Below are 72,089 nucleotides of genomic sequence, written 5' to 3'. Positions count from 1 at the left end.
ATCCTCCTGTCCGACCTACCACCATCATACCCCGCTTGCATCTACCTAACGCCTTCCAAGCTCCCTTCCACCTATCTCCACCCCCACCCTCCCATTTATTTCTCAAACTCCTTCCCCCTCCCTTACCTCCCACTTTCCTGATGAAAAGCATTTATGCCTGAAACGTCAACGCCCCTGCACCTCGGATGCTGCCGACGTGCTGTGCTTTTCCAGCCCTACACTTTTCAACTCTCGTCTCCAGCATCTGCAGCCCTCACTTTCTCTCACCCTCTAACAGTAAGAAATGAAAGTTTTTTTCACTCTTTCTGGCATGTTAATCAAGAGCATGTTAATTTGTGGAATGGGGACAGAAATTAAGCATTCCCTTGTGTAACATCAGAATGGGATGCCAAATCAAAATAAGGGAAGTAACAGTAACAGTGAGTAACATAGTGTCAGTTCCAGGAATACAGTTTATTCTTGGGAACGATTTAGCAGGAGGCAAGGAGCGATAGGCACCCCTTGTGGTGGAGCAGCCAAAGGAAGACTAGGGAATTGGTGAGTTAAAAGAAAATTAACTAGGAATTTATTCAGACTGTGTAGTAACAAGGTCCCACTGTCATAAACTACAGCAGGAAGGAAAAAAGAACGAAAAAGACAAATGGGTTGATGCTCAATGAACTGACCCCCCTGTTTGATGTAACGGTGCAGGAAAAACCTGAACAGGCACAGAAAAGGAATCAGAATATATTGTTGAACGTTATTAACTTAAAGATAGAATCATAAAATTAAAATGGAGACCCCGATAGGTTACTGCAGAAGGGAAATGGGCCGATGTGCACCAGATTGTGTTCGCAGTAACGTACAGTGTTACGCGTAGCTCATAAACTAACAGCAGGCCGTCACTTAGGTGTACAGAAGACTCAGGCTAAGGTAAAGAAGCATTTCTAGTGGCCTGGAATGCGCAAGGACGCTGTTAATTTTTGTTGTACGTGACATACATACCAAATGGTAGGTAAGTAACAGGCAGTAATAAAACCAGCACCTTTCTTGCCAATTCCTGCATTGGAAGAACCTTGCCCGTGGGTTATGATTACTTGTGTAGCTCCCCTTTCTAAAGTAAAAGTGGAAACCAATATTTGCTGACCATAGTGGATGCGTCTACCAGATTTCCAGAGGCAATTACATTATTGGAGTGTCAAGGCAAAAAGGGAGGTGGAAGAGTTGGTACCTTTCTTTACTCACTGTGGACTGCCCAGAGAGATTCAGTCAGACCAAGGGTCTCATTTTACCACTCAACTGTTTAAGGAAGTCATGGATGGCTTAGGAATACAACACTTCAAATCATGGGCGTCCCATCCTGAATCCCAGGGAGCCTTGGAAAGTTAGCATCAGACGCTGAAGACTATGTTAACAGCGTACTGTCAGGGTTGGCCAAATGATTGGGATAAAGGTGCCCCATTAAATTGTTTGCAATTAGAGATGCCCCAAATAAATCTATTCACTTTACTTCCTTTGAGTTAATATTCGTGCAAGAAGTGAGAGCTCCTTTGAAATTAATTAAATAAAAATTGACAGGACCGAAGTCGGAAATCTCACACTTGGATTATGTGTATGAGGTGAAGGAGGGAGTAGATGGAGTAGGTGAGTTTGCTAAACAGTATCTGAAGAGCACAGCATAGAGTGAAGCAGGTGGCAGATAAAAACACTGAAACTTTGAAGATTTCCTGTGGGGATGACGTATTAGTATTGCCACCAGTGGTAAGAAATCTCTTCAAAGCCAGGTTTAGTGGCCCCTTTCAAACTAAAAAAAAAATGTGGAGTCAGTTAAACTATCTAGTAAAGATACCAGAGATGACAAAAAAACTTTACCGAGTATTTCATATGAATTAATAATGCACCACCACATTTAAGACTCAGGAACAGAGCTGTGGCCAGATGAACAAATTGTGCAGGTTATCTGTATGATGTAGTGATCTTTAGCAAGTGATTGAAAGCTCCCATGTTACAGTTGACAGAGCATGTTGAACGATTACAAAAAGCAAACTTGGGAATAAACTTAAAGAAAACAGAATTCTTGAAAGCAGAGGGGACGTTCCTGGGACATTACATTGGCCATGGAAGGTTGCCTCCATGGAACACAAAGACGAAGGGCTTTGAGGAATTTCCACGACCATCCTCGAAGAAAGAGGTGCTTCGATGTTTGGAACTGAGTGGATTCTATCAGAAGTTTGTTCCAAACTTCAGCAGCGTATGGGCACCACTGATGGATTTATTAAAGAAGAACACAGAATTGTGGTGGACAGAACAATGCCAGGAGGCATTTGAGAATTTTAAAGCAGGATTAATCACCGCACCAGTTTTAGCTGCACCAAATATTCTGAAACCCTTTGAAAATTCTGTTTGATTTTCGGGATATAGGGCTCGGAGATGTATTGATACAGAAAGATGATGATGGAACTGAATGGCTAATTGGCTACTTGTCGAAAAACTCAATATCCACCAGAAAAAAATACAAAATCTCCATTATTGAACAAGAATGATTAAGTTTCACACTGGCCTGACAATACTTTAATGTGTATATGACAAACAAATTGTCGGAGATGGTTGTGGACAATGACAAATCTCTCGCATTTTTTGGAATAGGTAAAGTGCAGAATATGAGACTATTTAATTGGAGTCTTACCTTACCGACTTTAAACTCACAAAATGTACATGCTGTGGCTCCTACAATGTGATAGCAGATGTGTTTTCACGGATTTAAAGGAAAAAGTATAGGTAAGATTTGACTTATTCCAGTGTGCAGAATTAATATGAATGATATAACTGAGATCAATACTTTTGTATTTCATAAAATTGGGATTAAGAATTAGAGGAAAAGAAATGTAGCCATCTTTTCATTCTGCTGTTTCATTTTATTTCCTGAAGTGGGGAGATGTTACGAAGCCAAAAACATGTAGGGTACTTTAAAACAGAACGGGTTTTGCCGAATAGAAATTAAAGCCGCAGATGCCAGCTAAATGTCACACTGTTCCACACGTCACCATTAGCTGAGAAATAGATACCTGAGTTTTGGTTGCTGTTTTGACAGCCATTCAAATGAAACCAAAGAGTTTAAATAACGCTCAGGAAACCAGAAGCCAACAGAATTGAATATTATTGTTTGGATAGCTGGACAGCAACCAAATTATGAGAATTACTATATCATGAGGAGTATACAAACCCAGCATTTTGAACACTGGTGGGAGAGCTACTGCCATCCAACAGCAGAGCCACTGCTGTAGAGCAGGAGTGCTAACTGGCCATCTCAAACACTCTCTATCAAAGATACATGTTCATACAAACGTACTTGCAATAAAAAAAAATGACCAGGGAGATCAGCAGCTGAAAGAGTGAACACAGTGGGGAAGATAGAGACTGTGTGGTCTTGAGATTGTAATGTTTAATATGTGGGCTGTTGGAACAGCATATTTTTACAGAGTTGGAGTCAGATAGTAAGTAGCTTGTATCTGTGAATAGTTGATGTTTAGTGTTCACTATTAAAGTTAAGAAACAAACTTGTTAATTTTTGTTTAAATAGTCGAATATAGGAGATCTGTGTCACTCATATTTTAACAGATTACGAGGTGAGGCGAGCTTTTCTGGGTGTTTGGTTTTAATTAACAGAGGGGTTCATCTCCACCTTGTAAATGTCCATCCACGTTAGCCCCATTTCCCTGCAGTTGGCCCATATCCTTCCAATCCTTTCCTATCGAATATTTATCCAAATGCATTGAAATGTTGTTAATGTTCACCCCCCAACCACATCTTCTGGCAGCTCATCCATGTGCCAGCCTCTGTGTAAAGAAGTGGCCCCTCAGGTTCCCTTTTATTCCTTCCCCTCGAACCTTACACTGATCCCCTCTAATCCTCAATTCTGTACACCTGGGAAAAAGACTGAGATCATTAACCCTATCCATATCCCTCGTGATTTTATACAGCACTATAAGGACTCCCTCAGTCTCCTACACTTTAACGAAAAGGTCCTAGCTTGTCCAACCTCTCCCTGTAACTCAGACTATTGGGTCCTAGCAACGTCTTTGTAAATTTCTTCTGCACTCTTTCTAATTTAATAACATCTTCCCTATAACAAGGTTACAAAAACTGAACACAATACTCCAAGTGCGGCCGTACCAAAGTCCTGTGTAACTGTAGCTTAAGTTCCCAAATTCTATACTCAATATCCTGCCTGATGAAGGCCAATGTGCTAAAAGCCTTCTTCACTGCCCTGTCTACCTGTGACTCTACTCTTAGAGAACCGTGCCCGTGAAAACCAAGGTCTCTCTGCCCAATGCACCCCTTAAGACCCTCCCATTCACCGTGAAACTCCTACCTTGATTTGAGTTTCCAAAATGCAAGACGTCACACATCTATATTAAATTTCATTTGCCATATCTCGGCCCACTTCCCCACCTGATTAAAGTCCTGCTGCAATTTCTGATAAAGTTCCTCACTGATCACGCTACCACTTATTTTAGTGTCATCTGCAAACGTACTAATCATGCCTTGCACATTCTCAACCAAATCATAGATAACAAACAGCAATGGACACAGCCTCCAGTCTGACTATCATCCTTCCACTAAACCCTCTACTTCCGATCATCAACCCAACTGTGTATCCGACTGGCCAGTTCCCCCAGCATTCCACGTGATGGAACTTTCCAGAGCAGCCTGTCATGTGGAAACTTATCAAAGGCCTTACTGAAATCCATAGAGACTAAATTTACAGCTTTGTCCTCGCAAACCTTCCTGGTCACTTTATCAAAGAACGCTAACAAATTTGGGAAGCATGATCGCCCACTCACAAGTCTACTGTGAATGCTCTGAATCAAACCCTGTGTAAGTAACGGGTGCAGTCAATGGTATGCTGTCCTTCATTGTAAGATGATTCGAGTACATAAGCAAAGCCATCTTCCTGCTGTTGTAGAGCCTTGCGGAGAGAGCTTTTGGGACACTCTCTACAGATTTGATCTCCTTTGTAAGGAATGATCTCCTTCCCACAGATACAGATGGCGGTATCATGAGGGTAGAGTGAAGAACCTGAGAGTTTAATCTGCAGAGCTGTGAAATACGAAGCAATGGTGATGCTGAAACGAGGTGTAGCAGGTGTATTTCCAAAAGACACATTGATAGGGTGAGAAATTCCATACTTTACCCAGGACAGATTGGTGTGATTTATTGTCACGTGTACCTCAGTACAAGGAAACACTTTCTTTCTGAGCAGTGGAGGCAGATCATAGTAAGCATGGCCAGACATAGTGTGGAAATAGATTTCGACAGAGTAAGGCATACAGGTTACACTGCACAAGACAAGCACTCGACAAGATCAACATGAGCAAGATCAACATTATTTGAACATAGAGAGTCGATTCATCAGTCTAACGTGACTTTCCTAATAGTTTATATGCCTAAATTAACTATCCCCATGTTATTGTGCAGTCGGCATGTGAGCCCGTACTGAACGTCAGGTTGCATATAATCCCCAACAGCAGCCACAGTACCTTCGATCTGAAACAGGACACCAACTTCCGCCCTACATAGAGAACACCAGGCTGGCTTCTTGGAAATGGAAGGTGCCTTCTTGAGACTTCACACAAGACATATGGCTTCCCTCCTCACCACTAGAAAACCACGTTAAAGTCCCACGTGTGTATCATGAGCAACGCAGCCAGAAGGAACAACGTGGAGCAGTCTGTCTGTGCAGCCTCTGCTCCACTTGTTCATCATGTTGGAGCATCAATCTGGAGACAGTGAGGACTGCTGATGCTGGAGATTGTAGTAGAGAGTAGATTGCTGGAATAGCACAGCAGGTCAGGCAGCTCCGAGGAGCAAGGGAATCCACGTTTTGGGCATAAGCCATTCATCAGGAATCAGCATCAATTACCTCATTCTGTCCCTTTGCAAGTGCGTTGAGGGGAAATGGCCTCGTACTGTTCCTGTGTAAGTGACTTAAGGGCTGAATGGCCTCCTTCTGTTCCTGTGTAATAGACTGAAGGAGCTGAATGGCCTCATCGTGTTGCTGTGGAAGTGGCTTTAGGGGCCGAATGGCCTTCCCCTGTTCCCGTGTAAGAGACTCCAGGGGCTGAATGGCCTCCTCCTATTCCTGTGTAAGTGACGCAACGGACTGAATGGCTTCTTCCTCTTCTGATTGGACAGGACCAAGGACCTGATTGGGTTACCCCTAGTTCCTGTTTGACAGCTCGATGTGCTGACAAGTGTGATGATGCTGCAGGCTTTGAGAGGTTCTTTTGTCCTGGTTTCTTTTCAGAGAGAGATTGAATGATCGTTACCAAACTGGTTAGTTAAGGCCACTGAGTAAACAGCTAGGGAGATTTTGGGTTAATTTTAATGCAGACTGAATGGGTGTGGCCAGCTCTCACAAATTACGATCTCTGGGTTTTGGTTTCTAAGTAGCATCAGAAACTATTGGGATCTCCACAGAGTTGGAAGCTTCAGTGACTATCTCCTGGCTGCTACTCTCTCTGAATTTTCTCTTGGTGCTGTTTTTAATTCCTGGATTAGAGAAATGTTTGTGACAATCTGTGTCTGAATTTTCCTTTTTGCCAGGGGCTGTGTTTATGGGATTTTCCTATATTGGTTCAGTTAATTAGTAATAGTTCCTAGATTTGTTATTCTGTTAACTTGTCCAATAGAACTACATTTTTCTAAATTCCTCTTTCTTTGCTTTCATTTTATCTTTCGTATTTCAATAAATGGTGTTTAGCTTCACACCGAGTAGTTTGACCTGTCACATTGCATCTGGAACAATCACTTTATATTCCGTTTAAAATATAAAAAAAAGAGTCTAGGTTACAGCCTTCCAATATTTTCGAGGGGCTCTGGTGTGGTCCATCACACTAGACTCCTTCTCTTCCTGAGTAATATGCTGGAGGCACTGAATGGGCTGTCCCTGTTCTTCTCCAATAGTGTCAATGGGCTGAATGGCTTCCCCATATTCCTGTGAAACCAGCGTGAGGTGCTGAATGAACTCTTATTTTACTGTGGCAATGTGCAGTGTCAGGCAGTGCTGGTAGATGAATGTTACGGACCATTTAACAGCACATGTCTCAATGGAGTCTGCGTCTTGCTGCACATTGACACAGACCAGTTCAGGAGCTGAAGGGGGTACAAAATGTTCTGAACATTGTGGAATCTTCAGTGACCATCCCCACATTCTGATCTTATGTTGGTGAGGGTGGGGACGGGAGACATTGATGAAGCAGCTGAAGCTGTTTGTGAAGAGGAAACTACCCTGAGGATCTCGCACAGAGGTGACCCAGGACTGAGATGATGAACATCTTCCTTTGTGCCATGTTTGACTCCAAACACTGGAGAGTTTACTCTGATTCCCATTAAGTCCAGTTTTGTTTAGCTCCTTGATGTCAGCAGACGTCAACCACTGCCTTGATATCAGGGCCAGTCATTTGTACCTGAACCCTTGTCTCAACCTCTTTTGTTCATATCAATAAACCATGATATAGGAGCAGCAAGTGTTTTCTTCAAACAGGTGGGATTGAATGTCAGGATTTCTCGTCTCAAGAATGTTGGGGAGAAAAAATGACTGAAAGTATTTGAAGAGGAGGTAGATAGATATTGACCTGTCAGAGAGTTGAGGGCAATGATAAATTGGGTATGAAAGAGGATTTGAGACAGAGAGCAGATCAGTCATGATCTTAGTGAAAGGCAAGGCAGGCTTGGGGAGTGAACGACCTGTTCCTGTTTCTGATGTTCGCACATTCTGTTATTGGAAAGTTAGTGGGTGTTATTTTCATGAATGTCTGTATTGGAATGTTGCACGCAGGGAGACCAGAGGAATTTGTGAGCCATCGCTGAGTGAGGCATGGCGGCTGTATTCTCAGTGAATCTGAGTCTAAACATGATCAACAAATGAAGCATAAGTTGCAGAGAGGGGAAGCTCTGTAAAGAGAGATGAGGGGCGTCTTTCATACCCGTGCCTGGATTTTCCAATTGCATTTCCCAAATCACTTCAAAGCGTGTGTGACAGTCTTGAGAGGCTGAATAGTCTCCTCTGTTTCTATGCAACAGGTTATAGGAGTAAGTGGCCTCCAAATGTTCCTGTCCAGCAAGTATGCGGGGCTGGATGGAATGCAGAAACATGGGACTGAGGAGCAGGAGAGGGACATTAGATATTTTGAGCCTTCTCCACCAGGGTCTAAGATTGTGGACTCAGCCCCACTTTCCTGTTTGTACACTATTACCCGTGACTCAGTTCCCTGTCAAATATTTAACTAAACAGCTTTCAATCCATGTGAACATAGAGGCACAATAAACTTCCAGTGAAGAGAATTCACCCTTGAAAGGTCCTTTCAGAATCTTTCGCCATCCCTCTTATAGAATCTGACAGTCATGCAGAACGGAAACAGACCCGTTAGTCCAATCTGTTCACACCGATCAGATATCAAATCTGACCTAGTCCTATTTGCCAGCATTTGGCCAATATCCCTCCTCTTTCAGATACATTTTAAATGTGCAATTGTAGCCGCCTTAACCACTTCCTCTGGCAGCACGTTCTGCACACACGCCACTCTCTGTGTGAAACATTTACCTTCAGGTCCATTCTAAATTATTCGCCCTCTCATTTTCAAACTATGCCCTCTTGTTCGGGACTCCCCTATCTTGGGGAGCAGAACATGGCTGTTCAGAATATCCATGCCTCTGATGATTCCACAAACCTCTATAATGTCACCCTTCAGCCTCTGACACTCCAGAGGGAAACACCTCAACCTAATCAACCTATCCCTGAAGCTTAAACCTCCAGTTCTACAACCGAGTTGTACGCAGTATTCTTAAACTGGCCTCACCAACATCCTGTACAGAGGCAACATGCCACCACAACTCCTATACTCAATACTCAGACTGATTAAGGCAAATGTGCCAAATGTGTTCTGCACTACTCTGTCTCCCTGCGACTCCACTTCCAAGGAACTATGTACCGGCAGCCCTATGTCCCTTTGATCCACAACAGGACCTGACAATTCAGTGTATAATTTCTGCCCTGATTTGCCTTCCCAAAATGCAAAAGCTCGTATTTATCTAAATTTAACTATATCTGTCACTCCTTGTCCCTTTGTCCCATCTAATTATGGTCTCGTTGTACTCTGAGATAACCTACCACACCACCTTGCTGATGTAATCTGTAACGTTACTAACTTTGGCCCCAGTATTCACATCTAAATCTTTTACCTAAATGATGAAATGCAGTGAAGTCAGTACCGATTCTTACAGCACACTGCTGCTCACAAGCCTCCAGTCTGAAAAATATCCCTCTTCCTTCAAGCCAATTGTGACTAGCTTCCTCCGTATCTCGTGTGACCGAACCTTACTCATCTGCCTACCAATTGGAATGTTGTGAGCACCTTACTGAGGTCCATGTAGACAATGTCTACCAAACTGCCCTCATCAATCTTCTTTGTCACCTCTTCATAAAACTCAATCAAGTTCATGAGACATGATTTCCCATGGAGAAAGCCACGTTGACTACCCCGATCAGCCCTTGCCTTCCCAAATGTATGAGCTGAAAAATGTGTTGCTGGAAAAGCGCAGCAGGTCAGGCAGCATTCAAGGAGCAGGCATAAATATGTATGTAAATCCTTTCCCTCAGAATACCCTTCAAGAACTGACCCACCACTGACATCAGGCTCACCGGTCTATAGTTCCCCGACTTTTCGGGTCATGTTTCCTTTTCAATTCCCAATGCTGCACTGCTCACAACAAATGTCAAATGTAACCAGGTTTGTGATAAGGCCGATGATATCGATCTCAGACTGGGTCAGAGTCAGTTTTAGCAACAAGTCAGGCTAGTTTCTTTAATCTGCTAAAATAAGCACGTTTATGATCCAGAGCAATGTTACTCAAACTATCTTGGAAAGATGAATGGCAAACTGTTTGGAAATTGCAAATAAAGAATCGATATTTCCCTTTCTAAAAACACTGACACACACACACAAACAAACATCTCTGCAATTTCAAGTTGAACGCGCTTTGTCCATATATTATTGTAACTCATGACAAAAGGAACAATTGAGAGATTGTTCAAAATGTTATTCTGCTTCTGAAGACATTCTACTCACGCAAGCTGCTAGCAATGGGATTTCATCCTGGAACAGTTGGATTTGGCTGAAATCCCTTTACATTAGGCAGTGGAGAGATTCCAATGAATTCTGGCCAGGGATCGCCCAAGGGTATCACAGTGGCTCAGTGGTTAGCACTGCTGCCTCACAGCACGAGGAACTTGCGTTCAATTCCAGACTCGGGTGACTATTTGTGTAGAGGTTGCACATTCTCCCCTTCTAATGGTTGTTCCAGTTTCCTTCCACAGTCCAAAGCTGTGGTGGTTAGATGGATTGGTCATGATAATTTGTCCGAAGTGTTCAGGGGTTTCTAGGTTAGGTGCATCGGTTAGAGTAAATGTAAGGGAGCTGGCCTGGGAAGGTTGGTATGGACGTTTTGTGCCGAAGAGCATGTTTGCACACTGTAGGGATTCTATAAAAATAAGAATGGTAACGATGACTGTAGATTTTTTGTTTTAGCTCGCACACATTGCTGTCATGAGGAACAATGAAGGAGAGAGAGTGTAATCGGCCATTCCTTCTCGGGCAGATTACATTTTCTCTCTATCTGAGCTGAATCACACAATAATGTCATCCTCTCCCAAACTGGACCATGTGAGGTCTCCTTGTACTTTGTCCAAACCAAGTCTCCATCACATTCCCTGTTCCATGTTGATGCATCATTGCTACTGTCATACACAGAGCCATACCCTTAGCAGAAAATGGTCTCGGTCTATTTGAAGGTATGTTTATATGTCGCTGCGTCATTAAAAAAATAAAATATTTAATATATTCCGAATATTGTGTTAAAATGAATGCATTTTGCAACAAATGCAGTCATTGCTGGAAAAGCTCGGCAGGTCTGTCAGCATCCAGATGTCTTTTACATGCTGTATTTGTACCAGCCTCCACCACTTCCTCTGGCAGCTCAATCCACATGCACACCCTCTCTGTGAAATGGTGCTCGTGGGTTCGTCAAAAACGTTCCCCTCTCAATTTCAACCAATGCCCTCTAGTTTTGTATGCCCCAATCTGGGGAAAAAACCCTGACTACTCACCCTATCCGTGACCATTTTGATTTTATAAACCTTTACTGCTGCAAAATGTGACTCCAATCAACACGAATGGCTGTACTTTCAGTCATCCTGGGCCTAAATTCTGAAATGCAATACTGACACCTCTTCCGTCTCCATCAAGCCACAATTCTAAATCCGTTTTAATCAGTTTGTTCAGGTGCGTTATGAAACACTTCTGTGGTATTTGCACCTGGACCTTTGTGCCCGGAGGTAGGGACACTAGCATCACTCGGCAATATCCATAAAGCCGTACCATTATTCTCCTGTGTGTTTGCTCATCAGCCTCTTCTGACATGCTGTGACATACCTCTGCAACAGGCAGGACTTGAATCCAGAACTTCTAGTCCAGAGCTTGGAACACCATCACGCACGTTCAGGAATCAAATCCAGACCTCTGGCTCAGAGGTAGGGACATTACCCACGACACTACCATATCCAGATTTTGGGTCATATTTTAAGCGTCAGCTTTCAGCTCGGTGTGGATTTATTATAATCAGATTACCAATACAGAATTACACAAAACACTTTGTATTAAACAAGTGCAAAATATTTGTCTTAACTGTAGGATGTTGAGTGTACGGGATGAGTGGTGCTGGAAGAGCACAGCAGTTCAGGCAGCATCCGAGGTGCAGTAAAATCGACGTTTCGGGCAAAAGCACTTCCTGATGATTTTACTGCTCCTCGGATGCTGCCTGAACTGCTGTGCTCCTCCAGCACCACTAATCCAGAATCTGGTTTCCAGCATCTGAAGTCATTGCTTTTACCTTGTTGGGTGTACGTGCTGTGCCATCGAATTTAACTATGAACAGCTTTAATCGCTATTATCTGTAGTCTGCAATATTAGGGAAAGAAATCCTGCCGACACACTCTGGACAATGAAGGGTCTCGAATAGATTTTCATTACTGAACACCAGAGACGGAAAAAGACCATAATATCTGGCCCCAAAAAACCGATCAGTATAACCCAAGTCTCACGTGTGACTGCCTTCTTCCTAAAACCATGAAGTGATACCAGGCCGCTGATTACTGTTCAGCCTCTCCTCCCCACTGACTGTGTCTGCAATCTGTCCCTCCTCCCCCTAACCACACAAGGCAAACCAAGCTCAGGGTCTTTGTGAAAATCAAGGCCGGAGTGTGCAGGCCTCCTGGAGAGGGGAAGGTGAGGTGGCAGTAATATCACTCACTGGGTGAGGAGTGGCAGATGGAGTTTAGTTTGGATTAATGCGAGGTATTGGATTTGGTAAATCAAACAAGAGCAGGACCTATACAATTAAAAGCAGGGCCTTTGTCAGTGTTGTGGAACAGAGATCTAGGCCGTCAGCGTCCCCATTGGGCGGTGGGGGGTAAAAACCCTATCAAGTGTCATTGGTACTTTGGATTTTGTTTCGTTCTTTTTTTTATGGTTTTAGCTTTGGAAAGTTTTGAGAGCTTGTGAGTTGCAGTAGTTTTAGTTTGTACAGATTTAAGGCTCGATGAGTCTTTTGTCATTAATGCTCATTCGATATGAAATTCTCTGGAGTTCAAATGTTGCTGCAGTGTGTTATGGATAATGATGTGCTTAAATGGTGTACCTGGAACATTAAGGGGAGCCATCTGCCAGTCAAGAGGAAAAATATACTTTCTCATCTTAAAAAAGAGAGAGTTGTCCTATTGCAGGAGATGTACCTTGATGACACAAACATTTGACGTTACAGCAGGGCGGGTTCGATCCGGTTTATTTCTCGTCTTTTAATACTAAGAGTGGGGGTAAAGTCATAATGGATAGGAAGAATCTTCCATTTAAATTATTAGATTGTATTAAACACCCATGGAAAGATCATAATCGCAAAGTCTTGAACTACGGGAATTAATACAGTATTTTAAATGTTTATTGCCACCCGGTGCACCCTTTTAAAATCCTGGTAGATGCATTTTTAAATTCACTTATCTTGCATCATGGCACATGATTGCAAAAGGAAATTTCGACTGTCTTATGGCCCCACGATGGACAGAATGTCCAAAGCTCCCCCAATGCCCTCGTTATAATGTAAGCAATTAATGGATATGTGTCTAGAACGAGAGCTGGTGGATGTCTGGAGGCAGATCTACCTCACAAGTAGGGATTTTATTTTCTTCTTTAACCCGCAGAAATGGCACACGAGGGTTGATCTCTTCCCCATCCCTGCAACAATCTTAGATTCGGTGGCATCCTGCACAATTGGGAATATTACCCCAACATGCCTGCCCCAGAAGTGGGATAAAAGTCACATAAAATTATCTTGTATGCAGATGGTCTTATGTTTTTGTCAAATCCCGCAATTTCGGCAGCTCACGTGATGCAAAGCAATAATTCGCTTGCCGCCTTTTCGGGCTCTATGATTAATTTTACAACATTGGAGGCCATGCCTGTGGAAGGTCTTGGGGAAATTCCTGATGAGGGCAAATCCTGGTTTCCTTTTCAATGGTCACGGGGGTTTGGGGGGCGAGGTTCTCTATTTCAGTATATTCATTACATCCGTCTTTGATCATTTATTTAACGTGAACTATGTCCATTTGTTTGACAAAATTAAACAAAACCTTCAAAGATGGGAGGCACTTCCAATATCCTGGCGAGGTCGGATAGCTCTTATTAAAGAATGTCCTTCCTCATTTACTATACCCCGTGTGAATGCTTCCTTTGATGTTTCCCACATAGGTATTTAGGAGACATAATGGCTGGTTTAGCTATTCTATTTGGCAGCATGAGCGACTCTTTATCAAGCTAACCAAATTGCAACTACCCCACAGATTGTGGGGAGTAGATCGCCCAGATAAAAGCTATCAATTAAGCTCTTTTTTATCCTATGTTAGTGCCTGGGCTGCTGAGGACTCGGCTTCAATACTATGAGATATTGAACCCTATCAGATAAAGTGAACCCTTATTAGTCTGTTTTTCTTAACTAAATTGACAACATTTATGAAGCATTGTCATAACCCAATAATTATCAATATTGTTAAAGCATGAATGACAATGCGTCAGATTGGGGCAATACAGCCAAAATAATGTTTCTTACCCCTGTCATTGGCACACCGGGCTGTCATCCGGGAATAATGGAATCCAGGTTTAAACTGTCGACAGCAAGGGGTGTACCTTGCTTGAGTGATTTAGAATTAGTAGAATCCCTACAGTGTGGATACAAACCCTTGGGCCCAACAAGTCCACTTCGACCTTCTGAAGAGTAACCCACCCAGACGCATTCCCCTACCATCCCATATTTACCATGATTAATGCCCAAACCGACACATCCCTGAACACTAATAGTGATTCATCAATCACCAATTTATCTAACATGCGCATCTTTGTACTGTGGGAGGAAACCCACACAGACACGGCGAGAATGTTAACTCCACACAGCCAGTCACCCAAGGCCAGAACCAAAGCCGAGACCCTGGTGCTGTGAGGCAACAATGCTCACAAATGAGCCACCACGTGTTATTTGATGGAGAAACAATTATATCATTTGATCAAATAACTCGTGCGTATGGACTACCTAGTAGAGATCTCTTCTGTTTTCTTTTCCAGATCAGAGATTTGATTAAAGAAAAACACACTTTTACCACACTCTTACAGATCCGATAAAGGGAAGAGGGCGCTTACTGCTTAGAATACACTCTCTGTCAGTACCCTTTATCATTAGTTGGAGAGTGTCCCCTCAGATGAGACTGTGCAGCGTTGTGATGTCTGCGAGAGAGAGTTGGGGTTCAGAACACCTCGGAGACATGGGACGATATTTGTGAAAATGATCGAAGGATTTTGATCTGTAATAGGACCCATTCCATGCAGTTGAAAATTCTTCGTAGTGTCTATCTGACCCCAAATTGTCTCTCAAAATGCAAAGTGGGATTATCTTCAGCATGTCCTAAATGCAGAATGTCTACAGGCACTCTTACTCATTGCTTGTGGTCCTGCTGCAGACTTCATCTATATTGGAGCACTGTGTCAGATGTGATAGGATGTGTATTGGGGACTGAATTGGAGATGGACTTGGTTTCTGTTTTCCTGGGCCTGCCCAGGGTACTTTCCACAGATGAATATGGGAACAAAGTTATATCCTATCATTCTGTACTTTCCGTGCTAGGAAAAATATTCTGTTGCGATGGATGTCTGAACTCCCCCACCCCCAGAGAGGAAGAACTATGAACATAAAAATGTGTATCAGTTAATGCTCTTGATGAACAAGAGCTGTCCTTTTGTTATGTTGAGCTGTATTATTTATTCATTATTGTTTGTTTAGTTTTGTTTTTTCTTCTGTCTGTGTAGTGTTTTAATTTGTTTTGTATGTACATGAAATTGGATGTTATTTTGTTTTCAGTTAGTTGAGTTGTGTTGTTATTGGTTTATTATAATACTAAAAATCTCTTCTTAAATATTTTTTCAATTAAAATGCTAACATTGATAGAATACAGTCCCAAAAAACTCTCATTAGAAAGACCACTCATGGTGGTTTATCCTGAGGATCACCACATCTCGGGTGATGGGGTGAGGCTGAGAGACTGTCCCCTTCATGGTAATCTTTGTCAGTGTGAGGAACTGAACCTGCGCTGTTGCTCTGCCTCTACATCACAAACCTGCCGTCCTGCCAACTGAATGGGAGACTGTGTAACTGTTACAGACAGAAACAGTCACAGACAAATTTTAAGAGAAACATGCATAATAAGGAAAGTGGTACAGTTCAGATAACGGTCAAGATAACGCCTGAGGGTAAAAATGTATTTTTGGTCGAAATTGTATTTATAACGAGACGTGTTTAGAATTTGTTTTTGGTTTAATATCATTAAGGTGAGTCAAGTAACTCTTATGTGTTACACACTGGCACACTACCATTTTCCTGAAACTGGGAAATATTTGGAACATTATCTGGAACATTCTATAATCGGCATTCTCCAGAATATTCTATGACTGTGTGGGAGGTATTGCAAAGGAGAGAGAGAGAGAAGGTGTTGCATGCAGTAGTGAGAGTGGGGGACCACGAGCCTTGTTCGGGGGTAGTTGCAATCACAGATATACAGTGATTGTGAGGGAGCAGACAGAATACGGTGACCCTTATCCTGACAGAGCGGGGAAGGTTATTGATGCTTATCCTGTATTGCTGGACATTTCATCAGACCTCAAATACTGCACTGAACTCGGTAGTGAGCACAGACCATGCTCGGTGGGTCTGGTGGTGTGGCACCTTCTGGGATGGGAATGTTCCCCCTCTGTACTCGCCCATCCAATACGCCCACCGTGCTCTGTCAACAAACCATGGTGTAATTGCACCTTATCTACCAATTTGCCATTTCCCTGTCTTTGCTCTGTATCCATCTAATCCTTTACTATCATTGTATTTGTCCAAATGCCTTTTCAATGTTGTTATTGTACCGACTTCAACCACTTCCACTGGCAGCTCAGTCTAATTTGACAGTTCACCTTGGATTCCATGCGATCTAGCCTTCTAGAGCGGCCTACTATGTGAAACCTTATCAAAGGCCTTACTGAAATCCATATATAATATATCTACAACCCTGCTCTCATCAACCTTCCTGGTCACTTCCTCAAAAATCTCTAACAAAATTTGTAAGGCATGATCCGCCATGCACAAAGCCATGCTGACTGCTCCAAGTCAAACTCTGTCTTTCCAAATGCATGCACATCTTATTTCTCAGAACCTTCTCAAGTGGTTCACCGAAAACAGGTGTGAAGCTTACGGGTCCATATTTCCCAGGCTTTTCTTCGCAGCCTTTCTTGAATAAGGGCACAACATTTGCCACCGCCCAGTCTTCCGGGATCTTGGTCCCTAAGCTTTTTCTCTCGCCTCTTACAGTGCTCTTAGATATATCTGGTCAGGACCAAGAGATCTGTCTGACTTTCTGCGTTCTAATATGTCCAACAGCACCTCTACTGTGATATGGACTGTACCAAGATATGACAACTAACCTCCTAAAGGTCACAGATCTTCATGTCTTTCTTTGTGATAAACACCGAGGGGAAATTGAGGACTTCACCCATCTCTTGAGGTTTTACGCATGCATGCCGGTTTTAGATTTTAAAGCATCCTATTCTCTCTCTAGTTGCTCTTTATCTTTCCTATACTGAATTTGGACTCACTCTAATCTTCTCAGCCATGACTACCTCATACCCCCTTATGGTCCTGCTGATTTCCGTCTTCAGTAATCTCCTCTATCCCCTGTAATACTCCAGGGATTCCCTTGATACGAGCTGCCTGAACATGAGCCACGCCTCCTTTTTTCTGGTCAAAGCCTCAATATCTCTTGACATCCAGGGTTCTCTCTTCCAGTCTCACATAACCTTCACCCTCAAGAGTCAATCGACTCTCAGAGATGTATAACATGGAAGAAGATCCTTCGGGTCTGTTCATCTATACCAACCAAATATCCTAAATTTATCTCGACCCCCTAGCCAGCAGTTGGCCCATCTCCCTCCAAACACTTCCCGTGCACATACCCATCCAAATGGTGTAACTGTACCTGCCTCCACCACCTCTTTGGGCTGTTCAATCCATACACGCAGCAGTTCTGTGTGAAAATGTTGTCCCTCACGTCCCTTTTTAAATCTTTCTCCTCTCACCTTAAGCCTTTATATTCTATATTTGGAATCGTCTATCCTGGGAAAATACATTGACTGTTTACTTTTTCTATGCCCCTCATGATTTTATAAACCTCTTTAAGGTCCACCCTCAGCCTCAACACTTGAAAATAGCCACAGCCTATTCAAACTCTCCCTGTAACTCCAACCCTCCAACACCTGCAACATTCTTTTAAATCTCTTCTGCACCCTTTCAAGTTTGACAACATCTTTCCGACAGCAGGTTGACCAGAATTAAAGGCAATATTACACAAGTGGCCAAACCAATGTCCTGTACAGATGCAACGTTTCATGCAATTGCTTAGACTCAAAGCACGCACCAATAAAGGAAAGATCACCAAGTGCCTTCTTCACTGCACTGTCTACCTGTGATGGCACTTTCAAGGAACTGAGAACACAGTAGCTCAGTGGCTAGCATTGCTGCTTCAGAGCGCAGCGATCTTGGTTTAATTCCATCCTTGAATGAGTGGCTGTGTGGAGTTTGTACATTCTCCCCATGTCTGTGTGAGCTTCCTCGGGTGCTATGTTTCCCTCCGACAGTATAACAATATACAGGTAAGGGTAGATTGGCCATCCTAAATTGTGCATAGTACTTTTGGATGTGAGGGAGACGGGCATTAGCCATGGGAAATGCAGGCTGAGAGGGATAGGGTGGTGGTTTGTCCAGTGGGATACTGTTTATAGGGACGGTGTGGCCTCGATGGGCCGAAAATCTGTCTCCTAACTGTAGGGATTCTATAATTTCTATGGAGTTCTCCTTGATTGGCAACTTTCGACAGATCCCTACCTATATGTCTGGCCCTGACGTTTCTTGCCAAAATGCAATACCTCACATTTATCTAAAATAAACTCCATCTGCCACTCCTCAGCTCACCTAACTAAGTTCCCATTATATTCTGAGAGATCATTCTTCATGTCGACTACACCACCAAATTTGGATTTATCTACAAACTTACTGACAATACGTCATATACTCAAGTGCAAATGATTTGTATAAGTAACAAAAGGCAGTGGACCCACTATTGATCTTTGCGAGCAGCGCCACTGGTCACAGGTCTCCAAGTTAATGAACAAATGCCAACTGTCACACCCTGTCTCCGATATTCAAGAAAAGTTTGGATCTAAATTGCACGCTGTCCCTGGATCCCAGGCAGTCTAACTTTGCTAACCAGTCTACCATGTAGAACATTTTGGTTTTCTTACTGAATTCCATAAAGACAGCATTCACTGTCCTGCCGTCATCAACCATCTTCATTACTTCCTCAAAATATTCCACCGAGTCAGTGAGACGTGATCTCCAATGTACAAAGCCCTCTTCACTCCTTGTCTTTCCAAATGCATATATATCGTTTCCCTCAAAATCCCCTCCAACAATGTAGTCACCATTGACGTCAGGCTCACCGATCTATAGTTACCTGGGTTTTCCTTAATTTCTGAAATAATGATACTATGTTAGCAACTCTCCAGTCTCTTGCCACCTCATCTGTGGAAATCAATGTTACAGATATATCAGCAAAAGGCTGAGCAATTTCTTTCCTAGCTTCCCACAATATTCTGGGATACAACTGATCAGGTCCCTGGGCTTTGTTCACCTTTATATGTTTTTAAATGTCCAACATCTCCTTGTAATATAGATACTTTTCAAGATATCACTATGTATTTCTTCATTCTCTCGCTCTTGTAACCTCTTCTATATTAAATACGAGGCAAAATACTTGTTTAGTATCCCTTCCATCTCCTATGGTTCCACACATAGGCAGCCTTACTGACCTTTAAGGTGCCCTATTGTCTCCCTAGTTAATATTCTGCCAGTAAAGGATTTGTAGAATTTCTTCAATGCCTGATTAACACTATTTCTGAAGCCATCTCATGTCCACAATTTTCTGGCCCAATTTCCCCCTTGACAATACACTTTTTGCCCTTACACTCCCCTCGGGATTCACTTAATCTCAGCTCTGTTTTCCTGACATATGCCTCCTTCCTTACCTTGACCATAACATCAATATCTCTAGCCATCCAGCACTCCCTGCACCCACCAGCCTTGCCCCTCTCACGAATAGGAACATGTTGGCTCTGGACTCTCTGAAACCACGTTTTGATGGCCTTGCATTTTCCAACCATCCCTTTACCTGTGAATAGGGTATTCCAATCTGCCTTTCACAGGGCTCGCCTAACACTTTCAAAATTGGCCTTATTCAAAGTTAGAACTTTAATGTTTACATCAGGTCTTTCCTATTCCACAACTAGTTTGAAACTAACATTTATGCGAAACAGACTTGAATGTTAAATAAACATTTCCTGCCCCTCTGCAACATGCTCGAGAGGCTGAGTGGACTCCTTGTGTCCCTCTGTAATAGACTGGAAAGGCTAAATGACCTCCTCTTGTCCCTCTGAAATAGACTCAAGAGGCTTCATGGCCTCCTCCTGTCCCTGTGTAACAGATCCGAGACATTAAATGAGATAGCAACCCGTGGATTACGAGCAGCCGTTAAACTGTATCTGATGGAGTTACAGAAACATAAACAACACAATGTACTCCAGGTGCCCTCTCAGTAACACTTTATACAGATGCAGCGACACATCTCTTTGTTTTGAATGAATCTTTCGGCAAAATGTGCCAATATTCCAGCTTTCCACCTTTTCAAGTAGCACTAGGCTAATATGGGCTTAATGGCCTTCTCTTATCCCTCTGTAAGAGGCCCATAGGGACAGAATTGCTTCGGTCTGTTCCTGAGCAGCAGTCTCAATGCTCTGTCTCAGGGTTATGAAAGGATTTGACAACAGGGCATTAACACCAGGAGTAGCCTCACACTGGTCAACAAGTACCGTAATTTTTGTTCAGGTATCGAGAAACTTGCCCACCCGACTTTTTTTGATGCGGCCGATCTGTTATTTTATAACTGCCTCCATTCATAAACAGAGTGGAACATATATTGACCCCTGCAGTGTCCTGTTAATACTCTCACGTACAAATTAATAAAAAGAGTTAAAAGATTGAAAGGTTTATGATCCATCCCTCAGCAACCCTCATCCATTCCATCCAAACCCAATAAATGAAAAGTGATGTTTTGAACAGGTTAACTGAGCCTATTTGTTCAGTGACTGCGATTAATGCCAATCTCCATGGATTCTAATTATGCCAGTAGAGGGTTTCCATCTTTTAATGATAAATGGGGTCCGTTCAATGTGTTATTCCATAACATGAGCGGGAGCATCACCGACAGCACTGATCGGGATCAGCAGATCCAGAGAGAGGGAGAGGAGAGATCAGAATCTGAGAACATTAGACTGGAATGTGCCAACAATGGATCAGGATATGAGAACATTAGACTGGAATATTCAAACAATGGATCAGAATCTGAGAACATTAGACTGGCATGTTCCAACAATAGACAGTCGCTTATCCAATTATGTTTGGTATCTTTCTGCATTTGATTGGTTGTCATTATCATTGCGGATCTATTACGCTCTTCTCATTATTCAATATTTTTATTATCCCTTCCTGGCTATCATTGGTGTTCCTGGTGAGTGTCACTGTCCAGATTTTGTTTCTATAAACCAGTTATGACTGTATTACTGTTACTCCATGTAGTCTACACTTCCTGCCACTATTATTGTTCCTGTTGAATCTCTCAATCCAGATATTCACTCTACAGACCACTACTAACTACATGAATGAATGCGTTCAATTACTGTCTCGCTCTCTGCTCTGGCAGTGTTACTCCGGGTCTCTATGTTGATCTATTCAGTTTCAGGGGAGAACCACAATGCATTGTAGCATTGCCTTTGCTGTTAAGAGTATAGAGGTCACCGTCTAATGCTCTGGTTACAAATTCCACTTCCTTCCACTGTTTCCATCCCATCCCTGGCCAATATCTCCAGCTGAAGCAGACAAGTCACAACTGTGGGAGATCCCTTTGACCACGAGCTGATTCCTGACACCATGTCCTGACCATTTCTAACTTGAAATACTCACCACTCCAGAATATATCTCACTGCTTATTCCATCTGCTGTTTGAATCTTGAGCTATGAAATGCAGGCTTAATGAAGCCAATAATCTGCTGCTGACGCTCCCGGCTTCAAACCTGCCGAAGCAAATCTGATTCGAATTCACACCAAACCCCCATCCATCTGTCATTCATGTGCACACCGATGTATATTGCTGTTGTGTCTGGCAATGACTTTATTTTAATATTCTCAAACACTTTATCTCATCTGTCCATGAAACTTCCCTCGTTCTCTCTGTTGATTAACAAAAAGCCTGCCACTTGTTCGTATTTAAAAGTTTCCTCCATGTGCGTTCCTTCTCAAACAGTGAGTTTCGCATTCAACCACGCCAATCGCGCGGACACACACAGAGAGCAAACCTTCCCATTGCAAGCAGTAATCTGATGCGAGGAAAGTTAGCATATGATAGTAACGTTTGCAATACTCTCTATGCTGGGCAAATAGTGCAGTTCACTGAAAAACACACTAGCATGGTCTGCACAGCTCTCCATGCTGCGCTGTCATCTTGTCCCAGTTTATGTTGTTTGTGATGTTCTGTGAAGCAGATAGAGAATTTGATGTGACAAACCAATCCAGCTGATCTGACAATGCCTTTATTCAATGTTGTCATTCTTGTAAATTTACTCACGAAGATCTCACTTCTCCAGTTAGTCCCACTGCCCTTTCTTTTTCCCCATATTTCCACAACATCTTTTCAGTTAATTAATTGTCTGTTTCTGTCTTTAATGTGAATCTCTCTGTCCCTCTGTATCTTTCCCTGGCCTTGGGTTTTGGCTCCCTGGTGTATCGAGTGCTGGCATTGTGTAGCTCAGAAATACTGAAATGGTGTGTGTCAAACTGTTGTTCACTTCCTGGTATGTTCCATGTTATGGTCCATGGGCAGGTGTGTTTCAGAAGTTATGAGACACATCCTTGTAACTTGGTCTGTACCTGTGGTTGTCCCTCTCAGGTGACCTTCCGATCAGTAACACGAGCAAGCCCATTGAGTGAAGGACCAGGCATCTAAATTGCCTGACAATGCTGTTACTTTTTAATTAAAACGTTAGCTTCTCATTTTTTTTAGTAAGAGGTCTTAAAAGCCAAAGTGCCTACTGAAAACGGCTCAAGCAAATAACTCACGGGGCTTTTAGGGTTTTTAATAAATAGTAGTAACAATGGACAGCTCACACAGACCAGGCTTTCTAGTTTGTTTTTTCTTGCAGCTGTAACAATCACGGGGTGCTTGGGGTCCCAGAGGGGTTGGAAGTTTTAGTAAATTATCCCTAGCTGTTACTCTCTCTAAAGCCTCACTTGATGGTGTTTCCTCCTGGATTGGAGAACTGTATGCAAGAATGCATGTCTGAATGTTCTTTTTTGCCAAGGGGTGTGTTTAGATGATTTTAATAGATTGAACAGTTCATTTGCAGAACGCACTGTATCCATTATTCGCTTAAGGTTTACAATAGTTAAGCTATTCTAAATTCCTCTTCATTTGGTATGGATTTTCATTAGAGGATAGTGAGGTTGAGCAACCCTATAGTAGCCAAAGGCCTGATCAGGATCTGTTTAAATACATCCAGGCATTATCTAAATTTGATGAGAATGATGGGGGAGCCTTTTTAATTTCATTTCAGAAAGTGGCTAAACAAGTGCAGTGGCCAGAGAACATGTGGATTTAGTTTATCCAAACAAAGCTGATAGGTATTTGCATCCTTATCGGAGGAGGTGAAGAAAGCCATCTGAAGTGCATATGAGCTTGTGCCAAAAGCCGAAAGTGTTTCAGGAATCTAAAATAGCATCCCTGGTTAAACGCACGTTGTGTTTGAAAGAATCAAACAAAGTAATTTTGAAAGGTGGGGAAGGGTATTAAAACAGAGCAAAGTTATGGCACTCTGAGAGAGACTCTAATTTTGGAGAAGTTAACAATTCACTTCCTGCAGTCGTGAGAACTCGTGTGGAAGAGCAGAGAGTTACTATGGCAAGATTAGAAGCTGAATGGCTGATAATGATGATTGGGTTCAGAAATCAAAGTTTGGTTTCTGTGAGGGATTGAGAAGAATGTGCGAGATCTTCTTAAAACATATCCCTGTGAGAGTAAGGTTTACTGGTGTAGGCCAGCATTAGCAGGTGAAGCGGTTACATCACGAAGTGGTACAGAAGGATGTAATATTTTTATGCTGAGACATGAGGAGCTATGTCATTCAGAAGGAGTATTGGAGAGATGAGAAGTGCTCCATTATGTAACGTGTGGTTGGAGTGTCCAGTAGAAACATCAACAGATTTATTCCACAATGGGGAAGGAGGCCTTGAGCTTGGCGTTGGCATTACAACATTTCAGCATTTAAATTGCCAATAACATACATGAGACAAATCTTTATCACTGATCGTGACCCTTAAAGATTTTGGAGAAGTTTAGGGAGAAAAATACCAGTCCGTTTTTATTGAGCTTATTGAAATTATAAAGTTGACAGGGCGAGAAAACCTAAGTTTTGACATGTTGTAGAGACTTGGATGAAGAAAGACAAAAGGCATTCTGTGGCAGGAGTGAAATGACTGAAATCGAATCGAGTTGTGAACATTTGTATGCTCAGAGTCAATGTAATATATGTTCATTCCAGTCTACTAATAGTGGAAGATTAGGCGGTCTAAAATGAATCCATTTGTATATATTGATGGATCATTTTATTAAAGGTGGAGTTGTGAGAATACTATCACTGTAAAAAGGTTATTTTCTCTTCGGTTTTTTTTTTGATGAGAGCTTTTAAAGGCAGAGGTGCAGAACTGCTGTCTGAAAACAGTTTAAGTAAATAACTGAGAAAGCCTTTAGGTTTCATTAAAACGGTGGTAACGATGGAAGGGCAGTGGTCAGCTCTCCCAGACCAGTTTTCTTTGTTTTGTTTTTAGCTGCAGCATTCAGAAGCTGTTCGGTTCCCAGAATGGTTGGAAGTGTCAATACTTGATCCCCAGCTGCCTTTCTCTCTGAGATATCTATTTATGTTGATTTCTCCTGGATCAGAAAACTACAATGTAAGAATCTGTATTTGAATATATCTTTGTGCCAAGCAGTGTATACCATTAAGGTATGGTATCTATTGTATGTGTAATTGTTCCAACATATAAGTCATCCCGAAATGTTCTTTTCTTTGATTGTATTTTAACTAAAGCATTTAAATAGATTATATTTTGCCTAATGTCGAGTGGTTTGACCAATCACAACATATCTGGCAAGCACACTTCCCATCTATATTCACAATAAGGAAAGGTTTGTGTCTAAGCGGCCTTCTTAAAATATTTTGCGGGAATCCGGTCTGTTCTAACTGACTCCTGTTATTGAAAAGTTAGTGCAGCAGCTGGGGATGGTTTGCTGGAAGTTATGCTGTGAGCTGCCTCAGAGATTCAGGGAGACCTGAGGATTTGGTGACCCTGTGGACTCTTGGATGGAGCCTGGGGACTGGAGTTACAACATCTGGGTCTGCAACATGAACAACAAATGGAGCAGAGGTTGCAGAGAGGGGAGGCTCTGAAACCACGCAGTGAGTGTGTGTGGGGAAAGAGAACTGCTGCTTCCACCCCGGAATTTTCCGGAACAGCTTCCCAAGCTCCACTTAACCCAGTAGCAGAGTGTGAGGGGACTCTGATTGAATATGGAGCTGGTCACAGAGCGGTGTCAACTCCTTTAACACGTCCTGCAGCTTCACACCAGGGGGAAGGACGGTGCTGCCAGTGGCTGTTCGGGTCACAGTTTCATTCAGCTTCTATCTTCTGGAACTTTTCAAACAGGACTAGGTGACATATTCATCATCTCCCAGTATGTTGCCATCAATGTAACCATTCAGTGACGGAGGATATATATGGTGAGGTAAATACATTGTTTCTCCCTCAGCAGGGAGCTGCCGGGTGTATCCAGTATAGTGGGATTCTCGATGGTCTACATGGCATCTGCGGAGTAGCCGTGTCAATGGGGAGAGGTAGAGGAACTGAAGGCGCACTCTCTGTATTAATCTTGCAGCGTGCCCATCACAGTACATCATGTTGGTGAATACCCCTGTCCAGACAGCAACCACAGCCTCTTCATTCACAAGCAGGCAGCCATTCCCATCGTCTTCAGATCTCCATGTAGAAAGGAATGAATGTATCTTGGATAAAGACCATCCCCTTGATACACGTTTGATAACAGCATCCCCCATCACCAATCAAACACTTCAAAGTATTCCATGTGCACGGAGAGCAATGGGGTCACTTGGAGCGTCAAGGAGCAGACAATCAGGGATGGAGTAAAACCTCCCCTGTCTGAACGGGTCAGAGTGAACCCCCCAATACACAGTATTATTAATCCCTGTGATCCCTCTCCATTTCAGTAACATACTGCCTTCCGTTATTCCTGTAAATGAAATGACAGATTATATCATGTTATATTGCAGCTGCCAAATTATTATCCATTGTCTTTACCTCTCTGCATTTATCTGTAGACCCTCCACCCTCTCTTGATAATTTAATCTCTTGCTTATCACAGCAACATGACCAAACTCAGTATCTGTATATCTGTTCCATCCTCCTGATCATTGATATAGATTGTAAATAGTTGAGGACCCAGCACTGGTCACTGTGTGACTCCTCTGGTGACGTTCTGTCAAACTGATTTAGACTGATTTATCCGGAGTGCCTGGTTCCTGTTTGATACATAATTCTACCCCATTACTGTGTAACACAGCCGTAAAGCTGAATATGAACAAGGAGCATCAGTCAGGAATCCAACCCTTCGAACTTGCTCTGCCATGGAATACAATCATGGCTGATGTCATCGCGTCCTCTGTTCCACTTTCCTGCCATCTCTCGCTCTCAAACTCTCGTCTCTTATTGTAGATTGCGCCACATGAAAAAATATCCACTCCACATCTACACTTGCAATTACGTTTAGCATTTTACAGACCTCAATGAGATCTCATTTCATTCTTATGAACTCGACAGTATAGGCCTGAACTGGTCAATTTCTCTTCATAAAACAAACACTTCAAATATGGAATCAATCTGATGAAGCTCTTCTGAATTGCCTCCAATGGAAATACCTCATTCTGCAGGACACCCAAACTGTCCTCCAGTTGCAGCCTCACTAACACCTTGCATAGCTACAGCAACCTTTCTACTCTATCCTTTTACAAATAAACACTCAAGTTATGCTTGCATTCCTCATTACTTCAAGTACCCGCAAGTAAGTTTTCTGTGATATGCAAGCAGACACCCAAATCCCTCTGCACTTAAGCACTTTGAAGTTTCTCTCCGTTTAGATAATAATTTGCCTTTTTATTAGGCTGGCCAACTTGAATAACCCCATATTTATCCACTTTAATTTTCATTGGCAAATGTTTGCCCATTCACCCAATCTATACATATTGTTTTTAAATCTCTTGCATCATCATTCCGAAGTAATTTCCCACCAATATTAGTGTCATCTGAAAATGTAGCTATAGCATTTTCTATCCCGTCAACCGAGTAATAATGTCGATCACAAATGGTTGAAGCATGAGAACTGAAATCTATGGCACCCAACAAATTGCATTTTCCAATAGAAAATGACACAATTAATTCATCTGACTGCACTTTGTTGGTTAACCAATCCTCCATCCAAGCCAATACATTACTCCTAAACCGATGCTGTCTGATCTTACCACGCACTCTTTGGAGAAGCAACGTATTTGAATCCTTCACGAAGACCAGATATATTCCATTTCCAGGATTCCCACTATCCACCTTGTTTGTCACATCTTTAAATAACTCAAGAAAACACTTCAATCATGATTTATCCTTTGTAAAACCACGTTGACTCCGATGAATTGTGGTTTACGTTTGCAAATGTCCACAACAATGGATTCTAATAATTTGCCTTAAATTACAATACTTTATTGTTACATTTTACTCCCCAATGTATTCAGTTATTATAAGTTCTTCCCTTTCTAAAACCTTTACGTTTTCTTTGAATTCCTATTTGATTGGCAAAAGGGTTTTAAGAGATGTGCTCCACTTGCTGCATAAGCGGTATGTGTGGCTGACAGGACCCATCCTCCTGCTGGTGCACAAAATCGATGGGATGAAGTCTTTCTGGCGTTCCCATGTTATCATCTCCAAGGCCAGAATGACCACCCCCTGTTGATGCGTTAGAGGAGTGGGGGATTATGGAAACTTCCCGTTGCTGTGCAACATTTTGAGGGGCTGATGGGTCTTCTCATATTTCTCCATAATAGGTGGAGGTACTGAACGGTCTCCTCTTGTATCCCAGAGATGGGACTAAGATGGCGATTGGTCTTCTCTTGTTCCCATACAACAGACACGTGTCTGAATTACCTCCTCTTTTCTCATGAAATAAGTCTCAAATAGTTTTTATCCTTATCCAATTCTCTTGCAACAGACTCGGTGGGTATGAATGGCTTCCTGCTATCCCAGTGTAACAAATCTCCAGTCACTGTGTGACCGCTTTCAGTTCCTATGTTACAGACTTGAGGAGGCTGAATGGACTTATCCTGTTGCTGTGTAATAGGATACTGGTGCAGCATGGCCTACTCTGGGGCCAGTGTTGTAGATTAGAGGGGCTGATTGGCCTCCTCCTGTAAATATACATCAGGCTCCAGGGGCTGAACAGGTGTAACAGGGTCAAAGGCCTGAATATCCTTCTGTTGTTCGTGTGTAACAGGCTGAAGAACGGAATGGATTCCTCCACTATCTGTGTAATTCGCTTCAGTTGTTGACTCCTTCCTGTCATCTATGTTGAAATAAGATCTTCTTTCATTTTTGTAAACTCCAATGGCTATTGGATCAACCTGATCTTCCTTTCGTTATAAGTTAGCACCCTCATTGCAGGAATCAGTTGAGGGGACCATCTCTGAGCTGCTTCCAAGATAATAACATCCTTTCTTCATCCAAGAGACCAAATCTGTACACACTACTCCAGATGTGATCTCACTAAGATCCTGTACAGCAGCAGCAATGCTTTACCAGCCTGCCGTAAGGTTCCCACCCAGGTTAGAGCAGTCTCAGCTCTCTGGGGGAAATACAGAGCATTATTGAACGATCATTGTCCTTCTCTACTCCACTAGCATAACGGGAGGTCTGGAGAAAATGTCACGATGATGCTTAAGAAGATCATAAATGATGTGGCAAGATGATCTCTACCATTAATCTCCCCAAAGTCCACGTCACTCAGATTCTACAGAATCTTGTAATGTGGAGCGTAAAAACAGCAAGGAGCTGGAAACATTGATGGGGGTTATATATCAAAGTGATAGCTGCAATACAAATGTTGGGCAGGTTATAAAACAGGAAAATGAGATATACACAATTGTGGCTACTGCAGTAATAATGCACTGTTTACATTATATCTAAACTGTGTTAACCAAACTGAATGCTCATGCTGGGAAAAATGGATTTCATGAGCATGTGTTAGATAGCTGGCATTAACATTTTGTTGAGCACAGAGCTAGAGATCAGGTTATTTAGAAATTGATGTTGGATGATCATAAAAGCTAATTGAAAACTTTACTTTAAAAGGACCTTTTGGGAATAGTGACCACAATACATTGGTTTTCTTTTATGCTGTTTGAGTACACGGTAGTTTTTGTTTTATTTGAAGTAACTGTTATAAATCTGAATCATGCAAGCCCTGAAGGTGTGAGGAGAAAGTGGGCACTGCAGCTGCTGGAGATCAGTGGCGCTGGAAAAGCACAGTCAGGCAGCGTACGAGGAGCAGGAGCATTGTCGTTTCGGGCACAACCCTTCACCAGGAATGAGGCTTCTGGGTCAAGGGAGCTGAGAGTTAAATGAGAAGGGGGTGTGGCAGGAGGCAGGTAGCTAGGAATGCGATAGGTAGATGAAGGTGGTGTTGAAAGTGATAGGTGATTAAGGGAGACAGAACGCCTTATCTACTGCATCCTTTAAACTCAGTGTGGTCTTCTCCACATTGGCGAGACACACGTGGATCATTTCAGAGAACATCGCTGGAACAGCCACATTGACCAACACCACAACCTTGTGACTGAACACTTTACCTCTCCTTTCCACTCTGCCAAGGACATGAGAGTCCTGGGCCTCCTCCATCGCCAAAACCTAACCACCCGAAGCATGGATGGAGAAAGGTTGTTCTTCTGCCTTGGGACCCTCCAACCACAGGGGATTAATGTAGATTTCACCAGTTTCACCATTTCCCCTAACTCCACCTTATCCCAGTCCAATCTTCCAACTCAGCACACTCCCCCCTTTTGAACGTTCCTATGTGTTCATCTTCCTTCCCATCAATCTGGTCCACCCTCCTCTCCGACCTAACCCTTTCAGCCTCACCTTTAACTACCTATTAGGTCAATAGAAGCAGCTTAGAAAAATGCCAAGTGTTGTAGTAAGCCAGTGGATTCGGAGAAATGTAGGACCCAGCAACGGATGACCAAGAAACCGAGAAGGAAATAAAAAAGCGAAACAGCATGCAAACAAAAGAAAAACATACAAACTGCGAAAGAAAAACATAAAGACTGCTAATAAAACATAAAGACTGCTAAAAAAAAAGTACATCAGTGTATGAAACTAATGTAAAAACAAGGTCAAATATGGAACAGTATGCGTGCGAGCAGGGTACTTTATTGTAGAGAACAGAGAAATCACAGGAGAAAGAAACAGTTTCTTTGTGTCTATCTTCAAGATAGAATATCCAGAAATTCTCCCAGAAATACCAAGTGACCACGGGACTTGTGCAAGTAAAGTTTAAGATCATTCTTATCAGTGTTGAGGTCATCTTTGAAAAGAAAACTGGATTGAGTATTTATAAATCTGACAGATCAGATGTACTTCATACAAGAATATCAGAGGAAGCAGCAATAGACGTATTGATTCCATTGCGAATTTTCATGTTTTTTTCCAATATATTCCTGAACGACATTTAGCCACTCTGGATATGGCAAAAGTTATAAATATTATCCAACAGTTTAAGAACGGATGAAGATGGAGAGTGGTGAACTACAGATCAGTTAACTTGTAATCCGCGGTCGGGTGTCTCTTGGGCTGAATTACAAAGAACGTTGTTACTGGATATATAGAAGATAATGGGAAAACTGGGGAGGATGATCATGCATCGATGAAACGAAAACCATACGTGGCAAACATTTTTTGGAACGGTTTGAAGATGATTCTTGTGGACGTATGCAACAAGGAGCTAATGGATAACGTATGGTTGGATATTCAGGAGGATCTTTTTTAAGAACTCTCCCACTAACTTCATAAGAAAAGTTAAAGTGAAAGGAATTGGGAAGAACGCGTGCAAATAGGAAACGCAAAATTAGGTTAACATTCATGTGTATGTAATTGCAATATAGAAGATGTCATGCACCAGCTGCATAGAGAGTTGCTGAGACTGAAATTAAAGTATTGCGTACCATTTGGAGTCCCAATCTAAGATAGAATATATTGACTACAGAGGAACTGCAAAAGGTATTTTCCAGACTAATCCATAAAATGGCAAGATTGTCTGATGGGGAAACACAGCCTGTGATCTCCAGTTTCAAAAGATGAGAGGTGATTGTAGTGAAACTTAGAAGCTTAGGAACATAGAGGGGACTGAATAACAGAGGGACATGGAGAAGTGCAAGCAGGCGATATTAGGGAGAATCCCACGGTATTCTACACGGACAAGTAGAACAGAATAATCAGCAAACAGTTAGTGTCCATTAGAAACCAAAGGGGCAATCAGTGCGTCAACCCGGAGAACATTGATAGATTGGTACATGTAAACATCACAGCTGTTTTACTTGGGAGAAGGAGGATGCAGGTACAGAATTGGAGAAGATGGACCGGAAAGCTCTTGAAGAGATTGATGTAAAATACGAGCAGGTGTTTGAGGCTTTGTCTGGTATAAAATTGGACAAATCCGCAGGTCTGGACACTGTTGGAGTCAAGGGAAGAAATTTTAATTGGAATCTGACCCCAGGGGAGGTGCCAGAGGACTGGAGAGCAGCTATTATGATTCCACTTCACAGTAAGCGTGGTAGATATTTTCCAAGGTAACTACGGATGAGCAAGTATTAGATCACTGTTCGGGAAACTACTGGAGAAAATAGAGAAGGAGAAAATCCAACTCCAATCAGAATCGCAAGGTTTGATCAGGGATAATCATCAGGACTTTATCAGAGTGAAGTCACACCTAATGAATTTGATTGAATTAGTCTGAGAAGGTCGCTTATTTAGTTTTGCAGCAAGGCCTTTGACAAAGTCCCACATGGAAAATTGAAAAAATAATGTAAAATCTCACAATATCAAGGATAACTTGACAAGCTACAACGAAAATTGTCTTAGTGTCAGGAGGCAGAGGGTGGTGGGAGAAGTCTATTTGTGTGACTGGAGATCAGTGTCCCCTGGTGTACCACAGAGATCAGTGCTGTGTCCCTTATTATTTGTAGCATTCATAAATGGTATAGATGTGAACCTGGAGGGGGGGTGTGTTGGTGGGTGGAGGGTTGGGAGTTGTGATAAGTAAGTTTGTGTTTGACACAAAGATTGGCCGGGTGGTTGGCAGTGAGGAGGAAGTTCTGATTTTACAGGAAAATACAAGTGGAATGATCAGATGGGCAGATCAATGGCAGATGGAATGTGATCCTGATAAATATGAGGTGATGTACTTTGGAAGGAGGAACCAGACATGGGGTGTACACAATGATTGGCAGCACACTAGGAAGCTCACAGGGTGTTTCTCCACACATCCCTGAATGTGACTGAACAGGGTAATGGACTAGTTAAGAATTGAACCTTGGGTGTAGCGTTTATTAATCAGGGAGTAGATTATAAGTGCTATACGGGGCTTGGTTTAGTCCATGATGGAGTACTGCATGTCGTTCTGGGAGCCACATTACAGGAAGGATGTGATTGTACTGGAGTGGCTGCAGAGGAGATTCACCAGGATGATCCCTGGGATGGAGCATATCAGCTATGGAGAGAGGCTGGATAAGCTCAGGTTGTTTACATTGGAGCAGAGGAGGCTGCGGAGGATGTGATTCAGAAGGATAAATTAACAAGGGGCATGGACAGGGTGGATAGACAGCAGCTGTTCCTTTTAGACAGAGGGTCAAGAACCAGGGAGCACAATTTTAAAGTGGACGGCACGGTGGCACAGTGGTTAGCACTGCTGCCTCACAGCGCCAGAACCCGGGTTCAATTCCCGACTCAGGCGACTGACTGTGTGGCGTTTGCACATTCTCCCCGTGTCTGCATGGGTTTCCTCCAGGTGCTCCGGTTTCCTCCCACAGTCCAAAGATGTGCAGGTCAGGTGAATTGGCCATGCTAAATTGCCCGTAGTGTTCGGTAAGGGGTAAATGTAGGGGTATGGGTGGGTTGCGCTTCGGCGGGGCTGTGTGGACTTATTGGGCCGAAGCGCCTGTCTCCACAATGTAAGAAATCTAATCTAAAAGTGAAGGTTTCGAGGTTCAGAGAGGGTACTTCCTGAGAGGGGAGTTATCACGGCTAACCTCTCAACCGTTAAAAGTACCTGGAAGCTTCATAACATTCCAGGCTATGGGCCTGGTGTTGGAAAGTGGGACAACTGTATTTCTGTTGGTACAGAAACTATGCTCCTGTGAGTATATGATGTGGAGCTGAGCAGCTTAAGACATGAATTGGTGGGTTTCTGAAGATAATGTTTACAAAGTTTATAAGAGTGAACTGTTGTAGCTTGTCAAATTATATCAATGTGAGAAGTATGAAAAAACAGTGCAGGTTTTTTCCAGTTTGAAACCAGAGAATGGGGAATGGGAAACAGGGAAATGGCAAAACTATGAATCCACAACTTCAGTTCTGTCTTCACAGAACTTTCTGACAATACCAGGAAAACCAAGTCTGGTGTGGGAAAACGAAATAGTACATGGAACATAGAACATAGTAAGTAAATTGTTTGGGAGAAATTATTGTTGCTGAAAGTAATGGTCATAGACAACACTAACATAGATTTATGAAATGGGAATTATGTTTGAGAAACTGACGGGGAGACAAATGAAAGAGAAACAATGGATGTTGAACACGTGGATTTTCAGAAAAAATGTTGATAAATCTCCCAGCCTAGTTTGCAAAATCAAATCTTAGTGGATTGGGGCGAATATATGGCCATGTTTCTAGAATGGGACAGCTGGCAGGAAACAGAGAATAGAAAAAAACAGACACGTGAAGCAACAGCCTGACCTGGTATTAAAGGTCTGATTCTGTGAGGATGACTATGTCCCAGACACCCCATCACCTTCCCCGGATATCTACTGTTTCACCATCAGGACTGACAAAGCAGACGTGATGGCACAGTGGGATACAGTTGGAAGGGAATTGCTCTGGGAGTCCACAACAGTGAACTGTATCCCAGGAAGACTCATGGCATTAGTTTACACATGAGAAAGGAAACCTCCTGCTAATTACGATGTACCAGCCTCTCCCAACTGATGAGTCAGTACTCCTCCAAGCTGACCAACACTTGGAGGAAGCACTGAGGGTGGCAAAGGTACAAAATGTACTCTGGGTAGGGGATGTCAATGTCCACAAAAAGAGTGGTTCAGCAGCAGAATTACTGCTTGAGCTGGCCGAGTCCTAAAGGATATACCAGATAGACTGGGTCTACGGCAGGTGGTGAAGGAACCCACAAGAGGGAAAAGCCATATTTGACCACAGCCTTACTAATCTGCCAGTTGCAGAAGTATCTGTCCATGACATTATCGTTAAGAATGACCACTGCATAGTTATTGTGGAGATAAAGTCACACCTGCACATTGAGAATAAGCTCCACCAGCATAGGTGGCACTGTCACCGTGCTAACTGGGACAGACTTCGAACAGATCTATCTGGGTTTCCATAACGTGTTGCAAGTCATCAATAGCAGCAGAATTGTACTGCAGCACAACCTCATGGCCTGGCATATCCCCCTCACAACAATTACCATCAAACCAGAGGATCAAACTTGGTTCAATGGAGTGTGCAGGAGGGCAGGAGCAGCACCAGGCATTCCTGACAATGAGGTGTCAGCCTGATGAAGTCACCAAACAGGACAACTTGTGCGCCAGACAGCATAAGCACTAAGTGATAGACAAAACTAAGTGATCCCACAAGCAACGGTTCAGATCTAAGCTCTGCAGTCCTTCTAGTTCTAGATGAGAATAGTTATGGACAATTAAACATGTCATTGGAGGAGGAGATTCCACGAGTATCCCAATCCTTAATGATGGAAAAGCCCAGCACTTCAGTGTATAAGATTAGGCTGGTGCATTCACAACAATCTTCAATCAGAAGTACTGAGTGGATGATGCACCTCAGCCTCCTCCAGTGGTCCTCAGCAATCCAGTTACCAGCCATCAGCCAATTTGATTCACTCCACGCGATATCCAGATTCAGTTGGAGATACTGGATACACCAGAGGGTACATACTCTGACAACATTCTGTCAATAGTACTGAAAAGTTGTTCTCCAGACCTTGTCACTGCCCTCACCAAGCTGTTCCAATACCGTTACAATTACATTTCCCCGATTACATGGAAAATTACCCCAAGTATCTCCTGTATATAAAAAGTAGAACAAATCCAATCCGGCCAATTACCACTCCATCAGTCTCCAATCGATCATCAGTAAAGTGGTGGAATGTCTCAGTGCTTTCAAGCTGCACCTGCTCAGCAATAACCTGGTCAATGACGCCCAGTTTGGGCTGCCCCAGGGCCACTCAGCTCCTGACCTCATTACCTTGGTTCAAACATGGACAAAAGAGCTGAATTCCAGAGGTGGGGTGAGAGTGACAGTCCTTTAAAACAAGGCTGTCTTCTCCCAAGTGTGGCATCAAGGGGCGTAAACAAAACTGGAATCAATGGGTATCAGGGGCAAACTCCCCGCTGGTTAGAATCATACCTGACACGGAGGAAGATGGTCATGGTTGATAAAGGCCAGTCAACTCAGCTCCAGGACAAGTCTGTTGGAGTCCCTCGGGCAGTGGCCTAGGCCCAAACATCTTCAGGGCTGCTTCATCAATGACATTGCCTCTATTCTAAGATCATAAGTGGGGATGTTTGCCAATGATTGCACAATATTCAGCAACATTTGTGGCTCCTAAGATACTGAAGCAGTCCATGTCCAAATGCAACAAGATCTGGACAGTATCCAGGCTGAAAAGTGGCAAGTAATATTCACATAACACAAATGTCACACCGTGACCATCACCACTAAAATACAATCTAACCACCGTCCCTTGGCATTCAATGGTGTTACTATCACTGAATCCACAGTGGGCTGCAGCTGTTCAACAAGGCAGCTCACCACCACCTTCTCAAGGGGCAACCAGGGACAGGCAATAAATGCTGGCCCAGCCAGTCACACCCAGATTCACGAAATAAATAAATTGAAAAAAACAGATTTTTTTTTAACAGAGGAAGGTTGCTGAGGTATCATAGGGATCGGTGCTCGGGTACCAGCTGTTCACAATATCCATTAAAAATGTGGTTGTGGGAATCAAATACAATATATCACAACCTGCTGAGAAAACTAAAGGATGTTGCATTGCGAGTGGGTGAGGAGGTTGTAAAAAAATTTTAAGGTGACTAAGGCAAGTGGAGTGAATGGGCAAATATGTGGCAGATGGAGAGCAATATGGGTAGAGGTGACGGTGTGCCCTTTGGTGGGAACAAGAGATTGGCAGCTTTTCATTTGAAAAGGGATTGTTTGAAACATGTTGATCTAAAAAGCGACATATGCTCCTTTTTATTGTTTCTTTCTGCGCAGACCTCCGAGGTCCCTGCAGCACAGTGAGGTCTGAAGCCAGAGGTCAACACTGGGAATGGCATTCACACGCTGCCCAGTGTACATAGACCCACCAAGTGGGGAGCTGTAACATTGCAAAGGATGTGGATCTCCCTGTGGACCAGTCACTGAAAGCAATATTGCAGGAGCAGAAAGCAGGCAGGAAGATCAATGATGTGCTGACCTTCATTTCAGGGGGATTTGAATCCAGGAGTAAGGGTGTCTAACTGCAGCTGTACAGAGTGTTGTTGAGACACCGTCTCAAACACTGTGCAGTATTGTGTGCAGGTTTGGTCTCAGTACCTAATAAAGGACAAACCTAACATTGAGGGAGAGCAGTGAAGGATGACCAGACGGATCTCTGTGATGACAGGCTTGTTGTGGGAGCAGAGTTTGGGGCGACTGGGCCTGTATTCCATGGGGTTTAGGAAAATGGGTGGAGATCTCAGTGAGATATATAAAGCTCTGACAGGGTGAGACGGATTGGAAGCAGGGATAATAATTCCCCAGGCTCTGGTGTCTAAAACAAGGGTCCACAGTATTAGATACAGACAGACCATTCTGCAATGAGATGACAATAAATGTCTGCCCTCAGCGTCTGGTGAACCTGGGGAATGCACTCGAATCTGGAAGCCAAGACACCGAATATAAATACGGACGTAGAGACAGTAAAGGAATGGTGGGAGAGAAGGAGAACGATATGGAAATAAAGGGTCAGGTATCATTATATTGAATTGGGTAGGAAACTCGACAGACCAAATGGCCTACTGCACTTCCTACTTTATCGCTTCCCACGGTTAAACACATTAAGGGATGTGTACAGTGTGTCGGAAAAGTGCATTGAGGAGATGTTTGAACATGAACTGGAATGGGGAAGGCTCAATGTGTTGTATGGCCTACTCCATTCCCGATGTTTCTGTGCAGTCTGTAAATGTTGTCACAAGCTCTCAGATATTAGGAAGGAGGTCTCTGCAGGGTCAACAGGACTGTGTTTCTCATTGCCTTTTCCGAGACTGAGGCTGGGCCCGGGTGATCTTTCTGGTTTTATCCTTTAGACCTCGGAACAGTTTGATGCAATAGAATGTCCTGGTTGGCAGAATCAGAGACCATTGAAAAGTTTACCACATGTCTGTGTGTCTGTAGTCACGTTTAGGCCAGACCAGGAAAGCACGGGAGATCCACTTTCTGAAAGTACATTTGTGAAGCAAATTGGTGTGTACAATCGACATTGGCTTGAAGGTCATTATTTACGGACACCAGATTTTGCATCTTAAATATTTTGTCAATTGTGTTTAACTTACACCAGCTGCCAGAGCATTAGCCTGGTCTGGATTAGTAATCCAGTGACCTTTCCACAGCAGCACCATCTCTACACGGGGACCTGTCTGAAATCAAATTGAGCAGGTTATTTCTGTGCTGTTTGATAACTCTGTCAAAAAGAACTCCCACCAATTTGACAGTCGTGGTGGGTCTGAGGGGGAGGTAACTGTTCAGATTGTAATTATAATCCTCTTAGGAACTGGACATAGTTGAGTAATTTTCCAAATTGCCAGGGCGATGTCAGAGTTAGAGCTGGAATGAAACAGCTTCCCCAGGAACACGGCTTGTTGTGCAGCACAAGTCTTCAGTCCTATTGCAGGAATGGGGTCAGGGACCATTGTCTTTTTCGTACGTACTGTGTTCAGCTGTTTCTTCATGTCACATACAGCAAATTGACTTGGTTGAAGACTGGCATCTGTGATTCTGTGGGTATCATGGCGAGGGTGAGGTGGTTCATCAACTCAACACTTCTGTCTGAGGTTGGTGCAGCTACCACATCCTGGTCTTTTACACTGATGTGCAGAGCTGTTTGATTACTGAGGATGGGGACATTTGTGGATCCCTTTGCTCCAGTCATTTGTTTAATCATTCATCACCATTTATGACAGAATGTGACAGGACTGCGGAGCTTCGACCAGATCTGTTAGTCAAGTGTGGTAGCTTTAATGGGTTCGCGTCAGGTTTAGGTTCACGTGGTTCTGATCCAGTCATGTTCACCCACAGTCATTACTGAAACGTAGATCGTATTGATGGCAATGGCAGACTGAGGAAATTATTCGAGGCTAAATGTTACAGGCTGTGTTTGAATGCTGTTCTGCTTCTCCTGCTGCTGTAGTCTACAGCACTACATAAATACGCAGTTTTGAGCTGCAATACCTGCAATGCAATTCTGCTGTCTGTCCCTTAGTTCACATCGATACCCATTCACCCATCAGTCATGTACTCAGTGACCTACTCTGGTTTCTGATGTGGAAATACTTCCATTTTCATACTCTCATTCTGCTGAGGGTCTCTCCCCGGGTCATGCCTTCAATCTGACACATTCTGCAAAACCAATTAACTGATTTTAATTCAATTGTTTAATTCATCTGAATCTTTTTCCTTAGTAATACCATCTTCTGTGTTTAAAGTGAATGCATTTCCCTCTGTTTCTCTCCCTGACCATGATTAAGAGCTCTGCAGTGTCAGTGATGTCAGCCTTATGTAGTTTCAGAGCCAATGCATTCTCTGGATTCCCAATCATCTTCACCACATTGTATGTTTCCTCTTTTGGTTTGATGCCTTATCGCTCATGGCTGCCTTGTCCTGCCATGAGTATGTTTCATCTCCTTTGGGAGAATTTCTGATATCCTCCGAAATATCCCCAGAGATTCCAGCTTTTGCTGTTACATGGTCTGCCCTGCTCAGTTCCCCTTCCAATTGACTGTGACCAGCTCCTTCCAAATGTCTTTTTAGTTACATTGCTCAATTATAATCACATTCCATCAAGAAGAGAGCAATAGATATAAACCTAAAGAAGGAGCTTTGAGAGAAGGGACGCAAAGAATAATTGGTAAATTTCTTAACTAGATACAAAGAGAGAAAGAACGAGACAACATAGATGATGAAATGTGAAATATGAGAAAACTAGATCATCGAAAGAAAGGAGATGAACATCCCCCAATGTTTTGGCAATTCCTGTGTGCTGTGGTCCTATGTACAGTGCATGTACAACAGAGCAATATGTTCAAATGCTGGGTCTGATGCCAGAATTTTTATCTCCAATAATGTGACAGACACTAGCTTTGGAAAGTACCCAACAGGCCAATATATTGAATTCTGGTAGAAAGGGGATTAACTGAAATAAGCTGGGACACCAGAAGGAAGAATTTATAATACACATCCTGATAAGAATGAGAGATTGGCGTAGAGGATTCCAGAAAAGGAGGGAACGTTGAGAGAAGGGGAACATATCATTTTAGATGAGAATCAAATGATGTTTTAATGTTTTATAAATTTTATACATCATATGCATCACTTTCAGTTAACTGTGTCTCCATTGTTCATTTAGAATGTGTTGTGCACATATGAAAAATGTTACATATCTGCACAACACATTAATTAAACAGTGAGTATAAAATCATTTTTCTGCCATTGAAACTGTCCTGTTGTCGTGTTACCAGGATACATGAACACCAACTGGCCACCAAAAGACATGACCCATTATCACTATGTTCCATACATACAGACAAAGAAGGGCACCACTTTGATTGGGACAACGCACGCACATACTAAGACATGCAAGGACGTTCTTAGAGGAATGGCATTCTGACCAGAAGTCCGTCAATAAACACATCAATTTGATCCTATCTACCTTCTCTTGTAAAACAAAAGAACTGGAAATGACATCACCCATCTTAAGAACCCAAGACCTATAAATAGAGAGGCACAACATACCACCAGCGCTTCAGCAGAGCCTCTCACTGATGATGTTAATTAGTCATAGTGTCGAATCATCAGAAAACAAACCTTCAAGCACAGCGAGCTAACTTGCATACATGCAAACTGTTATTTTTCTTTTATTAGTGGAATTTGAGAGTTCTTGTCACTCATGTATTAACAGATTACGAGGTGAGGTGAGCTTTTTTGGGTTTGTGGTTTTAATTAACAGAAGTGCTCGACATAGATGTCTTCACAGTTCGGGGCCCTGCCATAAGGGACTTGGGTAGATTTGAACAGATTTCGGGTACAAAATGTCCCAGCAAATTCCAACACGTTGCAATTAGTGACCTAGTTCTTCAAATAAAACCGGTCGCAAAATCTGTTTAATTTTGTTTACTGGTGGTTGTTTAAATTAAAACTGAGGGAAATGGCTCTTAAAATTACGAAAGAGGTTCCCAAATTTGCCAAGAAAGTTGAGAAAGACAGAAGCAGGACATTTATTAGAATTAGCAAATAGGTTGGAATTGGGATTAACCACGGACAGAAGGAAAGCTGAAATTATAATGTAGTTGGTCAAGCACATTGATGTATCAGAGAAACAGACAAGTGCAATCGAGTTAGAAAAAACTTAAATTGCAAATATGGCAACTGAAGTTAGAAGATAAAGAAAGAGACGGAAACAGAGTTAGAAAAAAGAGAAGGAGAGGAAAAAGAAAGAGAGAGAGAATTTGAGATTTAGAAGTTGTGAATTAGACAAGAAAGTTAAATTAACAGGATGGAGATGAAGGGAGAACATCGGGATGTATACAACTATGTTAGTACTTTGCCATATTTCGGTGAGAAAAATGTCAAAACCTTTTTTATCTCATTTGAAAAAAATAACTCGGCAGATGACGTGTCCAGTGAACTTGTGGGTAATGCTAGTTTAGACTAAGCTGGTGGGCACAGCTGGTGAGGCATGTGCAGCACTGTCAGATGGGGGGTCAAGAGATTGTGCAAATGTCAAATTGGCTATTTTGATTGGCTATGAAATGGTACCAGAACCACATAGACAGAAGTTCATAAAAATTGAGGAACTTGGTCAGACTTATGTTAAGTTTGAAAGAATTAACCACAGTCATTTTCATAGATGGGTGCTAGCCTTAAAAATAGATAAGACTTGTGAGGCTCGAAGGGAGATTATTCTGCTGGAGAAGTTTAAAGACTCACTTCCAGAGATGGTAAGATTTCATGTGCACGAACAGAAAGTTCAAGAAGTGAGAAGCGTGGCAGAAATGGCAGGTAAATATGTATTGGTGCATGAGATGGAATTTAGTTTCTGGGAGAATTTTCATGCTATGAGGGATAGAAATTGGGAGAAGGGAAGTTCACACATTACAAAGCGAACAGTAGCGCACAATGGTTTACCACAAGTGAAAAAAGAAGCCCAAAGGGGTTGAAAGGAGGTGAAAGGCCTCAGGTGTTCTCAGTATAAGGCAGTGTAAGACATAAAATGACAGTGCCGATGGTTTAAGAAGGGCACTGGGAAAAGGTGTTTTCACTGCAGTGGTCGTTGAAGGAAGGCATTTTGGGGAAAGATGTGGTAGAAGAGGCTAAGCCCAGTGGCATTAGTGAAACTGGTAAAGGAGACCCCAAGTAGAGCCGAGGAGCTGCAGGAGAGTATACAGCCAAGGCAGGGGCGGAGTATGGAGTCAGTACCTGATCGCTATAAAGAATTCACCTCTGTAGATAAAGTTTACTCAGAAAGATCAGGGGGAGAAGGACAAGAAGTTATAATTTTGTGAGATATGGGATCTGCTCAGTCTCTAATAGTTGAGAAGTGAGGCTCCGGAAAAGCACAACAGATCTGGCAGCATCCGAAAAGCAGGACAATCGAATATCAGGCAGAAACCCATCGTCAGGAATGTGGTGGGGGGACAATGGGGCTGAAAGATAAATACGAGGGTAGTAGCTGGGCCTGTGGGAGGGTCACTGGGAAGACGATAAGAAGATGTAGGTGGGAGTAATAATGATATGTCGGTTAGGAGGATGGTGTCGGTAGGTGGGAATCAAGCTGGCCAGTTAGGGCGGTTCAAGAGGGCAGTGCTAGGTTGAACGGTTGGATCTCGGAGAGGTTGGTGGAGGGGAGATTTGGAATTTGGTGAAGTCAACGTTGATGATGGTTCTAGTTTGAGGGTTCCAGCTGTCCTACCACTGATAGGTGTCCTATCACCCTCCTGTCCGACCTAGCACCATCACACCCCACCTGCATCTACCTATCGCCTTCCAAGCTATCTTACACCCAGCTCCACCCCCACCCTCCTATTTATTTCTCGGCCCCCTTCCCCCTCCGTTTCCCCATCCCCCACTTTCCTGAGAAGGATTTATGCCTGAAAAGTCAACTCTTCTGCCCCTCGGATGCTGCCTGGTTGGCTATGCTTTTCCAACCCCACACTTTTCAACTCTCATCTCCAGCATCTGCAGCCCTCACTTTCTCTCGGCCTCTAATAGTGAGAGATGAAAGTATTTTCACTCTTTCTGACGTACTAATCAAGATCGTGACAATTTGTGGAATGGGGTTAGAAATTAAACATTCCCTTGTGTAACATCAGGTTGGAATGCCAAATCAAGGTTGGGGAAGTAACAGTGACAGTGAGTAACAGAGTGTCATTTCCAGGAATACAGTTTGTTCTTATGAACGATTTAACAGGATCCAAGTTGGGCGTGGCAGCCCTTGTGTTGGAGAAGGCAAAAGGAAAACAAGGGAATTGGGGAGTTAAAAGAAAAATACCCAGGATTTTTCCAGACTGTATAGTAACAAGATTGTGGACGGCACAGTGGTTAGCACTGCTGCCTCACAGTGCCAGAGACCCGGGTTCAATTCCCACCTCAGTCAACTGTCTGTGTGGAGTTTGCGCATTCTCCCCGTGTCTGCGTGGGTTAACTCCCACAGTCCGAAAATGTGCAGGTCATGAATTGGCCATACTAAATTGTCCCTAATGTTAGGTAAGGGGTAAATGTAGGGGTATGGGTGGGTTGCGCTTCGGCGGGTCGGTGTGGACTTGTTGGGCCGAAGCGCCTGTTTCCACACTGTAATGTAATCTGTAATCTAATCTACAATTCCACTGTCATAAGTTAGAGCAGGAAGGAAAAATAAAAAGCCAAAGGAGATGATGCTCAGTGAACTGACACACTGCTTGATGTCACGGTGCAGAAAAACACCTGAACAGGCAGAGGATCAGGCAGGGGTGTTTAGTCCTGAAAGGCTAATGGACTTACAACAGATACATATATATATATACAACAGATATATATATACACACACATACACATGCACACACACAAAAAAAGGAATCAAAATATATTGTCGAACGTTATTAACTTAAAGATAGAATGCTAAAATTAAAATGGAGACCCCGATAGGTTAGTGCAGAAGGGAAATGGGCCGAAGTGCATCACATTGTTTTCGGAATAGCGTAAAGTGCTATGGGTAGCACATAAACTAACTGCAGGGGGTCACCTAGGTGTACAGAAGACTCAGGCTAAGGTACAGAGGCATTTCTAGTGGCCTGGAATGCACACGGACGTGGTTATTTTTTGATGTACATGTCCAACATTCTAAATGGTAGGGAAGTCACAGACAGTACTAAAGCCAGCACCTTTGTTACCAATTCCTGCATTCGAAGAACATTTCATGTGGGTTATGATTAGTTGTGTAGCTCCCCTATCTAAAATAAAAGTGGAAACCAATATTTGCTAGCCATAATGGATGTGTCTACCAGATTCCCAGAGGCAATTCTATTATGGAGTCATGATTCGGAGATGCCGGTGTTGGACTGGGGTGTACAAAGTTAAAAATCACACAACACCAGGTTATAGTCCAACAGGTTTAATTGGAAGCACACTAGCTTTCGGAGCGACGCTCCTTCATCAGGTGATTGTGCAATTTCCTGATGAAGGAGCGTCGCTCCGAAAGCTAGTGTGCTTCCAATTAAAAGTGTTGCACTATAACCTGGTGTTGTGTGATTTTTAACTATTATGGAGTGTTAAGGTAAACAGGGAGGTGGAGGAGTTGGTAGCTTTCTTTACTCACTGTGGGCTCCGCAGAGAGATTCAGTCAGACCAATGTCTCATTTTACCACTCCGCTGTTCAAGGAAGTCATGGATAGTTTAAGGAAGTCATGGATAGCTTAGGCATACAGCACTTCAAATCAAGGGTGTCCCATCCTGAATCCCAGGCACCCTTGGAAAGTTAGCATCAGGTGCTGAAGACCATATTAACAGCGTACTGTCAGGATTACCGGAATGATTGGAATGAAGGTGTCTCATTAAATTGTTTGCCATTAGACAAAAATTATTTGCCCCAAATAAATCTACTCAGTTTACTTCCTTTGAGTTAATATTTGAAGTCAGAGGTCCTTTGGAATTAATTGAATATAAATTGACAGGACCGAAGTCAGAGATCTCACACTCGGATTATATATGTGAGGTGAGGGAGAGATTAGATGGAGTAGGTGAGTTAGCTAAACAACACCTGAAGGGCACAGTATAGAATGAAGCACGTGGCAGATAAAAACTCTGAAATTTTGACGATTTCCTGTGGGGATGACGTATTAGTATTGTCACCAGTGATAGGAATCCCCTTCAATGCCAGGTTTAGGGACTCAGGAACAGAGTTATGGTCAGATGGACAAATTGTGTAGTTTATCTGTATGATGTAGTGATTTTTAGCAAGTGATTGAAAGCTCACGTGTTGCAGCTGCCAGAGCATGTTGAACGTTTACAAGAAGCAAACTTTGTAATAAACTTAAAGAAAACTGAATTCGCGAAGGCAGAGGTGACGTTCGTGGGACATTACATTGGACATGGAAGGTTGACCCCCGTGGAACACAAAGACAACGGGCTTTGAGGAATTTACACGACCATCCTCGATGAAAGAGTGAATTCGATCGGAAGTTTGTTCCAAACTTCAGCAGCGTATTAGCACTACTGATGGACTTAGTAAAGAAGGAAACATAATTGTGGTGGACAGAACAATGCCAGGAGGCATTTGAGAATTTTAAAGCAGGATTAATCACCGCACCAGTTTTAGCTACACCAAATATTTTGAAACCCTTTCAAAATTCTATTTGCTTCTAGGGATATAGGGGTTGGAGTTGTATTGATACAGTAAGATGATGATGGAATTGAATTGCTAATTGGCTACTTGTCGAAAAAACGCAATATCCACCAGAAAGAAAAATACAACATTCTCCATTATTGAAAAAGGATGATTAAGTTTCGCACTGACCTGACAATATTTTAATGTTTATGTGACAAATAAATTGTCGGAGATGGTTGTGGACAACGACAAACCTCTCGCGTTTTTTGGAATATTTAAAGACCAGAATATGAGAGCATTTCATTGGAGTCTTATCATACCTCCTTTAAACTTACAAAATGTACATGCTGTGGGTCCTAAAATGTGATAGCAGATGTGTTATCGTGGATTTAAAGGAAAAAGTTTAGATAAGATTTGACTTATTCCAGTTTATATAGGTGTGTAAGATTAATATGACTGATATAACTGAGATTAATACTTTTGTATTTCATAATAATGGGATTAAGAATTAGAAGAAAAGAAACGAAGCCATCTTTTCATTCTGATGGGTTTTTTTTCTGAAGGAGGGAGGTCTTATGAAGCAGAAAGCATGTCAGCTCACTTTAAGACAGAACAGGTTTTGTTGAATAGAAAGTACAGCACAGATGCCAGCTAAATGTCAGATTGTTCCATATGTCACAGTTAGCTGTGAAATGGATACCTGAGTTTTGGTTGCTGTTTTGACAACAATTCAAATACAACCAAAGCGTTTAAATAATGGTCAGGATACCAGAAGCCAACGGATTTTGAATATTATTGTTTAGACACCTGGAAAGCAATCAAATTATGAGAATTGTTGTATCATGGGGAGTATATAAACCCAGCATTTGAACACTAGAGGGAGAGCCACTGCCATCCAACAACAGAGTAACTGCTGTAGAGGAGGAGTGCTAACTGGCCATCTCAAACTCTCTCTTTCAAAGATACATGTTCATGTCAAACAGACTTGCAATAAAAAATGACCCAGGGAGATCAGCAGCTGGAAGAGTGAACACAGCGGGGAAGATGGATTCTGTGTGGTCTTGAGATTGTAATGTTTAATATGTGGGCTGTTGGAACAGAATATTTTTACAGAGACGGAGTCAGATAATAAGTAGCTAAGAAAAGAGGGGCTTGTATTTGTGAATAGTTGTTGTTTAGTGTTCACTTTTAAAGTTAAGAAACTAACTTGTTAATTTTTGTATAAAACGTGGAACGTAGGAGATCTGTGTCGATCATAATTTAACAGATTACGAGGTGAGGTGAGCTTTTCTGGGTGTTTGTTTTTAATTAACAGAAGAGTTCGACTCCACCTTGTAAATGTCCATCCACGCTAACCCCAATTCCCTGCAGTTCGCCCATATCCTTCCAGTCCATTCCTATTCACATATTTATCCAAATCCGTTTGAAATGTTGTTAATGTACCCCCCAACCACATCTGCTGGCAGCTCATCCGTACACCAGCCATTTATGTAAATAAGTGGTCCCTCAGATTCCCTTTTAATCCTTTCCCTTTAACCTTAAACTGATTGTCTCTCGTTCTCGATTCTCTCAACCTTGGAAAAAGACAGAGAGCATGAACCCTACCACTGTGATCTTATTCAGCTCTATAACGACTCCCTCAGTCTCCTACGCTCTAAAGAAAAGGTCCGAGCTTGTCCAACCCCTCCCTATAACTCAGACCATTGGGTCCTGGCAACGTCCTTGAAAATTTCTTCTGCACTCTTTCCAATTTAGTAGCATCCTCCCTATAACAACGTGTCTAAACTGAACACAATACTCCAAGTGCGGCCTTACCAAAGTCCTGTGTACCTGCAACATAAATTCCCAACTTCTATCCACAATGTCCCACCTGATGAAGGCCAATGTGCCAAAAGCTTTCTTCACTGCCCTGTCTACCTGTGACTCCACTCTCAGAGAACCGTGCAGCTGAACTCCAAGGTCTCTCTGCCCACTACACCCTTGAAGATCCTCCCATTCGCCATGAAACTCCTAACTTGCTTTGAGTTCCCAAAATATAAGACATCACGCATCTATATTAAATTCCATTTGCCATTTCTCGGGCCACTTCCCCACCTGATTAAGGTCCTGCTGCAATTTCTGATAAACTTCCTCACTGACCATGCTCCCACTTACTTTAGTGTCATCTGCAAACTTACTAATCATAATTTGTACATTCTCAACCAATTCATAGATAACAAACAACAATGGACCCAGCCTCCAGTCTGACAAGCATCCTTGCACTAAACCATTTGCTTTCTACCATCAAACCAACTGTGTATCCAATTGGCCAGTTCCCCCAGCATTCCACGTGATGGAAACTTGCAGAGCAGCCTGCCGTGTGGGACCTTATCAAAGGACTTACTGAAATCTACAGAGACTATGTCTACCGCTCTGTCCTTAACAACCTTCCTGGTCACTTCGTCAAAGAACTCTCACAAATTTGGGAAGCACGATCTCCCACTCACAAGTCTATGCTGACTGCTCCGAATCAAACCCTGTGCAAGTAATTGGTGCAGTCAATTGTGTGCTTTCCTTCACTGTAAGATGATTCGAGTACATAAGTAAAGCCATCTTTCTGCTGTTGTAGAGCCTTGCTGAGAGAGCATTTGGGGCACTCTGTACCGATTTAATCTCCTTTGTAAGGAATGATCTCCTTACCACAGACATGGGTGATGGCAATATGAGGATAGAGTAAAGAAACTAAGTGTTTAACGTGTAGAGCTGTGAGAGACGCAGAAGTGGTGACGCTGAAACACGATGAAAGGGTGAGAAATTCCATACTTTGCCCAGGATTGATTGGTTTGATTTATTGTCACGTGTATCTCAGTACAGGGGAACACTTTATTTATGAGCAGTGGGGGCAGGTCATAGTAAGCATGGCCAGGCAGATCATAGGGTGGAAATAGACTTGGACAGAGTAAGGCATACAGGATACACTGCACAGGACAAGCATGTGACAAGATGAACATGAGCAAGATCGCCATTATTTGAACTTAGAGAGTCCATTCGTCAGTCTAACACGGCTTTCCGAACAGTTCCTTTGCCTTTACTAACTCTCGCCATGTTATTGTGCAGTCGGTGTGTGCCCCTGTACTGAACGCCATGTTTTCACAATCCCCAACAGCAGCCACAATACCTTCATTCTGAAACAGGTAGCCATTGCCACCAGCTTCCGTCCTACATACAGAACACCAGGCTGGCTTTTCGGAGATGGAAGGTGCCTTCTTGAGACTTCACACAGGACATATGGCTTCCCTCCTCACCATGGTAAAGTCCCAAGTGTGTATCATGAGTAACGGAGCCAGGTGGAACAACATGGAGCACTCTGTCTGTGCAGCCTCTGCTCCACTTGTTCATCATGTTGGAGCATCAATCTGGAGACACATAAGACTGCCGGTGCTGGTGATCAGAGTAGAGCGTCGATTGCTGGAAAAGCACAGCAGGTCAGGCAGCATCCGAGAAGCAGGAGAATTGACGTTTTGGGCATAAGACCTTCATCAGGAATCAGCATCAATTACCACATTCTGCACCCCCGTGTAAGTGCATTGAGTTGAGTATGGCCTCCTACTGTTCCTGGATAAGTGACTCAAGGGGCTGATTGACTTCTTCCTCGTCCGATTGGACAGGGCCAAGGGCCTGACTGGTTACTCCTGGTTCCTGTTTGACAGCTCATTGTACTGACAAGTGTGATGATGCTGTAGCTTTAAGAGGTTATTTTGTCCTGATTTCTTTTAAGAGAGAGATTGAACGATCGTTACCAAGCTGGTTAGTTAAGACCACTGGAGTAAACAGCGAGGGAGGCCTTGGTGTTGTTTTAATGCAGCCTGAATGGGTGTGGCCAGCTCTTACAGATTAGGTCTATGGGTTTTGGTTTCTCAGTAACATCAGAAACTATTGGCGTCTCCACAGAGTTGGAAGCTTGAGTGTATATCTCCTGACTGCTACCCTCTCTGAAATTTCTCTTGATGCTGTCACATTTCATCTGAAAAAGACACTTTAAATTCCCTGTAAAATAATAAAACATTAGCGTCTAGGCTATTGCCTTCAATTTTTTTCGAAGGGCTCTGGTGTGGTCCATCACACTGTACTCCTTCTCTTCCTGAGTAATAGGCTGGAGGCACTGAATGGGCTGTCCTTTTCTTCTCCAATAGTGTCAATGGGCTGAATGGCTTCCTCATATTCCTGTGAAACCAGCGTGAGGTGCTGAATGAACTCTTATTTTACTGTGGCAATGTGCAGTGTCCGGCAGTGCTGCTACATGAATGTTACAGACACTTTAACAGCACAAGCCTGAGTGGTGTCCGGGTCTTGCTGCACATGGACACAGACCAGTTCAGGAGCTGAGTGGGCACAAAATGTTCTGAACATTGTGGAATCTCCAGAGACCATCCCCACTTCTGATCTTATGGTGGGGAGGGTGGGGGCGGGGAGATATTGATGAAACAGCTGAAGATGTTTGTGAAGGGGAAGCTACCCTGAGGATCTCGCACAGAGGTGACCCAGGACTGAGATGATGAAATCTTCCTTTGTGCCATGCTTGACTCCAAACACTGGAGAGTTTACTCTGATTCCCTTTATGTCCAGTTTTGTTAAACTCCTTGATGTCAACAGAAGTCAACCACAGCCTTAATATTGGGGCCAGTCATTTTTTCTGAACCCTTGTGTCAACCTCTTTTGTTCACATCAATAAACCATGATATAGGAGCAGCAAGTGTTTTCTTCAAACAGATGGGATTGAATGTCAGGATTTCTCTTCTCAAGAGTGTTCTGGGAGCGAGATGACTGAAATTATTTGAAGAGGAGGTAGATGGATATTGATCTGTCAGAGAGCTGAGGGCTATGACGAATTGCTTATTAAAGAGGATTTCAGACAGGGAGCAGATCAGCCAAGATTTTTGTGAAGGGCAAGGCAGGCATGGGGAATGAACGACCTGCCCCTGTTTCAGATGTTCTCACATTCTGTTATTGAAAAGTTAGTGGTTGTTATTTTCATGAATGCTCTGTTATTGAATATTGCAGTCAGGGAGACCAGAGGATTCTGTGAGCCATCTCTGGGTGAGCTATAGGGGCTGTATTCACAGTGAATTTAGGTCTACAACATGACCAACAAATGAAGCACAAGTTGCAGATAGGGGAAGATCTGTAAAGAGAGATGAGGGTCCTCGTTTATACCCGTGCCTGGGTTTTCCAATTACATTTCATAAATCACCTCAAAGCGTGTGGGACAGTTATGAAGGACTGAATAGACTCCTCGGTTTCTGTGCACCAGTTTATCGCAGTAAGTAGCCTCCAACTGCTCCTGTCTAGCAGGTTTGAGGGGCTGAATGGAACACAGAAGCATGGGACTGAGGAGCAGAAGTGGGTCATTACATACTTTGAGCCTTCTCCACCAGGCACTAAGATTGTAGCTGATCAGGTTGTGGTCTCAGCCCCACTTTCCTGTCGATATCCCATTATGCATGACTCACTTCTCTGTCAAATATTTACCTAATGCAGCTTTCAATCAATGTGAGCATAGAGGCATGATAAACTTCCAGTGAAGAGAATTCCCACTTGAAAGGTCCTTTCAGAATTATTCGTCATCCTTTTTATAGAATCAGAGAGTCATGCAGAACGGAAACAGACGCGTTAGTCCAATCTGTTCACTCCGATCAGATATCAAATCTGATCCAGTCCCATTTGCCAGCATTTGGCCAATATCCCTCCTCTTTCAGATACTTTTTAAATGTGCGATTGTAACCGCCTTCAGCACTTCCTCTGACAGCACTTTCCGTACACACACCACTCTCTGTGTGAAACATTTACCTTAAGGTCCCTTCTAAATCATTCGCCCTCTCCCCTTCAACCTATGCCCTCTTTTTCTGGACTCCCCTATCCTGGGGAGCAGAACATGGCTGTTCAGAATATCAATGCCCCTGATGATTTTATAAACCTCTATAATGTCACCCCTCAATCTCTGACACTCCAGGGGGAAACCTCTCCCTAAAGCTCAAACTTCCACTCCTGGAACATCTGTGTCTAAATCATTAATGCAGAAAACCGAGTTGTACGCAGTGTTCTTAAAATGGACTCACCAACATCCTGTACAGATGTAACATGCCACAACAACCCCTGTACGCAATGCTCTGACTGATTAATTGAAATGTCCCAAATGTGTTCTGTCCCACTCTGTCTACCTCGACTCCACTTTCAAGGAACAATGTACCTGCAGTCCAAGGTCCCTTTGTTCCACAACACGCCCCAGGACCTTACCATTAAGTGTATAATTCCTGCTCTGGTTTGCGTTCACAAAATGCAAAGCCTCGTATTTATCTAAATTGAACTTCATCTCTCACTCCTTGCCCCTTTGTCCCATCTAATTGTGGTCTCGTTGTACTCTGAGATAATCGACTACACCACCTTTCTGATGTCATCTGCAACCTTACTAACTATGGCCCCAATATTCACATCTAAATCCTTTACATAAATGATGAAATGCTGTGAACTCAGTACTGATTCTTACAGCACACTGCTGCTCACAAGCCTCCAGTCTGAAAAATATCCCTCTTCCTTCAAGCCAATTGTGACTGTGTTCCCCTGTATCCCATGTGACTGAAACTTACTCATTTGTCTACCAATCAGAATGAAATACTTGCTATGAAGTGGGGCTGAGTAGGTTAGGTTTATTTTCACTGGAAAAAAGGGGATTGAGGGGGGACTTGATTGAGGTTTACAAAATCATGATGGGTTGAGACAGGATGGATAGAGAGGGGACTTTTCCCAGGGTGAAGGATTCAGTAATGAGGGGTCGTGCTTTCAAGGTGAGAGATGGAATGTGTAAGGGAGATACACGCGGTAAATACTTCACACAGAGGGTAGTGGGCATTTGGAACACGTTGGTAGCAGAGGTGGTAGAGGCAGACACGGTAGATTCATTTAAGATGCGTCGGGACAGAAGCATGAGTAGGTGTGGAGCAGAGGGATACAGATGTTGAGGAATTGACCAACAGATTTAGACAGTACATTTGGATAGGCTCAGGCTTGGAGCTGTAAATTTTCTTTGCTCTTTGTTCTTTAAATGAACACCTTGCTGAAGTCCATATAGACAATGTCAACCAAACTGTCTTCATCAATCTTCTTTGTCACCTGTTCAAAAAACTTAACCAAATTAACGAGCCATGATTTCCCATGCAGAAAGCTACGTTGTCTACCTCGATCAGCCCTTGCCTTCCCAAATGTATGTAAATGCTATCCCTCAGAATCCCCTCCAACAACTTACCCACCACTGACATCAGGCTCACCGGTGTATAATTCCCCGGCATTTTGGGTCATTGTTTCCTTTTCTCGTCCCACCCCTCCACTGCTCACAACAAATATTAAATGTAACCAGGTTGGTGAGATGGCCGATGATATCGGTCTCAGACTGGGTCAGGATCAGTTTTAGGAACAAGTCAGGCTAGTTTATTTAATCTGCTCAAATAGCACGTTTATGATCCAGAGCAATGGTACTCAAACTATGATGGAAAGATGAATGGCAAACTGTTTGGGTATTGCAAGAATATAATCAATATTTCCCTTTCTAAAAACACTGACACACACACACACACACACACACACACACACACACACACACACACACACACACACACACACACACACACACACACACACACACACACACACACACACACACACACACACACACACACACACACACACACACACACACACACACTTTTAACTTGAAAGAACTCTGTCCAGATATTATTGGAACTCATGAGAAAGGGAAAATTGTGAGATTGTCCAAAACGCTATTCTGTTTCTGAAGATATTGTACTCACACAGCTGCTAGCAATGGGATTCCATCCTGGGACAGTTGGATTTGGCTTAATTCCCTTTGCTTTCGGCAGAGGAGATTCCAGTGAATTCTGGTCAGTGATCACTCAAAGGGTAGCACGGTGGTTAGCACTGCTACCTCACAGCACTAGGAACTTGGGTTCGATTCCAGCCTTGGGTGACTGTCTGTGTGCAGTTTACGCATTCACCACTTTTCTGTGTGAGCTCTAATTGGTGATCCAGTTTCCGACCACAAACTGTGTAGGTTCGGTGGATTGGTCATGCTGTAGTGTTCAGGGATTTCTAGGTTAGGTGAATTAGTCAGGGGTGAATATTGAGGAATGGGTTGGGAAGTTTGGTATAGACTTGTTGGGCCGAAGGGCCTGTTTCAACACTGCAGGGATTCCATAAAAAATAAGAATGGTAATGACGACTGTAGATTTTTTTTTTTGCTCGCACACATTGCTGTGATGAGGAACAATGAAGGAAAGAGAGTGCAATAGGCCGTTCCTTCTCGGACAGATTACGTTTTCTCCCTCTCTGAGCTGAATCACACAGTAATGTCATCCTTTCCCAAACTGGAGCATGTGAGGTCTCCTTGTACATTGTCAAAACTATGTCCTCCATCACATTCCCTGTTCCATGTAGGTGCATCATTGCTGCTGTCATACACAGAGCCATACCCTTAGCAGAAAATTGTCTCGTTTGATTTGAAATATGTTTACATGGCCCTGCATCATTAAAAAAATAAAATGTTGAATTTATTCAGAATACCTGTGTTAAAATGAATGCATTTTTAAAGAAATGCAGAAATTGCTGGTAAAGCTCGCCAGGTCTCTCAGTTCCCAGATTCTGTCTTTGTCCCAGCCTCCACCACTTCCTCTGGCAGCTCATTCCATACACACACCACCCTCTGTGTGAAAAGGTGCCCTTTAGGCCTCATCAAAACTTTTCCTCTCTCACTTTCCACCAATCCTCTGTGGTTCTTGACACGCTTAAACTGTAGGAAAACCTTGACTACTCACCCTATCCATGACCATTCTGATTTTATAAACCTTTACTGCTGCAAAATGTGACTTTAATCAACATGAATAGCTGTACTTTCAGTCACCCTGGGCCTAAATTCTGAAATGCAATACTGACACCTCCTCCTTCTCCATCAGGTCACAATTCTAAATCCATTTTAATCAGTTTGTTCAGATGTATCAGGAGACACATCTGTGAGCTTTACACCGAGACCTTTGTGCCCGGACGGACACTAGCACCACTCAGCAATACCCATAAAGCTGTAACAGTATTCTCCTGTGTGTTTGCTCATCAACCTGTTCTGATATGCTGTGACATAGCTCTGCAACAGGCAGGACTTGAATCCAGGCCTTCTAGTCCAGAGCAAGGAACACTACCACACAAGTTCAGGAATTGGAATTAAATTCAGAGCACTGACTGAGAGGCAGGGACACTACGCACTACACTACCATACCCAGATTTTGGGACATATTTTAGTGCCCGCTTTCAGCTCACTGTGGGTTTATTATAATCAGAGCTGAAAAATGTGTTGCTGGAAAAGCACAGCAGGTCAGACAGCATCCAAGGAGCAGGAGAATCGACGTTTCAGGCATAAGCACTTTTCAGGAATGAGGCTGGTGTGCCAAGGAGGCTAAGATAAAAGGTAGGGAGGAGGGTCTTGCGGGAGGCGCATTGGGAATGTGATACGTGGAAGGAGGTGAGGGTGACGGAGATAGGCCGGAGAGGGGGTGGGGGTGGAGAGGTCGGGAAGAACATTGCAGGTCAAGAAGGTGGTGCTGAATCTGAGGGTTGGGACTGAGATAAGGTGGGTGAAGGGGAAATGAGGATGCTGGAGAAATCCACATTCAACCCTTGTGGTTGGAGGGTTCCTCGGCAGAAGATGAGGTGCTCTTCCTCCAGGCGTCTTGTTGCCATGGTCTGGCGATGGAGGAGGCCAAGGACCTGCATGTCGTTGGTTGGGTGAGAGGGGGAGTTAAAGTGTTGAACAATGGGACGGTTGGGTTGGTTGGTACGGGTATCCCAGAGGTCTTCTCTGAAACGTTCCGCAAGTAGGCGGCCTGTCTCTCCAATGTAGAGGAGACCACATCGGGTGCAGCGGATGCAGTAAATGATGTGTTTGGAGGTGCAGGTGAATTTGTGGCAGATATCGAAGGATCCCTTGGGGCCTTGGAGGGAAGTGAGGGGTGAGGTGTGAGCGAGGTTTTGCATTTCTTTCGGTTGCAGGGGAAGCTGCCAGGAGTGGAGGTTGGGTTGGTGGGGATTGTGGACCTGACGAGGGAAAGGTGGAAGGAGTGTTTTTTTCCGGAACACTGATAGTGGAGGGGAGAGAAAGATATCCTTGGTGGTGGGGTCTGTTTGGAGGTGGCGGAAATGACGAAGGATGATACGATGTATCTGGAGGTTGGTGGGGTGGTAGGTGAGGACCAATGGGGTTCTGTCCTTGTGGTGATTGGAGGGGCGGGGTTCAACGGCGGAGGAGCGGGAAGTGGAGGAGATGTGGTGGAGGGCATCGTCGACCACGTCTGAGGAGAAGTTGCGGTCTTTGAAGAAGGACACCATCTGGGTTGTTCGGTATTGGAATTGGCCCTCCTGGGAGCAGTTGCAGCCCAGGCGAAGGAATTTGAAATATGGATGGCGTTTTTACAGGGGGCAAGGTGGGAGGAGGTGTAATCTAGGCAGCTGTGGGAGTCAGTCGGTTTATAGAAAATGTCCGTGTTGAGTCGGTCGCCCAAGATAGAAATGGAGAGGTCTCGGAAGGGGAGGGAGGTTTCTGAGACGGTCCAGGTGAAGTTGAGGTCGGGGTGGAAGGTGTTAGTAAAGTGGATGAAATGTTCAACCGCCTCGTGGGAGCACGAGGTAGCGCCAATACAGTCATCGATGTAGCGGAGGAAAAGGTGGGGGGTGGTGCCTGTGTAGCTGCGGTAGGCCAGTGTCCGGCCTATCACCGTCACCCTCGCCTCCTTCCACCTATCACATTCCCAATGCCCCTCCCCAAGTCCCTCCTCCCTACCTTTTATACTAGCCTGCTTGGCACACCAGCCTCATTCCTGAAGAAGGGCTTATGCTCGAAACGTCGATTATCCTGCTCCTTGGATGCTGCCTGACCTGCTGCGCTTTTCCAGAAACACATTTTTCAGCTCTGATCTCTAGCATCTGCCACCCTCACTTTCTCCTATTTATTATAATCAGGTTATCATTACTCAATTACATAAAAAACACTTTGTAGTGTTAAACAAATGCAAGATATTTGTCTCAACTGTAGGATATTGAGTGTACATTCTGTGCCATCGAAATTAACTATGAACGGCATTAATTGCTATTATCTATTGTCTGCAATATTAGGGAAAGTAATCCTGCAGACACACTCTGCCCAATGAAGGGTCTCAAATGGATATTTATTACTGAACACCAGAGACGAAGAAGAGCTTACTTTCTGGCCCCAAAGCACTGAGCGGTATTACCCACCTCTAACGTGCGACTGCCCACTTCCTAAAGCCATGAAATGATGCCAGGCCGGTGATTACTGTCCAGCCTCTCCTCCCCACTGACTGTATCTGCAATCTGTACCTCCTCCCACGAACCACACAAGGCTACCCAAGCTCAGGGTCTTTGTGAAACTCAAGGCCGGAGTGTGCAGGCATCCTGGAGAGGGGGATGGGCACTTTAACATTGAAGGGGGAGGGTGAGATTGCAGTAATATCACACACTGAGCTGAGGGGTGGCTGATGGAGTTTAGTTTGGATTACTGCGAGGTATTGGGTTTGGTAAATCAAACAAAAGCAGGACCTATACAGTTAAAAGTAGAGCCTTTGGCAGTGTTGTAGGACAGAGACCTAGGCCGTCAGGTATAATTCTTTAAAATTTGCATCTCATACAGATAGTGTGGTTAAGAAAGTGTTGAACACACTTGTCTTCATCGGTCAGACCTTTGAGTATCGGAATTGAGACGTCATGTTGTGGTTGTACAGGACATTGGTGAGACCCCTTCTGGAATAGTGTGTCCAGTCTGGTCATCCTGCCCGATCATTCCATAGGCGCACCACCATCTGGGTGAAAAAGATGCCCCTTAGGTCACTTTTAAATGTTTCCCCTCTCACATTAAGCCTATGTCCTTCCCGTACCCTTAGAAAACACCTTGACTATTCACTTTGATATTACTGACGTTGATATTATTAAACTGGAGAGGGTTCAGAAGAGATTAACCTGAATGTTGTTGGGAATGGAGGGAGTGAGCGAAAAGGAGAGGCTGGATTGGCTGGGACTTTTTTCACTGGAGAGTATGAGATTAAGGGGTAACTTCACAGAAGTTTACAAAATAGTGAGGGGTACAGATAAGCAGAAGGGCTGATGTCTTTTCCCTAGAGTTGGGAATTTAAAACTGAGGGATATTTTAAGATGCGAGGAAAAATGATTCACAAATGTCATGAGAGGTAATTATTTCAGACAGGGTCTGGCTTGTGTGTGGAATGAACTTCCAGAGGAAGCGGTGAAAGCAGTGACAGTTACAATGTTTGAAGGACATTTAGATCAGTCCATGGATAAGACATCAATTTGGATAGTGCTGGGAGCAGCTGCCCTCTCCCTCCGCCTCTCTGAACGAATCCCTGTTGGTTTTCACCCTTTGCCAATGCCGGTGAAGTGGCCTGTGGAGGCCAGCAGAGGGTGGCACTGCATCACTTTAAACACCACAGAGACTGCCAAACCTGCCCCACACAGAGACACACAGATATACTGACAAGAATTGTTAGGAATTGAAGCTCATCTGGTAATTTCAATTAAACATAAAGAAATGCTCAATTCACCTTGTAAACTGTTCAAATATGAATGGCAGAGAACTCCCAAATTCAACAGTTTAAATAAAAAACATCAATTTATTTTTTACCTCTGAAAGTGAACATTTTGTATCAACTATTCACAACTCTGAGACCCCCAATCTCTTAACTGCTTATTACCCAACTCCAGTTCTCTTGCAATATGTGTTTCTGGGTCTGCCATTCTCTCATATCTCAGGTGCTTGTAAGCTCTCAGTTCAGAACAGCATTCACCTACTCCTAAAGGTACAGTGCACGCTTTCAACTTCATCACATCATACCTGATTAATACAGATGAGTGGAACCTATCCAGATCTCTCTTGCTCTGTGGTTTGTTAATATTTCATTCAGACCGTCTGGATTTTTGTTGCTCCGTTTACAGCAGGTCATTATTCGACACCGTCCATGGAGCAATATTTCACTTGCTCACACTCGTGAGTGTGGCAGGATTTCAGATGTTTCATGGGGACTGTGACGCTAGGACAATCTCAATGTTTGTAGATGGCATCGAACCTGGAAGAATTGTAAAATCTATCGAGGGCAGTGTGGAACTTTAACAGTAAAATCACACATTGGTGTCGTGTTCAGGTATATAGCAGATGGGGATCAATGCAGAGCAATGTGAGGTGATGCAGATTGGTACGAAAGATAAATAAAGACAGTCTAAAGCAGGCTGTGCCATTAAAAAGGGGCTGCAGGAGCAGAGAGCGCTGCGTGTATATGAGCACAGATTGTTGAAGATGTCAGGACAAGTGGGGAGAACAGTTACTATCACAGATTAGTTTCAGTATCTGAGCTGTTTACAGGAGGAGGTGTAGGAGGGAATCTCAGTGCTCCTCTCGTGGGAGGTGGGGGTGACGATGTGTTGTGAGCCCACCCTCCTGCCCACCGAGACCGTGGGGATTCCATTTGTACCAGCTCGACACAAAAGGGAGATGGCATCAGGGCCACGGCTTCTAAGTTGTGTCAGGGGGAAACGGAGCTGCCAGTGGGTTTAAAGTGAGAATTGCCCTTCACTGAACATTGCTCCTTACTCGGTCGGTGGGACGTGCATGTTTCAGAATCTCCACAAGAGGCGTCCTGATCCTCTCCGGCTCGTACCAGGGTCCTCCCCACATGGCGGGAGGGAGGGGGGTGAGGGAACGGATATCGGGCACTCCACCACCGGGTTTGGCCATTTCTGTCCTATTCCAGGCTGTTTCTCCTGGAATGGTAGAAGGGGAGGGAGGGAGTGAGGGTGGGTGTGGGTGGCCCTGCTGTTAGCTGGTATAGGTAGGAGACGTGGTCATGGTGAGGTGTCCGGAGGGAGTCAGTCCACAGTGTTGTATCCATGCAGTGTTATTAATGTTGTGGGTGGGGTGTGGGTAAAGTGGAGGGGAAGAGAGAGAGAGAGAAAGAGAGACAGACAGAGACAGAGAGAGACACAGAGAGAGAGAAGATGCTGCATGCAGCAGTGAGAGTGGTGGAGCATGAGCCTTGTTCGGGGGTCGGTGCTATAACAGATATACAGTGAATGTGAGGGAGCAGAGAAGATATGGTGACCCTTATCCTGACAGAGTGGGGAAGGTTATTGATGCTTGTCCTGTATTGCTGGACATTTCCACAGTTACTGCACTGAGCTGGGTTGTGAGCTCAGATCATGCTCGGTGGGTCTGATGGTGTGGCCCCACTGGGAAGAGAATGGTCCCCCTCTGTACTAGCCCAATCACCAGGCTCTCCGTGCCCCTGTCGACAAACCGGGGTGTAATTACACCTTATCTGCCATGCTCGGGGTAAACTGCAGGGCAGCTCCGGACTGAGAAAGCTCAACCGTATGCCCCTTGGCCTTTTAAAGATGGCCCCAGTGTCAGGGGTCATGGAATATCCAGGGGCAACCAGGCGATGGTGAGTACCTCCAGCCATGATGGGTGGGAGTGTCGGGCTGGTATTGAATGAGAGGGACACCATGGGGTAGGGTGGGTAGTTAATGAGGTGAGTTCGATAGGATAGCACCAGGAAAGTAGCTCGGCCCCGTGTGGATGATCCCTCTGTCACACTCAATGGAAATGGCACTGAGACAAATTATTGTTATATTTAGCTCAATGAGCCAAAGACTCTGCTGACCCTACACCCAGATACAAAGCTGCAGAACAAATACTCATCCAAAACTCTGCATCATCTGAACTCCCACCAATATCCTGTTCACCTACCATTCTTGGAAATACTTATGTTACACGATGCTGTTGAAATGTTTTCATTTCTGCATTCTGAAACCTGGGAACACATCCTTCCATAACACTGTCTCTCTGTCTCCCCCTCTGTGTCTATTTCCCACAGCCCTCCCATTTGTTATTGTTTAAACTGATTCCCCCTCCATCTCTGTATCTCTGTGGCAATCTTGTTCACACCCACAGCATCCCCTTGTCAGGACACAATGGAGAGATGGAGCTGGAAATGGGTGGGAGCTGCACATCCTTTCACTTCCAGCATGGGCTGCAAGTTTCCCCACGCTGGGCAGGGATCTAACACAGTGCTACTGAGCAATTCACTGTGGTGGTGTACACAGTCCTACATGCTGGGAGGGTAACTGCTCCTGGGTTACAGATCAATGCACTGGGGTGGAGTACAGAGTCCTAGATGCTGGGAGGGTAACTGCTCCTGCTTTATAGATCAATGCACTGGGATGGTGTACACAATCCTATATGCTAGGAGCGTAACAGTACCTGGTTTACAGATCAATGCGTTGGGGTGCAGTACAGTGTCCTACATGCTGGGAGGGTAACTGCTCCTGGTTTACAGATCAATGCACTGGGTTGGGGTACACAGTCCTACATGCTTGGAGGGTAACTGCTCCTGGTTAACAGATCAATGCAGTGGGGTGGTGTACACAGTCCTACATGCTGGGAGGGTAACTGCTCCAGGTTTACAGATCAATGCACTGGGGCGCTGTACACAGTCCTTCATGCTTGGAGGGTAACTGCTCCAGGTTACAAATTGGTGATCACTGCGCAGCTCCTGGTGATGAACAGATGTTTAAACCGGGTTTATCGATCAATTCATGGGTGTGGTCTCCACTGCTTCTCACACTTAACAGGCAGGCGGCTGGATGAACACAGCAAGCCAGGCAGCATTGGAAGGTGTGGAATTTGACATTTCCCGTGTAAACCTTCTTCAGGACACCTTCAGCAGTGTTACTCCCAAAACGTCGATTTCTCCACCTCCTGATGCTGCCTGGCTTGCTGTGTTCTTCCAGCCTCCTGCCTGTCTACTTTGGATTTCAGCATCAGAAGGGTTTTTTTTGTCTCTATCCCAGCTTCCCATACTCGACCGATGATTTAAAGGTAAATGCTCTGACATGATCTGTGCAGTGTTTCACTCTGGACAGATTGCTGGGTTGTACTGACCAGTGCAATGGATGAATCTGGACAGATTGCTGGCTTGCACTGAGCAGTACACTGGCCTGATCTGCACAGTGTTCCACAGTGAACAGACATCTCCTCTGGGTTTATGGTGTCTGGGCTGGTTCTGTGAGGTGGATTGAGAGTGTGGAATATCTAACCATTTCAGCTGATCTGGTAATACCTTTAGTTTCCATTCCTGTGATTGGACCCTCCGTCTCTCACCCCCTTAACGTTTCAGTGGGCCCAGGTACAGTTCATCATGTTGTTGAATACTCGCTGTCCTGGGAGCAGGCAAAGCCTCTTCATTCAGAAGCAGGCAGCCATTCCCATTGTCCTCGCGTCTCCACGCAGAAAGGAATGATAGCCTTTTAGATAAAGGCTGTCCCAGTTGTACAGGGCTCAAAACATCCTCCCCCTCACCAAGTCCCACCACCAACCAACCACATCAGAATATCCGGTATGTACTGAGAGTAATGGGGCCACTGAGAACATCAGGGAGCAGACCATCAGAGTGATGGGGCCACCCTTCCCATGTCTGGACAGATAAGAGTGAACCCTCCAGTACACATGGTATCACTAAGTCCTGTAATCCCTCTCCATCTATGTAATACACAGCCTGTTATTCTTCCTGAAAAAAGATCACAGGTTCACAGTTACCCACATTATATTCGATCTACCAAGTTGTTGTCTGTTACTTATCCATTTACAGAGTCTCTACCTCCCCTTGATAACTTCAGTTTATCTCAATCTTACTATCAGTTCAAATTTAGTTAGAACATGTTTGTTCCATTTCTGGAAACCATTGATGTAATTTGCAAATAGTTGAGGTCCCAGCACTGGTCACTGCAGTCAATAACTTGTGTTAAACTGATAGAGACTGATTTCTCCCTAATTCATTCTTGCTCCTGGCTCAGTATCCCCCCTCCTCCCCGTATTCCTATGTAGCAGCTTTGAAAGGCTGTATCTTCCCTGCATTTCCTGTGTAACAGGTTGGAAAGATTAAAAGATCTGCTCCAATAGCTGAGTAACAGCATCTAAGGGCCGAATGGCGTCATTCTGTTCCTGTTTAAATCTCTTGTTTTTTTTAGTGAACATGGTGTCTGACACTTCAGTTTATTTTTAGTGCTTATTTTTCCCCAGCATCAATGTTGTGTGTGTACAGGTGTGAGACACAGTGAGAGACACAAGGTGCACGAATCTTTATTCAAATTTCCACCACCAGGAAGAAAGGAAAGTGACAAGCAGTGCCCCTCACATCAAAGGGCAATGCTGTGTGATCAAACAGTGAAGGGGAGGGCAGGGATTAAATCAAAATAGAGTTGGAGGGGGAAATAATGCACTCCACTCCCTGCGGCGCCCACCTCTCCCTGAACAACTCCAGGATGTTGGTGTACACCGTGTATTCCTTCTCCAAGGACACCCGGGCTCTAACATAGCAGAAGAGGGGCAGGCTGTAGTCCCTAAGGACCCCCTCCACGGCCCGCTGCCTGGTCCTGTTTATGGCCAGTTCAACCAGGCCCAGGAGCAGACCCATGAGGAGGTCTTCAGACCTGCCCTCCCTCCTCCATACCGGGTGCCCAAAGATCAGGAGCGTGGGACTGAAGTGCAGCCAAAAGCAGAGGAGGAGGTTTTTCAGGAAATCAAAAAGGGAGTGCAAACGCCCACACCCAATATACACGTGATCCACGGACTCCATAGCGCCACAGAACAAGCAGTTGGGCTGGGAGTCCGTGAACTACCGCAATCTGCAGTTGCAGGGGACCCTCCACGCCATCTCCCCGGGAGAAAGGGGAGGACTCCCGCCTAGAGAGCCCTCCATTGGGATCCCCACCGCCCAGTCGCAAATGGGCAGGCCAAGGCGCTTCCGGACGGTGGATGAGGGAGAAGAGATGGACGATGTGCAGCAGCAGTCGGTATAGGACCTGCATTTTTACGTCCTTAAAAGGGACAAAATTAAACTTTCAGAGGCAGCTCAGGTTGTGGGGCACAGGCTCCCGCGGGAAGTACAGGACCTTGGGACCAATGTGAAATTCCGTCCGGGCTGGGGTGAGCCTGGACGGAATCCCACTGCACACCTGAGCAACCTCCAACTGGTGCACTACGTGCACACCTGAGCAACCTCCAACTGGTGCACTACGTCAGGTCCGAGCATTGCCGTTTTAAAGCGTCGGATGGCGGTGGCCACGTACCGGACCTACCGCTTCCCTGCTCGCTATGTCATGCTGCAGCGTCCAGCCCAGGCTCCCAGCACCCAGCACGTCCCCGACCCTTGTCACCCTCGCCACCACGGCCCTCCCCTCTGACAGCCACTCGAACCCGCGAGTACGGAGGTGAGGAGTCCTGAGCAATGGCTCCCTGATGACAGCCACTACTCCTGCTGGAGGGTAGCGGCGACGCGATTCGACCATGTTCCAGATAGTGATCAGGTCCTGGTAAGAGATAGGCAGTGTCCTGAGGGTCACCTCCAAACCGTCACGGTCGACAAACAGGAGCTGCGTGTCGTAATTGAGGTTACACACCTGGTGGAAAGAATATGTAGCCAGTACGCCCCACCGAGAAGGAGGCTCGACATAAATGTATTGCTGCAAGGTCTGAAGGTGGAACGTCGTGACCTGGGTGCAGACGCACACCAGCGATTGACCGCCCTCCTCAATAGGGAGACTCAGAACCTGCGCAGCGACCCAGTGCATCTTTTTGTTCCAGAAGAAGTCGACCAACGTTCTCTGGATGTCAGCGACAAAGCCAGGAGTAGGGACCAAAGTGACCAGCCGGTACCATAGCATGGCGACCACCAGCTGGTTTATGACCAGCACTCGTCTCCTGTAAGATAGCACTCAGAGCAGTCCTGTCCAGCGGCCTAGGCAAGCCGAGACTTTGGCCTCCAGCTCCTGCCAGTTGGCCGGCCAGGATTCCTCAGCCGGGCTTAGGTAGACCCCCAGGTAATGGAGATGGGTGGTACTCCAGCTGAACCCCCGCAACTCCTCCGGCAGAGTCCATCCGCCACGGATCGACCAGTAGTCTGGAACATTTGGCCCAGTTTATCTTGGTGGAAGACGCTGCCGAGTACATGACCTGGCACTCGCGCATCCTCCCCAGGACAGCCGGGTCGATGAAAGAGAAGAGAACATCGGCGGCATAAGCCGAGAGGACCAACCCAGTACCCACACCATGCAGAACCAGCCCCGACAACCTCCCCCGCAAGAGGCGCAGGAAAGGCTCCACGCACAGGGAATACAGATGGCTTGACGGGGGCAGCCTTGATGTTCTCCTCTCCCGAAGTGAAGGGGCGCCGTCAGGGAACCGTTAACTTTAACCAGACACTCTGCAGTGGCATGCAAAAGTTGAATCGGGGCGAGGAACAGCATCCCGAACCCAAATGCCCGCAGAGTCCCGAGCAGGTATTCGTGATCGACCCTGTTGAACACCTTCTCCTGGTCGAGAGCAGGAAGGCGCTCGGCAGACCAGCCCGTCGACAGAAATGGATCAGGTCCCGGACCAGGTGGATGTTGTCTTGAATAAAACTCTTGATGGGCTGAATAGCCTGCTTCAGTACAGGTGAAGTGGGATTAGTGCAGAACATTTTGGAACCATCAGTGAATAGGCCACTTCTGACTTTATGGTGGAGAGATGGCCATTGATGCTGCAGCTTCTGCTAGCCCACAGTGTCTCATGGATGGCTAGCTTCCATGTGCTTGGTCCTTTAGACGTATGTCCCTACTTCACAGGAGGGAGTGCCACATCACACAGTGGGCAGGGTCTTCAATATGAGGCTGAGACTTTCCGTCCACCAGGACTGTGTGCTGGCTGCTCCTACAGGTACTGTTAGGGACAGATCTCTCTGGGACAAGGGGTTTGGTTAGAATATTTCCCTCTTGTTGGTTCCCCTATCGCTTCGCCCCAGTCTGACCGCTGTGTATGTGAGGCCATTCACTGCTCAGTCAGGGGTGGGCCTGTGGATACACTCTTGGTGATGAACATTGAAGTCCCACACCCAGAGGACGGTCTGTCTCCTTGTCACCCTCAGTGCTTCCTCTGATTTGTTTCTAACATCGAGGGGAACTGAGTTATCACCGAGAGGAGGGGTGGGGGGCAGGAGATATCCATCCTCAGGCGATTTCCTTGAACATGATCTGTTACTATGAGATTTCCTGGGTTCTGGAATTAATGTTGGGGAATTGCAGGGTAACTCCTTCCCTGACTGTATCCCAGGGAGTCCCCATCACTGGTGTGTCTATCCTGCCGGTGGGACAGGATTACCCAGTGATGGTGATGGGGCTTCATGAAACATGAAACATCAGGCCTGGTCCCGTGAGTATGACGATGTCGGAATGTTTCCTGACTGGGAGTGTGGTGCTGGAAAAGCACAGCAGGTCAGGCAGCGTCCGTGGAGCAGGGGAATGAACGTTTCAGGCATAATCTTTTCATCAGGAATGAGACTTGTGGACCGGGGAGCTGAGAGATAAATGGGAGGGGACTGGGGCTTTGGCTGGGGGGAAGGAAGCTGGGAATGTGATCAGAAGATGGAGGTGGGGGAGAAATGATAGGTCAGAGAGGAGGGTGGGGTGGATGGGGGAAAAGGTGATGGACAGGTCAAGGTGTTCCCCTGAACTTTATGTCCCCAACATCGTATAAGTGATGTTCCTTGGAAGGTTCTGTCCCTGACATTCTGTAACTGACAATCCCCGGAACGTTCTGTCCCTGACATTGTTTGTGAACGGCCGGACGTCAGTGAATTGAACAAACGATAAGATCCCGAGGGAAGAGATCCCGTTCCAGGGAGAAGGAGACACTGTTCCGAAGGCCTCTCAGGCAGTTAAAGGGGTGAATACGTTTTCCCTGCATTTACATTTCTCCACGACATAATATCAACCACAATTTAGACCAAAATACAGGAATTCCCAAACTCCGTTTGTCTTCAGGAAACTGGGAGAGAATCCTTCAGGACAGCAACATTTCCACCTTCCGTATTAGGAACTGGGAAGGAGTGACCTGTGTTTGCTCTCGAGTGATCGAGTGTTTGGGAATGTTATAAAACCATCTGTCCTTATGGATGTGTCTCTGTGTGTTTGGGGAGGGAGGGTTTCTTGTGGTTTATGTCACATTTTTGTCAGTAATTCCGACCTTCCCATTTGTTATTCCAGCTCCAATTATTTTAATAAATCCCTGAATACAGGGACACATTTGGAAATCTCACTGGGTCCCCGATCAAACGGGTCCCTTTGCCTCCAGGCTGATGGATAATGGGTTTGTTTTCCTTCCTCACAGTTAACGTAGTGACCATCTACGTCATGCTTTATAAAGATTGTGGATTGTCTCCATGTGTCAGACGTTACCTGGGGGCCATGGCAGCGGCGGATCTCCTGGTCATTATCCTCGACCTGATCCTGAGACACATTCCCATTGTTTATTGGGAACAGTTTTATTTCCTGAGGGACTCCGTCCCCGTGTGTAATATCCACGCCGTCCTGCTTTATGCAGCCACTGACTGCTCTGTCTGGTTCACCGTCACTTTCACCTTTGATCGGTTTGTGGCCATTTGTTGCCAGAAGCTGAAGAGTAAATATTGCAGTGAGAAAACGGCGGCTGTGGTTCTGGGAGCAGTGACTGTGCTGAGCTGTTTAAAGGACATTTCCTGGTATTTTATGTTCACGACTTGGTATTATCTGGGGAACCTCCCCTGGTTTTGTACTGTAACAGGCGCTGTTGCAGTCTCCAGTGTCTGGGTCACAATCGAGTTCCTCCACCACATTCTAACCCCGGGTGTCCCATTTCTCCTGATTCTGCTGCTCAATGTTCTCACCGTCAGACACATTGTAGTGACCAGCAGAGCCCGCAGGAGACTCCGCGCTCACACCAATGGAGACGCTCAGTCTGACACTGAAATGAGAAACCGAACAAAATCCATCATTTTACTGTTTGTGATCTCGGCCAATTTCATCCTGTTATGGTCAACGTTCATGCTGTATTCTATATGGAGTCGGATGTGGTTTATTGGGTATCGGTCTGTGATTCTCCATCGATTTGTGCAGGAATTGGGCTTCATGCTGCAGCTCCTCAGTTGCTGCACAAACACCGCGATTTATGCCATGACCCAGACTAAGTTCAGGCAGCAGCTGAAGAATGTGCTGAAATATCCCTTCACCAAAATCCATCAATCAATCAAATTCCCTCATTAATCAATCCATCCGGGATTTTCTCATTTCAGTTCAGTGTTTCAGCGATGGAGCAGCCTGTCGCTATGGTAACAGACTGAGGGTACTGCTGGTTTGTCCATCCTTATCCCACAGGGGGGTTACAGGGACACATTTCAATGTTTCTCACAACTCAGGGGCCAGTGAGAAAAGGCACCATCCCACTGACTGTATCCATCACTTCCATTTGTAAACAATAAAAATGTTGATTAAAGCGTGCCGAGCAGCAGAGTGACCGATGTTGTTGCGTGTCTTTGTGTTGGAGAAGCTGAGGTGGAGAGAGACAGACTCAGCCCCAAGTCCTGGTCCTCAGGGAAGGGGAGGGTACCGTGCCCTGAGCTCAGGAGCTGGGTTTAACTCCCTCTGTCCCCACCACTACAACCTGGCCTCCCCATTTCCTCTCCCCTACTCTTTCTCATCACTTCTTCCCCTCTCCCTCTCTTTCTGCACACTGTCTCTTTCTCACCACCTCTCCCTTTCACGCTCTCGTCCCCTCTCAGACACCCCCCAACCCCGATTTCTCCACCTGCCTCCACTACTGTTTCTCTCTCTCACACTTACTCTCTCTCTGTCTCTCCTGCCGTCTTTGTCTCCCTCCCGCAATTCCATCTCCGCCCCATTTTCCCCTCCTCCCACTTCCCACATCTCTCTATCATCTCACCCCACACCCCACACGCAGACTCACTACCAATTCCCAGTCTCTGGGTTAGAGGGAGAGGGAAGGACCAGGGAGACAGAGAGTGTCAGAGAGAGAGGGAGGGACAGGAGGAAGAGAGATTCAGTCAGAGAGAAACGGAGGGAGGTGGGGAGAGAGAGACACCGAGGGAGGGGGATCGAGAGTGAGAGAAGGTGGAGAGAGAGTGAAGGCGCAGACAGAGAGAGAGCAGGGGGCAAGAGAGAGATTTGGTGAAGTAGGGAGAGAGAGAGAAACAGGGGAGAAGATAATGAGAGACAGAGGCAAGAGAGAGAAAGAGAGACAGAGAGGTACGAGGGAGGGAGCGAGAGAGAATGGGGGCAAGTCTTAGAGAGAGAGGGAACAGGAGAGAGAAAGTGGATGAGATAGATGGGGAGGGGGGAGAAAGAGAGAGAGAAGAGGAGAGAGGGAAGAGAGAGAGAGAATGAGGGTTGAGAGAATGAGAGAGAGGCAGGGGTGAGAGATAGAGAGAGGGGCAAAAAAGCGGGAGGTCGAGAGAGATAGAGGCGGCAAGAGAGAGAGGGTCGAGAGAGAGGTGTTCGAGAGAGAGAGAGAGAGAGAGAGAGCGGGGGATCGAGAGAGAGAGGGGCAAGGAGGCAGGCGGGACAGTGAGTGAGAGGGCGAGTGAGAGAGAGTTTGTGAGGGCGAGAGAGACTGGGCAAGAGAGAGTTAGAGTGGGTGAGAGAGTGATGAGGTGAATGAGAGAGGGAAAAACGGGATGAGAGAGACAGAGGTGGGAGAGGGGGAGTGAGAGAGGGGAGGGCAAGACAGAGAGAAGGAGGGGCAAGGAGAGGGGGGTGAGAGAAAGAAGAAGCGAGAGAGGGAGGCGTTAAGAGAGCAAGAAAGAGAGATGGGTAGGAGAGATTGAGGAGCGAGAGAGGGAGAGGGAGCAAGAGAGACAGAAGGTGCAAGAGAGAGAGAAACGGGGTTCGAGAGAGATGGAGGCAAAAGAGAGATAGAGGGGGTGAGAGAGAGGGGGCGAGGGAGAGAGAAAGGGGTTGAGAGAGAGCGCGCAAGGGCAAGAATGAGAGTGAGGGCGAGAGAGAGAGAGGATGAGAGAGAGTGTTGTGTTGGGAGAGATCGAGGGCAAAAGAGACGAGAGAGAGAGAGAGGAAGATCAAGAAGGAGAGAGGACTCCGTGAGAGGGGGTTTGACAGAGAGGGGGTGGGAAGAGAGAAAGGGTGACAGCGAGAGCGCAGGGACAAGACAGGGCCAGACAGAAAGAGAGAAAGAGAGAGAGAGAGACAGAGTGAGAGGGAGGGAGAAAAGAAACTGGAGAGAGAGAATAAGGGGACCGAAGAGAGTCAGCGAGAGCAAGGTAGAGAGAGAGAGAGATAGGGGAGAGATAAAGAGACAGGGCGAGTTAGAGACCGATGGAGCGATGGTGAAAGAGAGGGAAGAGTGAGGATGGGTGAGAAGGAGAGAAGGCTGTGAAAGGGTTGTTGAGAGTGAGCGAGAAGGGACGAGGGGGGCAGCGGAAGAGAGAGGATGAGAGCGAGGGAGCGAAAGAGGGGGCGAGAGAGAGGGGGGTGTGAGAGGGAGATAGTGAGAGAGAGAGACATATGAGGAGAGAGAGAGAGAAGGACAGACAGAGGGCGAGCAGTAGAGAGAGACAGGGTGAGAGAGAGGATGAGAGAGAGATATTGAGAGAGAAGGCTGAGCGAGAGAAAGAGAGGAGCAGAGGAATACAGAGAGAGAGGGGGCAAGGGAGGGAAGGGATGGTGGCAAGAGAAAGCGAGACGGGGGCGATAATGAGAGAGAGAAGGGGAGAGAGAGAGAGAGAGAGATGAGGCGATAGTGACTAGAGAGAGAGTGAGTGAGCAAGGGGGGAGATGGGTCCAGAGAGAGAGTGACAGAGAGAGAAAGAGAGAGACAGACAGACAGACAGACAGACAGACAGAGGGACGAGATGGTGGTTAGAGAGCAACAGAGCGAGAGTGGGCGAAAGGGAGAGAACGTCCAGGGAATGTGAATGTGCAGGGAGAGATAGGGTGGGCGGGAGAGAGAGGGGCACAAGAGAGAGGGGGGCAGAGAGAGAGGGGGGTGACAGAGAGGTGGCGAGAGAGAGGGGGCGAGAGAGTGGGGGCGAGAGAGCGGGGGCGAGAGAGAGGGGGCGAGAAAGCGGGGGCGAGAGAGCGGGGGCGAGGAATGGCGAAAGAGACGGGGAGAAAGAGAGAGGCAAAAGAGGGGATGGGAAAAGAGAGGGGAGCGAAAGAGTGGGGCGAAAGAGAGTGGGAGTGAAAGAGAGAGGGGGCGAAAGAGAGGGGGAGTGAAAGAGAGAGTGGCCGAAAGCAAGGGCAAAACAGTTTGTGGTGAAAGGGAGGGGGGCGAAAGGAGGGGCAAAACAGGGGGATGAAAGAGGGGGGCAAAAGGGGGGCGAAAATGGGGGGCGAGTGAGAGAGAGAGTGAGGGCGAGAGAGAGAGAGACTTGAGAGAGAGGGAGAGAAGGGGTGGAGATGGAGAGGGAGTTGAGAGAGAGAGGGGAGCGAGAGAGGTGGGTGAGAGAGTGAGGGGGAGAGAGAGAGGGGAAGAGAGAGATGGGAGAGCGAGAGGGGGAGAGACGGTGTGGAGAGAGCGGAGAGGGAGTGTGAGAGAAGGGGTTGAGGCAGGGGGCGGTGTTGGATGGGGTTGGGGAGGGGGCATTGTTGGACGGGGTTTGGGAGGGGGCGGTGTTGGACAGGGTTGGGGAGGGCGTGATGTTGGACGGAGTTGGGGAGGGGCGGTGATGGACAGGGATGTGGGAGGGTGCGGTGTTGGACAATGTTGGGGGAAGGGGGCGGTGTTGGATGGGTTTGGGGAGGGGGCGGTTTTGGATGTGGTCGGGGAAGTGGGCGGTGTTGGTTGGGTTTGGGGAGGGGGCGGTGTTGGACGGGGTTGGGGGAAGGGGGCGGTGTTGGATTGGGTTTGTGGAGGGTGTGGTGTTGGATGGGGTTGGGGAGGGGGCAGTGTTGGACAGGGTTGTGGGAGGGGTTAGTGTTGGACGGGGTTGTGGGAGGGTGCGGTGTTGGACGGCATTGTGGGAGGGGGCGGTGTTGGACGGGATTGTGGGAGGGGGCGGTTTTGGACGGGGTTGTGGCAGGGGGCGGTGTTGGACGGGATTGTGGGAGGGGGCGGTGTTGGACGGGATTGTGGGAGGGGGCGGTGTTGGACGGGATTGTGGGAGGGAGCGGTGTTGTACAGGGTTGTGGGAGGGGGCGGTGTTGGACGGGATTGTTGAAGGGGGCGGTGTTGGACGGGGTTGTGGGAGGTGGCAGTGTTGGACGGGGTTGTGGGAGGGGGCGGTGTTGGACGGGATTGGGGAGGGGGCGTTTTTGGATGGGATTGGGGAGGGGCAGTGATGTACAGGGTTGTGAGGGGATGGTGTTGGACGGGATTGCGGAGGGGGCAGTATTATACAGGGTTGTGGGGGTGCGGTGTTTGATGGGATTGGGGAGAGGGCAGTGTTGGACAGCGTTGTTGGGGGGGCGGCGTTGCACGGGATTGGGGAGGGTGCGGTGTTGGACAGGGTTGTGGGGGAGGCGGTGTTGAACGGGATTGAGGAGCGGGCAGTGTTGTACAGGATTGTGGGAGGGGGCGGTGTTGGCCAGAGTTGGGGGAGGGGGCGGTGTTGGTTTGGATTGTGGGAGGGTGTGGTGTTGGACGGGATTAGGGAGGGGGCGGTATTGGACAGGGTTGTGGGAGGCGGTGTTGGGCGGGATTGAGGAGCGGGCAGTGTTGTACAGGATTGTGGGAGGGGGCGGTGTTGGCAAGGGTTGGGGGAGGGGGGCGGTGTTGGACAGGATTGTGGGAGGGTGTGGT

At 45.1% G+C, this 72,089-nt stretch overlaps 1 protein-coding gene across 1 annotated transcript; it reads left to right on the top strand.

Annotated features, from left to right (window-relative positions):
• Positions 1 to 21,099: 21,099 nt before the first annotated feature.
• Positions 21,100 to 67,582, top strand: LOC148139630 (putative G protein-coupled receptor 139). The gene is made up of 2 exons (XM_087981016.1): positions 21,100 to 21,292; positions 66,672 to 67,582. Exons 1-2 carry the CDS (start codon positions 21,115 to 21,117, stop codon positions 67,580 to 67,582), a joined length of 1,089 nt encoding a protein of 362 aa, XP_087837142.1. The 5' UTR covers positions 21,100 to 21,114.
• Positions 67,583 to 72,089: the final 4,507 nt, after the last annotated feature.

Source organism: Chiloscyllium plagiosum, unplaced genomic scaffold (genome assembly GCF_037043375.1).
Source record: "Chiloscyllium plagiosum isolate Xiang-an unplaced genomic scaffold, Cpla_swu_hap1 HiC_scaffold_38, whole genome shotgun sequence".
Taxonomy (NCBI): Eukaryota; Metazoa; Chordata; class Chondrichthyes; order Orectolobiformes; family Hemiscylliidae; genus Chiloscyllium; species Chiloscyllium plagiosum.
This window is presented reverse-complemented; position numbering and strand designations above follow the sequence as displayed.

Bases quoted from the DNA above. Each gene is read 5' to 3' on its own strand.
- LOC148139630 (XM_087981016.1), top strand. From the start codon at position 21,115: ATGGATCAGAATCTGAGAACATTAGACTGGCATGTTCCAACAATAGAC. The intron at 21,293-66,671 runs GTGAGTGTCACT...CCTTCCTCACAG, and splicing joins GGCTATCATTGGTGTTCCTG to TTAACGTAGTGACCATCTAC.